The following is a 72,089-nucleotide window of genomic DNA, read 5'->3' as shown; positions in this document are numbered from 1 at the left end:
ATTCGTAATGGAGAACTCAAGATAAAAATAGGCAGTGATTGAAGGAAATTATAAGGTTACGTTGAAAATATTGCTATTGATCCATATGCATTTTTCATGTTGATTCGGGAAGAGTTTATAGCCACAATGTATTGTTCATGCTTGGAAATCTACTTTAGGGTTTGCTACCAATGTTTGAGGGTTTCCTTTTCACAATTATTCTTTTGGATCCTTTATACTCACAATTAACACTTAAGAATGACTACAAGAGCACAAGAAACTCTATTATTTGATAAAATAGAAAAACTTTAGTAGTACCTACAAATTCACATCTTGAAAATCTTGTTGAATGTAAACTATGTTATGCATTGAGGGAACTAAGATAGGATATCCGTGGTAAGCTTCCATTAGTGGGTTGTGCAAGGCATGTTTTTAAATATTTATTTCTCTCTAATCTTTAGTAAATGTTTGGTGAAAAAAGAAGCATAGCATAAACAAATGTTGAAAGGCATGAAAGAGGTGAATTTAAAGGTAATATAAATAGTGGTATCGAACTTCAAGATTTTTTTGTTTGAATTGAATTAGGTTTTAACAAGTAGCTCAATTGGCAAATGTGTTTAGTTATATCCTTCAAGGTGAAGCTTTAAATCCTCTTTGTGCTATTGTGTGTTTGGTAATTGAAGGAGGTTTTAAATTGAGGCTTTTCTTTTAATAACTAATTTTTGTAAAATTATAAATAGAAAGTTTAAATTGTAGAGGTGTATTATTAGTGCAAATGCACATACAATTTTTTATATTTTTATGCTAGAGTGTTTTTAGAGAAACAATTCTTTTTAATTTGAGTTATCTTGTAACATGAGGTTGGACATATGATTTCTATTTTTTTATGCTAGACTTTTTAGGGAAATAATACTTTTTAATTTTAGTTATCTTGTAACACGTGGTTGGTTTGAATATATAATATTTTATGCTTAGTGCCATGTTCCATGAAAGAAAGGGCTTTAAAAGTGATTATGACATGCAACAATTTAAGACAACAGAGAAGGTAGAAAGTTGAGAATTTTCAGTAGCAAGGACCAAGAAGATCAAAGAAGTTGATGGACACCAAAGATTGACGAATTGTTTCATCTTAAGATGACTTCTATGTTTGAGACAATAGATTGTTTGAGAAGCATCATCACATTTATGTCCATTATTGAAGAAAGGGGTTCTTGTTAGTTTTGAAACATTGAATATTTCAGTATACAAGCTTACACTTTGAAGGGTAGACAAAGATCTAGTGGAGATGAAGCCCTACTATTTGATGCTTAGAGTCTCATTTGTTATGAAAGAAAGGGATTTGAAAGTGACTACAATGAAAACATTTAAACTAATAAAGAGAGTAGAAAGTAGATAATTTTTAGTAGAAAGAATCAAGAAGATCAAAGAAGAGGTTGATGGACATTAAAGATTGAATAATTTTTTCATCTTGAGATGACTTCTTCATTTGAGACATTAGATTGTTTGAGAAGCGTCATCACATTTGTGTCCTTTCTTGGAGCAAGAGGTGCTTGATAATTTTGAAAAATTGGATAGGTGATTATATAAGTTCACACTTTGAAGATAAGCAAAGATATAGTGTAGATGAAGCTCAACATGGATTGTCGTGGAAGTAACATAACATGAATGTTTTTCTAGTAATTTGGAAATTTGGGAAGGAGTTTGAAAACTCATGTATGTAATCAATTCATTAGATCAAATACTGAAAATCTATTCCTATCGAGGATTTATTCATTCCCATATGAGCCTTGGACATATTTTGAATTGTTAAAGATAAATTCAGGTATATTTTCTTGTTCAAATTATGCTTACATATTGGAACATTTTGTTTCATATTGTTCAAAGTGAACACTCACTAGATCATGTTATCTCTAACCACAATTTTCTTTCCAATCTACAATTAAAATATCCACTTACAAAAGAAGGTAATTGTTTCTTTCTTCTAGATAGCTTGAATTTCAACAATATATGTGATAATCCTAGTAGCCTATTTTTTCAATGTCCAGTAGCATTCACACAAAGTAAAGTCACATATCAATCCTATAAGGATATTGCAATTGAGATTTTTCTTCAATATTATAGCTCTTTTGATTGTGTATTTCATATTTGGAACACCTAGACTCAACAATAATTTGGTGGGACCAAAAATTTTAAATCTCAAAACTTGTAACAATTCAACAATTTTATCTAACTTTTGAAAATACACCAATTTTAAAAATAATATTGAAAACCATACATTTACTAAATTTGAAGCTAGAAGATGTTAAAGTATAACTATCTTGGATTCAGAATAAATTTGTCTCGTGAGCCTTAAAGATTTGTATATGTGAGATACTTCTTTATTGATTAATCTAAATCTTAATGTACTCTAGTTCTATTTAGCAATTACCGAATCAAAGGAAATGCCGTTAAAATTGTGTTCTTCTTTTATTTTCTTTAGATATTAATAGCTAGAGACTAGAACTAAAAGTAGTTATAATTCACAAAAGAAATTTCAACAGATACATTCAATGAGAAAGAGGTTTCAAAACTTTCCTATCAATGCCTGGAATCTAATCATTACAAGACATTCTATAATATCATCATGAATAGTAGTGGTATCTTCCTTGGCAAGCACACATTGTTTAGTGGATATTTTTTTGCAACATTTGGTTGCTCAAAATTAAAGCAATATCAATTGTTATGCTCAAAATTATTCAAAAAAATATTATGTGCTCTTAATTTCAATAGTTGATGCTTGCTAGAAATTTTTTGTATTTAATTTTAATCATTAATGTATTTTGAGTTTGACAACCTACCCAAAACTCAGTCACAATCCAATGAAATTGTGTATCAAATTTATAACTCGAACTAGGAAGTGTTAAAAAATTAGAATAAAACCTCCATTAATTGTGTCTCCTTAGTTGCAGACAAAAGAAAATGATATGCTCAAAATAATTAATAGAAATTTGTCCCAAAAATGAAAGAAAACCTTAAAAAGGCATGCATTTGCATAAAAATTAAATTTATAAGGTACTAGGACACATTTATAAAAAAATTTGCACATAGAACCAAATGTATTAATGATTCTTTTCTAGAAAACACAGTGAGTAGCCAACACCTATGTTGGCCTCACAAGGTTTTGCATCATTGTTTAATTAGTCACTATGATATCTATAGTCTAATTAAAGTTGTAGTGTTGAAATTACCTATTTATAGTTGGGTTTCTAAATCCATATGGGATTCTTCTTCTCACATATGTGAACTTTATCCCTACTTGCATTTAATCATGGTATAATTAAATAATATTTTATGTAAAACATAATTCCTACTTTTTATATCTATTGTAACAATACCTTGAATGAGTTCCCTTAGGTACGTCTCTTATTCTCCATATTGTTACTATTGTCTTATCTTTGATTTTTATAGATGTTGTTCGTGATTACTATTGTTACTACTGTTTTGTCTATAATTTCTAAAGACTGATATTAGAGTAACTTTATTTATGTCATTTCTAGGCCTTGGATAGTTTGACACTTTAGTTTGTATAATTTGGAAATATTTTGTTAGAGTTGAGCTAAATATCAATATTCATTGTGGTTGTTGCATTTGACGTGCCAAGAAATTATGCTCTTTTATCCTTAGGATTGTTGGACTAGTCACTGCACACAAATAAATAGACTCCATATAAGTCTCCTTTTCTATTAAATTCACAATCCTTGTAGTTGGGTCATGTCATGCCTTACACATTCCATATTGGACAATTGATTCATTATATATGTAATTAGAAAAATATTGTTTTAGATAAAATCAATGTTTCACTGCTTCACATTTTTGAAGCATATTGTTTGAACCCTTGGGAAAATATGATTTGATTACAAATTCTCATTGATTTAGAATAATAATATTTTGTTCTTTCAAGAGGTATTTTGATGTCACATATATATTAATACTATTATCATTTTACTGAAGCGGTGGTGTGACTCTTATTCTACGTTCCAGAGCATTTATTTATCTTATGCCTATGAAGTAATGGAGAAGGCAAACACAACTTTGTCTTGAAGTAATAGTGCATTTGCAAAGGAGAATGTGGGAGAAACATATAAAGTATTTGAAGAATAATTCAAAGTTAAGTTTGAGAATATTTTGGTGGTCCTTGACTGAAATGTTTATTTCCTTAGGCTACAATATGTAGAGTCCTAGCCAATTTGGGAGGAGCATGCAAGGATCTATAGAGTATCAAATTGATTATAACTACAATTCCTAGACTTTCAATCTCAACATTATTTACAACACCTAAGAATAACTACAAAACTATAGAAGTGCTAAAAATTCATGCCTTCAACCATTATGATTGTAGGTTCTTTTATACATTGAGGGAGATCTTTGTATATTATATTGATTCACTAGAGGAGAAACCTAACAAACTTGCAATAGATTGCTTTTGCAAGCTCCCAATTTTTTTTTTTTTTAATTAAGTGAAAAATGGGCTTTGAAGGGGCCCCAAAGCCCTTTACAAAACAATACACAACTTGTGTTTAAAAGATTTATTCTCTTCACTTTTGGGTAAATGCATGGAGGAAGAGGTGTAGGATAAAAACAAAAAAAGTGAGAAAGAGACATGTAAAGGAAAATAAGTTGTTTGAGTGAAAGTTTAAGATTTGTTTATATTATTTTATTTGAGTTGAAACATATTGTTTATAATGAGTTTAAATGACAAACAATTTTCAATTTATCCTTCAAGGGTGAAGCTTTAAATCTTCCTAGCATCAATGACATGTTTGGTAATTGAAGTTAGTTTTAAATTCATTTTTGTGCTCTTCCCACTTTAATCTTGTAATATTGGACATATAAAGTTTATTTTTAAAGTTTGTGGAAATTGATATTTGCAACATAGGATTCTTGTCTTTTTATGTGAGTTTTTCAAATAAACATGACCTTTGAGTTTCAATGTTTAATGTTGTATTGACTGTAATGGTGAAAAGTGGAAGGTGATAATGACATAGACATTGAAAATAATGGAGAAGGTAACGATAGAGAATTATTTAAGAGTAAGTACTATAAGATCAAATACGAGAGTGGTGGACATTGAAGGTTGTAAGATCATTTTCTTATCGTAGTTGCCTTCTCACTTCAAGATATTTATTATTTTAGAAGTTCCACCATATTTGTGTATTATTTTTGTGAAGGGCGATGAGTAGTTTTGTAACTATAGAAGTCCACACTTAAAAAACAAGCATAAATTTATTAGAGATGAAGCTTAGCATAGATCATTCCTGAAGTAACTTGGGAGTTTGTGGATCTTATAAGTTATACCTCAGCTAGTATCATGAGGTAGCTTGATGAAGCACTATAGATATAGCTCAACATTGATGGTTCTTTAATAATATGGAAACTTAAGATGGAATTTGGAAAATGAATAATTTTATTCAAGATCTATAATTTTTTGAAAGCTAAAGACAACTTGATGGAATTCTACATACTACTGATAAATGGAAGTTATATGAAGATGAATATCTATTTGGTTTCAATATGATAAGAGGGTGTTGGAATATTACATAATAGTATACTAAATTTACATAATGAAAAAATACTTTCATATTTTGACTTAACATTAGCATGTTTCAATTAATTTGAATAATTAATGTTGTATCACATATTCACTTAGATATTTTTAAAGGGTTTGACACTTTTAATCTATAGAAATAAGTTGATGAGGTCAAAAACAAGGTATCTCACGCTTGATGTAAACACTCAATAATAATACCCTAACAGGGTTTGAACCTTCTTGGAAAAAATATCAAAACTCAACCATCATGCTGTGTCAATCTTAGCAACATCAAATCTATAAAATCTCAAGATTTAGAGTGTACTTGTGGATAGAGGTTTGTGCATTGTGATAGTTCATAAACAATGTTATATGGAGTTAGAGAGTTAATTACTTATTTTAATCTATCTTGAAAGATAGGGGTAAAAATTGTTTGACTGGAAGGTAAATAATCTTAGGCCATTTCATATGGATTTAATATGTGTAATTATTTCCAGATAGTCCACCAAAATGATTTGGAACATGCTTGGGAATTTGTATCAAACAATCCCTTGTGAATAATATATATATTTTTTGTGGAAGAGTATTATTTAATGAAGATGGATGTTGAAAAATTGGTTTTAGAGAATTTGAATGTATTTGACACTTGGTGAGACAGTCAACATTTACGGATGCAAGATGGACAAGGAGTCTAATGGAATATTACTCTCCTTATTTTTGTGGCTTAGTTTTGGGAATCTAATGTTGGTAACTGGTATTTTTTCTTCAAAAATGAAGATTTATGAGGTGGAACGTCTATATCTTACTGAGAATATGAGAAGGAAGGAAGAACTTAGATTTTATGACAGAATCCTTGAGAGTGAGAGATTGTCCCAAGGGTAAATGAGACAACAATAAGTACATGTAAGTGAAATTTTGGGAGATATACGTCTCTTTATAGATCCAAAGACAAATGTTGAAACTATGAAAAGTTTAGGCATTTTAAAAGAGAAGTAAGAATATGATTTGGAAAATTTTCTTCTTATTTTTCTTTAAGGATATGGGCTTGTTATCTAACATTTGTAACAATAGGAATCGGTATGTTTTCACCCACTTCTCTCAAAATGGTTTCCACTTAATCCTCTTGCACTCCCAAACACATAGGAATAATATTTCAAATGTGTTTAAAGGAGATAATAGACTCTTAGAAATTTATTTGGCACCTCTTAGATAATTTATGAATTCTTCTTATTGTTAATATTGAAATAATTGTGAGATTCCAGATACTGCAAAGTTTTTGGGTTTGTTTTATGCTAACATTCCAACTTATAGGTAGAATATTTCAAATCTTTTCCTATCGAAAGCATCTTTGTCTAGAATGATGCAAATGTATAATTGTGTTTTTGTTTCAATGTTATTTCTTGAGAATGACTAACTATTAAGGTAAGTGTCTTTGATAACACTAAAAATTATTAAAAATATAACATTTTTTAAAAACTTGTATTAGTGTTATTAGATTTTCATAATCCATTAAAATTTGAACATAGTAGCTTTCAATATAGATTATGTGTGTATTTTACATCAATATTTTGGATTACACCTTTTGATGCATCATTAATATGCAAAATAGAAAGAGATTCATAAATATAAGATCATTGATCACTGACATGATCTAAAATATTGATAAAAAAAAATTCACACATACTCTAAACGAAAAGCTCCTATTTTTGAAATTTTCTTGTATTTTAATTTTTATGCTTACATGCATACAATACTAAAACTTAAAGCTTCTTAAAAGTTAAAAATCTATAAAGCCCTTTCCTCTTTGCCCATTATGTCTTATGAATGAAAATAAGTAGATTTTGTTAAAACTAATAAGATGAGAAAACTTTGTAAATTTTTAGTTCAATTACTAAATCAGTCTTTATCTTTTAATTTTTTTTTCTAATATTCTAAATGAAGTGCAAATGCTTGATTAATTTTGTTTGAGAGAATTTATTTGAATCAAAGATTTCTATTGTGTTGATTAATTATTTTCTTTTAATTTATTTTTTATCATTAGAGATGATTGATAATGTTAGTATCCTACCAAAAAAAAATTGAACACATAAAAGTAATTTATTTGATTGAAAGCTACAATTACATTACTATAAATCAAAGTTTAAAATAAGTCTTAAATTTAGAGAAAATGAATTTTCTAAACATAACTAAATCTACTGTTAATGTCATTCTATTATTCTATGTTTATTTAACTAATCTAAAAAGGAAACTTAAATTGGATTTTCTAAAGTTTGGATAAAGATTATCAAATATGTGAAGAAGCTAGTGGTGGTGAATTGGCCATTAAGAATCTAAATGTTCCTCAAGTACCGAGTTTTAGCAGTCCCCATTTCTTAACTATGGACTCAACATTTTTAGTGCAAGAAACATGAGGAATAAAAAACCAAAAAAGGTCATTTGTGTTACCAACATATCACAATGACCATTGAGCTTATCTACAATCAAGACCCAACGTAACAAAACCTTGGAGTCACTTGTATGATCTTTCACAATATTAACATACACATAATTTTGCTCAAGATAGAATAAGATACCTTGACATAATATTGTGTTCTGATTTGGTCGCAAAATACTCACCAAAAAATTTTGCACCAGAAAGAATGCCAAGTGTGACCATTAGGTCATTTATTTCACACTAAGTTTGTTAAAAGTTGGACCATCAAGTGAAAAAATTCAATTGGTTGGAACTTGTATGATATTTTAAGTGTCAAACAATATATATTATAGATCTCCTATATGTCAAAAATTCAAAATATGTGAAATTAAGGCTTGAAAATATGTTTGATTGTTGTTGTAGTGATTGATAAATAAAGGCATTAGTTTAAAAACTATATTGTTTGTCCAATTAAATGATAAGCTATATTAAAAATGTTAATTTATATTTATTATTCAACAATTTTTTCTTAAGAAATCTTATGATATTCTATTAAATTATTATTTAACTATACATTTAAATACCATATTTAAAATTAGAGAGTACCAAAGGTAAATGTTTTAACTTATGTGTTTTTATTAAATTACATTAACGAAAATAAATTCTATAAATAAATCTTATCTTTGTTAAACGTATTAAAAAAAGGTAATCTTTAAAATATAAAAAGAAATAAATGACAAAGTATAGTAAATTCTTTTAATAAGCATTTAATACTTTTAGAAAGGAGGGATTAAGAAAAGAGCTTATTTTTAATAAGATGACTTAACCTCATTTTGATTTATATGACAACAAAGAGTTCTTAGTGGTTCAAAAATGAAGAGATACGATTCTTCCAGTGGTATCTTGTAATGATAACAATTGGAGTAGAAGTAGTTGAAGGGAGATAACTATTTGAAAAACTGAATTGAAATGCTAAGATTATATATACTAATACAATAAGTATGGTAAAAAATAGTCTAGTATGCAATATATGATAAAATTGACCATTAGAAAGAGGCATGATTTCAAAATGGAGACTAAGAAATCAACAATATAAGAGGTAGATAGACTAAGATAATGGGCAAAAATGAATGATCTTATATTTCATTAAAAAAATGAATTTGTCTTCATAAAGCAAAATTCATAATTTGTAATTTGTGTTTGGAAGTCTGTGAGGAGTTTTCTAAGGACTTGGAAGAAAGAAAATCCACTAGAATCTTGATTAATTAATCTTTCTTCATTGAATCAATCTCCTCTTATGTAGAAAAATCACATCAATCGTTCCCTTCTTATATTCTAGTGATATTATTAATAATGGAAAATGAAGGTTTCAAGGAAGAAGATAAGCAATATTTTTTTGTAACTGATAGGCTATTATAGATGGGAATTTCAACATAACCTATCTCATGTTCTAAAAAATATTTGGCTACTAGAATACTTCCTCAAAAAATAGGTAGTGGAATATTGTTGTTGTCCCAAAAATAGGATCAATGAGAATCATTATTGAAAATAGAATTCAAACCTTTTAGCTCAAAAATTTAATCTCCCAACAATCCTTACAAAATCAAATCTCTTAGTGATGAAAATCAAATTTAGATCAAAAGAAGAAATTATGAAAAGAAGAGTTGGCAATGGTGCTTCCATTTCCAAAGGTTGAAAAATTTATTGTTTCACATTTGGGAATTCAAGTTTGGTTTTCATGGAGGAGAACATTTTTCGAGAATCATCACCAACAGAATTATGTTTCCATTATAGTGTCCAAGGGTTTTCTCTATTTTGCAATTATATGCTTGAGAAGGGGATTTGCAAGATAATTCAACCATGGTTGTCATGGAAATTACAATGGTCGTAGAACATAAGAGTGAGCTCAAAAGAGTCACGTTCAAGCCCAATTCCCCTACTGCTAGAAGGAATTGGTAGAATAGATGTTGAGAATCATTACACATGATGATGAGGATTTGAGTCTCCTCATGGATTGTATAAAGGAGATTTAGTGCCTTGCACAAATCTTCCTTGCTTGAGAAATCAAGCTTATGGTATCCTTAGTGAAGCATTTGGATCACATAGAACCCTAGGTGTGCAATTTCTCTAACAAAATTTGGGTGCAAAGAGAATAATTTGTGTATGGAATGTTGTAAGTTAATCATAGAGGCTGAAAGAACTCCATTATTGATCCATTAATTTGTGTATGGAATGTTGTAAGTTAATCATAGAGGTTGAAAGAACTCCATTATTGATCCATTTATTTTATTTTATGGAATCTAGTGTTTTAGGCTCTATTCTTTCTCTCATTCTTGTTTGCTATTTGACTCTCCATGTTGGAGATAGTGAGGCTCTTGCCAAAGTAGAAGCATTCTCTTCCCTTGAATATGCATCTAAGAAACCCCATCTGGTGCAAGATTCTACACTAGAAAAACTTCTTCCTGAAGCTAAAGGCTGCCTAGTGCACAACTTGAACAACACAATAAGGATTGATTCCTAATCTAAAAGTGTTAAATAGTCAAAGTTGAATTACTTTTTGCAACCTTAATTTTTTGCCTAATGTGTGATGTTTAAGGGTGGTAATCACCTAGAGCTTTAGTAGTCAAGAGGATTTCGATTTCACTAGAGCAATATATGCTTCAATCCAACTACTAGAGCCTTTCACCATACATTATATTTCTACTTGTTTCCCATGTTTTGTTAAAAACACAAAAATATCAGTAGGCCTTGTGCTTCTTAAGTTTACCCCAATTGCAAGCTAGATTGATAGCTTTTATTCAAGTGATAGTAATGATATTTAAAAGATTGGTCTTCTTTTGAAATTTCAAAGAAAGACAATAGAGCCCCTAAAGCATACAATTTGAATGGTTGTTTTAATTTTTTCTAATAAAAAATTAAAATTATATGACGTGTCATAAGAATTATTTCATCTCAATTCAATAATTTTTTTGGCATCTATAGCACATCAAGATTTTCTATACAACATATTCTTTCATCTCAAATTATTAAATTTTAGGGATCATATTTTATCATCTATATCAAATCAAGCATTCGTATTTTTTCTTATCGGTGAAGCACTCTATAGAATATTATTACACTATAAAAATACATTTAGTGCTCATACATTAATTTTAATTCAAGGGAAGTGCAAGAAGTTGGATCTCACTTTTGGGTAAAAAGTGGAAGTGTTTTTCCCATTTTTAGAATTTCTTGTCAATTGATGTCAAAATTTGAGGCACTCAAAGATTGAATATTAGAAAACTTCAGTAATACAAATTATATTGCTCAAAGTGTACTTTTTGAATATGTAATTTATTTGAATGTCCATAAGAATTTTTTTTCGGTATAGATCTTTCAAAACCACTTTTCAAAATGCATGTTTGAGGACCATCCACACTTCTGTACGAACACCATAATTTGACACAAATAAATGAATATTTGTAAATCCTTTTACAGGAAGTTACCTAACACACCAAAGATTAATGAGAATATTTTTCCTTAATAATTTATTGAATAACTTTTTTTATTAATTAATAATCAAATAATAAGCTAAATTTTAAAACCTCTCATGCACAAACACCATAATTTGATCAAAATTTCTCTTTTTTTCATTTTTAAAACTTAAAAATAATTGTATGTAGATTGATACCATATAAATTAATTTAAGAAAATCCAAAATGTTATTAAAGCTTTAATGAACCTCAATATTTTACATTTAGGTACCACTTTTGATTAAAAAATAATGCAAAAAAAGTAAATAAAATCATACCACTATAAAATTTATATTTTTGAAATTTGGTTACTAAGAGCTCTAATGGATTTTTGTTTCATCACATAATTTGATTGGGAAGACCCCTTAAAAATTATGGTAAGGCCCAATTTGTCAGTTCAATGCCTTAGCCAAATATTGAGAGGTCAATAAGTCTATCTCGAACAAAAAAATGAGGTGGAAAAAAAAATCCTACCGCATGTTCTAAGAAATAGGCACTTTAAAAAAAAAATGACGTTTAAAAATACATTTTAATTCCAAATTAAAAGAACAAAAAAATAGGCACCTATTTAAAAAAAATAAAAATTGGCACCCATTTTCTTTTCAAAAAATGGGTGGGCACCCATTTTTAGAAATTTGGATAAGGTATGCGAGCCTAATACGGGTGCCCATTTTTAAAAAATAGGTGCCTATTTCTAGAGGAGTAAGATCTCAATCTACAAACTTTCATAGTTTTGAAATGCAACTCCTTTCTTCCAGCCTTAAAGCATAGGTAAATTAAGAGTTGGAGTATGTAAACTAGTTAAATAACATAAAATACTTCAAATTATGAATATATTTTATAAATTTTCAATCTCAGTAAGGCCCAATTTGTTAGTTCAATGCCTTAGCCAAATATTGTGAGGTCAATAAGTCTATCTCGAACAAAAAATTGAGGTGGGGAAAGAAATCCTATCGCATGTTGTAAGAAATAGGCTTTTTTAATTTATTTTTACAATGACGTTTAAAAATAGATTTTAATTCCAAATTAAGAGAACAAAAAAATAGGCACCTATTTAAAAAAAATAAAAAATAGGCACCCATTTTCTTTTCATAAAATGGGTGGGCACCCATTTTTAGAAATTTGGATAAGGTATGCAAGCCTAATGTGGGTGCCCATTTTTTAAAAATAGGTGCCTATTTTCAGAGGACTAAGATCTCAATCTATAAACTTTCATAGTTTTGAAATGCAACTCCTTGCTTCCAACCTCATAGCATAGGTAAATTAAGAGTTGGAGTATGTAAATTAATTAAATAACATAAAAAGTTTGAATTAAGAATATATTTTAGAAATTTTCAATCTCAGTAAACGTGAAAAGGTTTCTAAATGGAAATTAAAATTGGGTCATTGATAAAAAGTTGAGAAAATTAAATTTAAAAATTAGTATGTGATTTATGTTTATCTTTTGTGTTAAAATCATTGTTAGGGTTTCTCATTCATGACATTCTTGAATTTGTGCGAAATGGTATTTGAAAAAAAAATAGTGAAGGTTTTACACTAAGGTCTAATTTGTTAAAGGAAGTTAATCTTGATAACTTATGAATGATAGTAGAGTTGGATTGTGAGCTTGACAAGGATCATTGGGCTGAAATAAAAAAGTGCTAAAAGACAAAAATGTGTAAATTTGATCTATTTTGATGCAACTTTTTATATACATGATACTAAAATGATCTATAGTGATGCTATGAAATAAAATATTCTAAAAACATAGTTTAAACTTTTCTGCATGTAGTCAAAACTTTAGAGAGTTAAACACTAATGGGCAAAGAATTATTGAAAGGTTGGACAAAGAGAACTTTAGAGAGTTAAACACTAATGGGCAAAGAATTATTGTAAGGTTGGACAAAGAGATCATTGCCTGAATCTATGGAGCTATTTGTATAAACATCCTATACACATGTTTTTAAACTTTTCAACATGCATGCCCAAAGAGAATGATTATGTTTGATAGTATCATCCTCAATATGAAACTAACATTAAAAAATACAATTACAAACACAATCTTATTTAATAGATAAATTGTGATTGAAGTACAATTGCACTTCACAATCTTATTGAAGAGAAGGGGGCATTCCATAAATTAAGCATTGAAAGCCACTTGGACATGGAGAGGAACAATATGGAATAAATGAGCTAAGACATATATTTGTCAATAGTGATGATGGATATGAGATCTCTTGTATTTATCTACAAAATTGTACCTATCTTACCATCACATGACTCAGTTCTATGTAGTGTCATTGGTGTAAGAAAAATACAATACTGAAGCGAATTTCACTCCATTGGATACTCCTTGCTAACTACACGTAAATTAGAAAAATATGTGGTAATTTAGCTAATAGAGTTCTTTGGACACTTGTTTGAGTATAGCTTTATCCAACCAAAAACTATTAACAAATGGAATGAAGAGTGTACATAAATCTTGGTAATTATCAACACACTTTCATTTATGTGTCCCTTTTTGCATTTTTGTGCATCTTCTATTGTTTAATCATTATACCAATACCATTTATTCAATCACTTTTAGCAAATTTCTCATAGTTTTTTTATCTTCAATTTTTGCAGTGCTTTAGATGATAATTTATCTCATATTCTATTTTATTAACAAACACTCTTGATCAAGGCCAATGAAACATAAATTGTGTCATTAATAGTGTTTAATTGTGTTTACATGATTTCTATATTTATTCACATTCTAAGTGCTTTACAAACTAGTACATTTTCTTGGCTAGTTTCAAGTTTTTTAATTTATTGGTTTAATATCGATTTGATCCACCCTATATTGAAAATGATATACAGAGAAGATAAGTAAATGGATTTCAGCTTCGGCCATGTGAACTCATTTGCGGGGTGATCTTGTATCCCCCGGCTCCTTTTTTGTGAATTGTAAACTTAGTAAATTTTATTAATTGAAAAGGACTATTCATAAAAAAAAATGATATACATAGAAGATAAGTGGAAAAATGATTATTTATTGCTCTTGAATTTTTTGTTGACATCTATTTTACATGTCAAAATATTGATTAAAAAAATGGGTTTTCTTAGTTCTATTTGTTTAAATGCATTCTCATGTTGCACACAATTTTATATAATAATGAACTTCTTAGTTACTCCTAAAATAATGCATCTAGCCTTTTAAACCACATTATAAATATTTTTCTTGAATTTAAGCATACATCTATTCTATTACCTTACAACATACATAACAAGGGTTTCTTTATTCAATTTTTTACTTATTTCTATAAAACAAGTCTTTTTCTAGCATGTCAAGGTAGTAACTTCAAACCTATCTCTCTATTTATTTTTCTATATAGTATAATAAAGTCGTTATAAATTGTGATCTAGGAGATAAACTTAATAAACATATCCAAGACAATGAAATAAATAATAGAAAAAATATATAACACATAAATTTGTAATGGTTCATCAGATATAATTGCATCCGTTCTTAAGGCAGGTAATATCTTTGGATTCAAAGTAAATATAGGGAATTCCACATGCAAGAATCCTTGACCACTCCTAAATCAACATAGTCCACTTTACTTTTGTGGGGATCTAGATGCAACACAAAATTTGCTATCTTCTAGTGTATAATAATTAGGATTTTGTAATAATCATCACCCTTTAACCTTTCCTATTGTGCTAAAAGAGAAGATAAGCATGGTGGTATCCTATTGCTGTATCTTAATAAAATGGAAATTGGAAAGAAAGAGCTCATGAAGCCTATATCCAAACCTTTTAACCATTAGAATAATTGAGATTTGGGGCATGGAAGCCTCAAAAGTTAATTCTACTATCATGGAGAAGTGTTTATTCAAATTTCCTTCCATGGTGAGTGCACCAAGATGGTGTACAAAAATGGGGTATAAGTGGATACCTTTTTTTTGAAATTAGACGAACCTAAACTTGGTCGAGACATTTGAGGTTTATCAACTAGAAATGACAAGATGAGTAAAACATATAAATTATAGTACTTTGAATCTAATTTCTAAACTACTAGAGTTTTTACAAAATGGATAAGATTAGGTGGGTTAAGCCGTACACACACAATAAATAGTTCTTGATTTTTTTAGAAAACATAACATAGTTGTTTTCATGTGCAACAGAAAAGATAGTTATATTTAGTATTTTTCATATCCCTTTGGTAGGATGATAGTTAAGATTCATATCTAAAATTTGTGTTTTTTTTAATAATTTTATGATTAATTTTTTTTTTTCGTTATGAATTATTGAATAAACTACATCTTGAAATTTTGGTACTTGTTTGTGTGTTGAGCATAACTTGCATCAAAATGATTGAAAATTGAAACTTTTATTTAAAATGTGTATATAATGAAGTGTATAACATTAATATATAATTTATTTTGAATTTGGTTAAGTATATGAAAATTTATTAAAAAAATAGTAGACATATGTATGTGAGGAATGTCAAGGCATTGGTAAAAGTAATTAAAGTCATGTCATGCTAATTTTGATAACCTGGTTAGTATTAGTAACATGAGAAAAGTTAGAAGTTTGCCTAAGTTGAAGAAGCCTGATAATATAATGTGCAAACAATGTCAGTTAGGCAAAATGATAAAGTCAAGTTTTAAGAGTAGAACTCATACCTCTAAAGGAACACTAGATATTGTTCATAATGACTTATGTGGACCAATTGAAGTGCAAAGCTGCAAAGAAGATAAATAAATTATGCTACTTGTTGACGATTATTCTAGAATAATGATAGTTATGTCTCTGAAATAGAAATGTGATGCTTTCTAAATGTTTAAGTGGTACTTAGCAAGAGTTGAGAAGGAAATAGGTAAAAGTCTAAAATGTTTGAGATCTGACAGAGGAAGAGAATTTACATCAAATGAGTTTGAGATGTTTTGTAATCATGGAGGAATCAAAAGACAAACATCTGCTCCTAGAACCCCATTACAAAATGGAATTGCTGAAAGGAGGAACAAGTCTGTAATGGATTGTGCTAGGAAACTCATGATGGAAAAAAATGTTGCTTTGAAATACTGGAGAGAAGCTACAAGTACAACTGTCTATACCTTGAATTGTGTACAAGTCAAGAAAGATACTCATTCAACACCTTTTAAAATATGGTATAGACACTCACCCAATGTAAAATATTTTAAGGTATTTGGAAGCAAATGCATTATTCTCAAAGATTTTAGGAATGGTAAACTAGATGCAAAAAGTGAAGAATTTATATTCCTAGGTTATTTCACAAAAGCAAGGCTTATAAGTGTTTAAATACTAACACTAACAAAGTTGTGAAAAGTACAAATGTGAAATTTGATGAATATACAGAAGTATATGAGGCTGAGCCTATGAAGGAACCAAAATAATACAAATCATTTGTATACTTGTATGAAGGTACACCTACAAAAGAAGATACTACAAATCAAGCTACAAACCAACAACAAGTTTCAGTGATTGTGAAGTCACATACCATGAATACTGAGTTGCATTCAAGAACAGAGCCACATTTAGATGCCAAATAACATAATGAAGTTGAGGCATATTCTGATTTTGAGATTAGTGTACATGAGAGAGATGTTGAAACACCTGACAAAGATGTACATAGTGGCTCTAAAGTAGATAGACCAAATGAAGAAACCAGAGATGAACCAAGATTGTCTAAATAGGTCAATAGACATCATCCTATTGCACAAATCATTGGAGATAAAGATGCTAGACCAATGATAAGGAATAAAATGAGAAATGATTAAAATTTGTTGAGCATGAAAGAGCCAAAATCAATAAAAGACGCCTTAGAAGATGTGGACTGGAGTAAAGCCACGAAAGAAGAGATTGAACAAATTGAGAAAAAACAAGACATGGACTCTAGTTCCTAGATCAGAAGACAAAAATGTGATTGACACCAAGTGGGTATACAAAAATAAGCTAGATGAAAATGGTGAAGTCAAAAGGAACAAGGGAAGATTAGTTTGCAAAAGGATATTAACAAGAAGAAGGAATTGATTATGGAGAAACATTTGCTCTTGTTGCTAGATTGAAAGGAGTGAGAACTCTACTTGCTTATTCTGCATACAAAGGTTTCAAAGTTTATCAAATAGATGTTAAATCTGTATTTCTGAAAGACATATTAGAAGACATTTACATAGAACAACCAAAAGGATTTGTTGATGTTAACAATAAGAACATGATATGTAGATTACACAAAGCTTTATATGGTTTGAAACAAGCACCAAGAGCATGGTATGAGAGAATTCATTATAATCTTGTGAAGATTGGATTTGAAAGGACCGATGATAACATCAATCTATACATGAAGATAGTAAAAGAAAAAGGTATATTGTTATCTGAAATTTTTGTTGATGATATCATAGTTGGAGGTCAAGATGTTTTATGTAAGGCTTTTGCAAATGAAATGAAGCAAGAATTTGAGATGTATATGTTTGGAGAGATCAAGTTTTTTGTGGGTTTGCAAGTACATTAGATGAAATATGGTATATACATCACTTAATTAAAGTATATCAAGGAGATACTAAAAACTTTTGGATTGGAGGAATCCAAACCAAAGTACACCTATGGTGAGAAGACATAAATTGTCAAAGAATGATGATTCTGTTGAGGTGAATCAAACATTTTATAGGTCTATGATTGAAAATTTTCAATAAGTAGTACATAGAAGACTTGATATTGCATTATCTGTAGGGATATTTGCAAGGTTCTCTACTAATCCCAGAGAGAATCATTTGATGTTTGTAAAGAGAATAATGAGATATTTGAAAGGAACAGAGGAATATGGTCTATACTATAAGAAAAATGAGAAATTTGAATTAAGAGCCTATACTGATGATGATTGGGCTAGAAAAATTGATGACAGAAAGAGAACCACTAGAGGAGAATTTTTCTTAGGCAAGAGTTTGGTTACATGGACTAGTAAGAAAAAAAATTGCACTTCACAATCTATTGCTAAAGTTGAATATGTTGCTACTGCTGTAAATTGTACAAACATTATTTGGATCAAACAACTACTCAAAGGTATGAAGAGATCACTAAACTAGTGATACTTTATTATGATAATACAAGTGCTATAAATATATCAAAGAATCCTATAATGCACACAAAGACTAAGCATATTGCAATCAAGTATCATTACTTGAGAGAATTAGTTCAAGATAAGGAAGTGAAGATGGAATATGTTAACACAAAAGAGAAAATTGCTGATATCTTCACAAAAGCATTACCTTAGGATGCTCATTAGTATCTAATAGGTAAACTAGGGGTAATACCCCTATAAAAGGCTATCTAAGTAACAAAAGGAGTTCCTTGCATCAAGAAAGTTGATTGCCATATGTTACAAATTGATGCAGTGGATATTACTTTAGGAGCTATCTAAAGTAATCAAAAAGTTGGAACTACAAATCAGTCACAAGCAAGGTGACACAAAAGAAACTGAAGAAGTTCATATTTGCATGTTAAGATGACAAGTCTTTGACATTGTTGTCAAAGAAGGAGAAATACAAGATTAAAATAATTAGGAGAAATATAGAAGAAATTTGATGCTGATCCTAAAGGGAGATAGCTACTAATCATAGTTAGTGATCAGGGGAAATACAAGAGATTGGAGATTGATCAAAGAGGGAGAAATCCTAACACACAATATGAGGGGGAAATGCTAACTACTGAGATATCTGCTAATAACATCTACCTAGTAAGAGGGAGATAAATGTAGAAGGGAGATATAAGAAATAATTTAGAGGGAGTCATAAGGATGAATTGATGGTTGAGAATAGAACATATTTTGTAACCTATTCAGAAGAAGATGAAAGTTGTTGATAGGGAGAGATTTCAATACAAGGAATTATTATTTTTAAATTTTTTTTTTGGTTTTACTATTTTAATCTAGTTAGTTTGGTTGATAAGTTAAGTTTTCCATCAATGCCAAAGAGGGAGATTGTTGAAAATAGATTGATACAAGTATGATAAATGTGTTTTGATCATTGTTTTGTCACTGATATCAAACCTACTCTTTTTCTCGTAAGACAACTACTTATATGATTTAAGTACTATCACTTTTTTGATCAATGAAGATGATTTGATCAAAAGATGTAACAATAACACCTAGAGGAAAGGTTGAGTTATGATATGAAAAAGGAGTACAAGAATCATCAAGATAGTGATATCATAGTGCATTGATAATCTACTTAAGGTTGCAAAGGTTGGTTACACTAAACAAGTTTAGAAGAACAAGTTAAACAAAGTTTGTCTACCAAGCTTAACTGAATGGATAGTAGGTGCTGAGAAAAGTTAGTGTAAGCTGAATAGAAAATCAATTGGATCCGAGTAAAAGTCTATTTTAGTGTATGCCAAGTAAAACAGTGGATGCTGAGTAAAGTTTAGTTGATACCAAGTACCATTAAACTTTAGTTTGTGCTGAGTAATTTTATAGAGGATGCCGAGCAATGTAGTATGTATTGAGCATCAGAAGAAAGTTAATGCCAAGTGCCAACATTATTAGAAAGATCATGAATTCAATGGGTCTGAGCTAAAAAGTTTATTTTCTTGGATTATGTGAATTAGATGGAAGATAAGATTGATGAGCTGGTGGCACATAATTAATGGTAAATCATTTTGAGGAAAATTCAAAGAGGATTGAAGGAGAATTTTTTAGAAGTGATATGGAATGAGTGGTAGATTCATTGAATCTTACCTAATTTTTCCTAACCCTAAATTGGACAATGGAGAACGAACGATAAAAGATCTTAATTCTTTATTTATAGAGATGATTGGTTAGAAACAAGGGTTGTCATGTGCGAGAACCTAAGGAAGACAAGGAGTCTAGGATATTGCTTCATCAAGTGACCTAAGTGAAGAGTTTGCATTGACATGTTAAGAAAGAAGGCTTATGAATGCTTAAGGATAAACAAGCTATCAGAGCTGAAGAGTGTGAAAGCCAAGCAGAATGGAGGACTGAAATAGATATTTTTAATCTACAAATAGATTTGTAAGTTGTTATTAGATCAAGCCTTACTATTACTCTCTAATAATTGTATTAGTCTAGGGTAAATCCTTTGGATTAAGGTTGACCTAACATTCATTTGTAAATCCTTTAACTGGGTGACATTCCAAGTGAATGGTCTAAAGTCCTCTAACAAGACTCACTCCTAACAGGGTGATTGAAATCCTTTAATAAGGTCACATTTAATAGTGTGTATTGGAACTTGTAATAGGGTTGGCCTTTCATAGGGTATCACTTCAGAAGAGTGAAAAAGAGTAGCATGTTACTTGTGGTTTTTTCGAAATTGGGCTTCCACATAAATCATTGTGTCAAATGTGTTGCTGAATTTGTTATGTTTCATATTTACATTTCTACAAATTAATTTGATAGTAACCTACAAGTTTTAATTGATTGCATAATCTTATGGATGCATGCATAATGATAAATGTTTTATGGGTTCACTAAGCTATGAAAAGTTTTATTTATACATTTGGACCTTGGATAACTAATTCACCCCCCCTTGTAGTTATTATAAAGAATTCCAACAACACACACATCCCATCTCTCTCTTTCTCCTATCCCCTTCTCTCTCTTACTCTTTCTATCATATCCTCTAATTCTTCTCTCCATCCCATCCTCTCTCTCTCTTTCATTCTCTTTTTCCTATCCCCTCTCTTTGTCCTATCCTCTTCACTCTCTCTCTCTCTCTCACTCTCTCACATTCTCTCCATCTCTCTCACTCTTTCTATCATATCCCCCAATATATGTCTCTCTCTCTCTCTCATATCCCTTCTCTCTCTTTCTTCTATCCCATTCTCTCTTACTCTTTCTATCATATCCCCTAATATCCCCTAATCTCTCTCTCTCTCTCTCTCTCACACACACACACACACACACACACACAAAGTTTATATCATATCCCCTAATCTCTCTCTCTCTCATATCCCCCCTCTCTCTTTCTCCTATCCCCTTCTCTCCACCTCTCTCTCACTCTTTATATCATATCCCCAAATCTCTCTCTCTCTCTCTCTCTCTCTCTCTCTCTCTCTCTCTCTCTCTCTCTCTCTCTCTCTCTCCTACCCACCTATCTATTTCTCCTATCCCCCCCTCTATCTATCATATCCTCTAATTCTTCTCTCCATCCCATCCTCTCTTGAGCTCTGTCTTATTCTACCATGCCTCTCTTTCTCCTACCCCCTTCTCTCTCCCTCATTATCTCCACCTCTCTCTCACTCTTTTTATCATATCCCCATAATCTCCCATAATCTCTCTCTCTCTCATCCCATCTCTCTCTTTCTCTTATCCCCTTCTCTCTCACTCATTCTCTCCATCTCTCTCACTCTTTCTATCATATCCCCTAATCTCTCTCTCTCTCTCTCTCTCTCTCTCTATCCCTTTCTCTCTCTCACTCTTTCTACCATATCTTCTAATTCTTCTATCCATCCCATCCTCTCTCTCTCTCTCTTATTATCTCTTTGTCCTATCCCCCCCTCTCTCTTTGTCCTATCCCCTCCTCTCTCTCTTTCTATCATATGCTCTAATTCTTCTCTCCATCCCATCCTCTCTCAAGCTCTCTCTCATTCTATATTTTTTCTAGACCCTCCCTCTCCTTCTACTATCCCCTTCTCTCTCCCTCATTATCTCCACCTCTCTCTCACTGTTTCTATCATATCCACACAATCTCCCATTCTCTCTCTCTCTCTCTCTCTCTCTCTCTCTCTCTCTCTCTCTCTCTCTCTCCCCCTCCCCCCTCTCTCTCTCCTATCTCCCTCTCTCTTTCTCCTATCCCCTTCTCTCTCTTACTCTATCATATCCTCTAATTATTTTCTCCATCCCATCCTCTCTCTCATTATCTCTTTGTCCTATCCTCTCCCTCTATTTCATCTATCCCCCCTCTCTCACATTCTCTCCTTCTCTCTCTCACTCTTTCTATAATATCCCCTTCTCTCTCTCTCTCTCTCTCTCTCTCTCTCACACACACACACACACACACACACACACACACACACACACACACACACCCACTCACTCATTCTTTCTATCATATCCCCTAATCTCTCTTTCTCTCTCTCTCATATCCCCTCTCTATCTTTCTCCTATCTCCTCTCTTTCTTTTTCCCATCCCCTAATCCTTTCTCCATCCTATGTTTCTCTCTTTCTTGTATCCCCTAATCCTTTCTCCATCCTACATTTCTCTCTTTCTCCTATCTTGTAATCCTTTCTCCATCCTACATTTCTCTCATTCTCCTATCCACTAATCCTTTCTCTTTATCCTATCCCCTAATCTCTCTCTCTCTCTCTCTCTCTCTCTCTCTCTCTCTCTCTCTCTCTCTCTCTCTCTCTCTCTCTCTCTCTCTCTCTCTCTCTCTCTCTCTCTCTCAATTACTCCCTCCTTCAATCTATTTTTGTGTAGTAGTAATACAAAACTTGATCAAGTTTAATACAACCCGATCAAGTTATACAAAACCCGATCAAGCTATACAAAACCCGATCAGGTTATTGATAACTATTCATAAAACATCATGTCAACAGTTATTATGATGTTTTAGTGGTCCACGAGAGTCTACTATTGTTTCACATGCATTTTTATACCAGTTATGTGAGTGTAAGATTGTTTGTGCTTGGAAATGCTAAATTTTATATTTTTCATTTGCCAACATTTTATTTTATGTTAGTATCTTATGATTGAGCATAAAATAGTCATGCAAATTTGTTTAGTTTTGTATTTTATTATTTATTTTACTCATGTTATTATTTGTAGGGTAATTTGTATCTACAATCATGGGAAAGAACAAGAGAGGAACGATTGAAAAATGAGAGGCAACAAATGGGGAGTGTATGAGGAGGTTACGTGGAGGTACATCATCAAATGCCTCCAATGTAAGTGATATAAATCTAAATATTAATATTGACATCACAAATACACCTAATTTGACAAATGAAAAATGTTGAACATGCCCCAATTGAAATGATTATGACAAATACACTTACATCACCTGATGCCCCTAATGTGACATCTCAAGTTAAAATAATGAATGCACATGATCTAAGTAATGAAAATATAGAGCATGTGCGTACATCAACATCTCCTAGAATAATTTGTAGAGAAACAAAATTTCTAATTCACATTGATGAAAATATTTTGAAGTCAATGCATGATAAAATGTCACAAAGAAATTGTAGGAGAATTGTTCAAAAGATTTAGAATAACTATTTCAAAAATTTAAATCAAATTGGAAGATGCTAACTTGTTGTTGAAATGGTTAAAAATTTAAAATTTAGAGAGACAATGAGAATTTTGGGGTTAAGAACATCTAAAAATAGTATTGAAAGAAGCATTATTTGAAATTTCTTTGATGCATATCAATCCATTTGTTCAAAAGGACATACTAAAGATGCTAATATAAGTTGATGGGTCCTCACATCAACCATAATGGGAAAGAAAATGGCAAAAATTCGTATGGTAAGTAAAACAAATAAACCATTAAGGATAAGTAGAATAATGTTACTCAAAGCCTTAGTGAGGCGATAGAAAATTGAGAATTCTAATGAGACCACTTTTTGGTCATTCCAAGCTAGACTCCCACGTAAGGATAAAGTTATTATTGATGCACTAAGAACATTAATAGAAAAATTTTGGCATGAAAACGCAAGGGCTTCACCAAACTAAAAAGATGTTGTCAAAAGATGAATTGGAGAAACAATCTGTGAGCTACATGTAAAACATTTTTTGGATATGAATCAAACACAATTTTATGAAATATTTCTTCAAATATTTCTTCAAATTAAAATCAGCCAAAGCTTTTCTGAGATGACAAAACCATTCTATGTTAAGATAAATCATACATGCACTACATGTTATTGTAGGGTTCATGTTGAGTTTTCTCTGGATTATGATGTTTATCATTATATATGTTGTACTTTGCATACTAACGAAATATTGAAGGAATGTGGTCTATAGTTACCTCCTAAATCATTGAGGGAATTTATTGCAAATGTACTATTTAAACAAGATGATGGGTGCATTTATTATAGACCATGTGTTTGAAAGGCTTTTGCCCTAAAAGTGGTGTTTTGCAAAACTTGCATAGATGCTTACATCTAGACAACACACCTAAAATTGGTAAGGCACTAGATTCTCTTGGAAAGTACAAGTCAGCTATATATGTTGTTAAAGACAAAAAAAATTTAAAGAGGTGTGAATTAGTGAAAAGTGATGTATCTGTAGCTAATTTTATGAAATTGTTTCAAGAGAAAATAGTTTATGACCATAGGTCATATACATAGAGCTAGATGGTTAGATGAGAAATTCAAGTTATGTAAGGACACTATTCCCTTGGGTACGATTATGTTAGTTGTTGACTTCGCTGAAAAATATACACTAAAACCTCAAAATAAAGTGCAACCAATATATTACAACTCTATACAAGTGTCAATTTTTGTACACATAGCATTTATTCATGCACATAATAACACAAAGGATGATAGAAAAATATTAAGAGAGTATCACTTCTATATTAGTGATGATCAAACTCATTCATCAGAGTTTGTGCAAGAATGTTTTAGAGTTTTCTATGACAATTTGAGGGAAAGAGATGAAAGATACAATCAACACATTATATGGTTAGACAATTGCACTGCACAATCCAAGAATGCAAGCATGTTCTATTGGTTGAGTAGGATGCATGTGACAAGTGGAGTGCAAATTTTTTGAAATGTCATTGAGGCAGGATATGGAAAGGGAGAGCATGATGGTGCTAGAGCATGTGTGAAAAGAGCCCTTATTAGAGAGGAATTAAAGTACGAAGGTGGTACAATGTTATAAAATGCTGAAACAATTTTCCAATGGTGCAATTCTATGATGGGACTAGGTAATATAGGTAAGTCTATGGTTTCTAGATATTTTTGGTTGATACATGAACCTAACATTGAAAATTTTCAAGATTGTTGTACACTTATAGGATCAAGTGAGATAAATTTATTTGGAAGTTCAATTGTAGTGTCACTAGCTATTCATACTAGAAAGCTTGCATGCTTTTGCTCTTCATGAATGCATCACTTATGGGATGAATGTGAATCAAAAGAGTGGATTGACAAATGGTCTTGTAGATCTTTGCATCCAATTGATTTATATCAACTTTCTACAACACTACAACTCAACTAAGTTGAAGCATCAACAAATTTTGAGCATGTGTCTGACCTAGTTGAACTAAGTACTAAGTTATCAATATAATACTTGGTTAAAATATATTACTTACAATTTTTCCATTAACTTATCCTTCTATATAATGCAGGTCATGTATTTGTAGTTATTGCATATAAGAATAATGATGAAGGAACAAATTACTTTTTATGTCGGTGTATTGAGCCCAAAAAGAAATTGATAGCTATTGTCATTGATGGTGAGGATATTGAGTACCCAATAGGATTTTTCATTGTGATAGGAACATGGCTTAGAAGGTAGTATATTTTTGCCCCCTTCCATGAAGATCCCTTTACATCAATTTTTCATGTATACTATATCAGTTTTCACTTTAAATTGTCTTTACAATTAAATGTAGGTACCTTATCAAGAATTCTACCATGTGGTTATGTGAGGATTTTGAGACACACAGACATATTCTTCATTACTCTAACCTTATTGTTGCAACAAATATTCAATTGATGATGTATCATAGTAGGCCTCTTAACAAGAAGTTGTAGAAAGTAGGTGAATGTAATCACGAGGCAACACTTGATACATTAAGGGTTAGAGCTGATCCAGAAGGTTCCCTTGATTGATTGTGTCCTATATAGCTGAATCATTCTGCATATGGTGGAATAATTTTTAATTTTTTGTATATATGTCATGCAAAATGTTGCAACTTCATAGTGATGTGCATATGTAGATGCCATATTTTGTATATAAATATGATAAGAGATGTAACATGCACATATTTAGATGCCATATTTTGTATAAAAATCTAATAAGAGATGTCACATGTGCATATTTAGATGACACATTTTGTATATAAAAAAGAGAAGACATGTAACATGTGCATATTTAGATGCCATGTTTTGTATAAAAATTCGATATGAGATGTTGAACATGTGCATATTTAGATGCCAGATTTGGTAGAGAAAACTACTAAGAGATGTAAATATTGTGCATCATTGTTATAAATTTGTCTCTTGAACTCTTTTTTGTGGGTTTGATGATATCCTTAAAAAAATCAATTATCTTCAACTTATATCTTCAATTTATATGGAATTGTCTCTTGAATATGGATTATCTTCAAAATATTCAATTATTTTCAATTGATTTGACCAAATTGGTGAAAAGTTGCAAAAAAATGTAAAAGTTGTATTGTGCAACTTTGCAACTTTCAAAAGTTGCTTGAGCAACTTTTGGAAAGAATGTTGCAAAGCATAGAAGAGGAGTCCTAAAGGGTGGCTAACCACCCAGCCACCCTATACAAAGTATGAGAAGAGAAAAATTGCATAATAGTGCAAAAAGTTAATAAAAAGTTGCAAAGTGCAAATTTTGCAATTTTTCTGCGATATTTGATCATGCATTTCTTTGAGCTCATACGAGGTATTGACAAATTTATATGCGCACATTGAACAAGTTGGATGGAAATCCAAGTTTAATGTATATCAAAATGAACTATATATTATGTCATATCAATCATATAGTTACAAAAATATATTATGTCTCATCGGTACAATACAAATGTTAAATACTTGAAAAATGCTAAATGTGTACAATAGAAATGTTGAATGTGCACACAAATTTGGAATATACACTATACAAAAGTTGAATACCTAAAAAATGTCGAATGTGTACAATGGAAATGTCAAATGTACACAATACAAATCTCTAATATATACAATACAAAAGTCAAATATATGTCAATGTCATGTGATGACCACAACTACATATGTATATCACTATCAATATCTATGACTGTGTAGGATCATCAAAATTGAGCCTCTTTGCTACAATTTGTGGCTCACTAGGTGTCTGTAAAAGAAAAATTAAAATACACTATCAAATACCTTATCTATAAGTAATATGAAAATAACTAGACATTGGGTTCTAAATTATGGATAGTTTAGTTGTTCATTACCTCATGCCTTTGTCCCATAGTTGGACTGAATGATAATAGTAATGGTCTCCTTCATCGATGGGTGGGAGTCCTAACAAAATGGTGAGGTAGAGTGATAGTGGGAGACACAACTACCGATGAATCGATGCTCATGGGAGGTACAAATATCAATGAATCAATGCTAGTATGAGGCATAACCTGTATGGTAAGTGATAAAATATTAGCATTACAGAGTGAAATTAGGGATTCCAAATAGAGTTTAAAAAAATGTACTACAACCAGAGCTAGATCTCTCATGCTAGCAAGAGGTACAACCACTGCTGAAGTAGTGCTGGTATGAGGCACAACTTGTATGGTACGTGATAAAATGTTAGTATTATAGAGTGACATTAGGGATTCCAAATATAGTAAAATAATAAAAAACATACTACAACCTGACTTGGATATCTCGTGCTAGGAGGTTTAACCACTGATGAAGCAATGCTAGTATGAGGCACAACTTGTATGGTAAGAAATAAAATGTTAGCATTATAGAGTGGCATTAGGGATTCCAAATAGAGTATATATATATATATATATATATATATATATATATATATATATATATATATATATATATATATATATATATATATTGCAACCTGAGCTGGATATTCTGTGGTAATAGGAGGCACAACCACTGATGAAGTAATGCTGGTATCAAGCACAACATGTATGGTAAGTGATAAAATATTAGAATTGTGGAGTAGGCATTAGGTATTTCTATCACACACAAGAAATTCAAATTGAGATCACAAGAGGGATTCAACTAAGACTCTACATACATACCTCTGGCCTTTGTTGCATTTGACTCCGTCTTTGATGCTGGGGACTCCTAACAAAATGAAAAGAGAAAGGATTTGCACAAAGTTTCAAAAGTGTTGTAATAGGTAAAAGATAAATAACACATGTTAATAAGACAAATTGTTGATAATTAATATAAAACTAAAAAATACAACTATTTAATTTGTATATAGAACAATTGCATACTATAACCTAAAATTTATGAGAAGGAAAATATGAAATTTTACCTCTTCCATTGCCTCAACATCAACAGTCTTAGGTGCATTCATCACTCTTAAAAACTAAATTGTTTCTACATATATATAACAAACAAGTCAACACATATTTATCAATATTGAGTACATGTATATACATTCATTCATAATAAATTTAAAAATATAAACTTGACTTGTATTTAGTATCTTTTTTGTTTTTGTGTTCTTGCTGATTTCATCCCCTTTCCTCCATACCTTGAGGTATGTAGAGTACCCTAAAGAAGAAACAAATATAACATAAGAGGAATCAATAAGACACATCATGAGTTCAACTCAAATTGTAAACTTGACAGGTATGCAAGCTATGATACCACATAGCTCTGAAGGCCAAAGTTAATGGTAGAAAGTGTGATATCATCAATTTGAGAAATTTCAGCCCCCGAAAAGTCATATAAAAATAGTAAAGAGTATCATTATAAATATGAGATAATTTTGTAAATGGAAAGAAGACACAATAACAACAAGATCATAAGAGGGCTAGAAGACACAAGAAGGACTTGAAGGACAATATTGGAAAGGTATTATTGTACTTTTAAGAATACCAATTAAGAAATAATATTTCAAAGCCAATGTATTATTGTACTTTTGAGAATATTTAAAAAACCTTACCTTTGGTGTTCTTGATCCTAGCCTCACACCTCTAGCAGAATGAGTACTATGTGGTGTTCTCATACCACTTGTTGGAACCTGCATTGCATATTGCTTGAACTTATCAATCTAAAGTGCTCTATATAATTTAAAAAAATTACTTTAACAATATTTAGGTGATTAAAAAAATCATATCAAAACTCATGAGGTTCATTGGATGGGGTTTGGGTAATGCTAGGAGCAAGAGATGTGGATGAGAATTGGATGGATTTGATGAATGGGAGGGTTTCAACATTGGTAGGAGATGGAAGAGGATCTATAAGTGGGTTGTTAGTGTCATACCAATTAAGAAACAATGGTGTAAATCTAATGCATTATTTTACTTTTAAGAATATCTAAAAAACTTTACCTCAGGTGTTCTTGCTCCTATTCTCACACCTCTAGTAGAATGAGTACTTTGTGGTGTTCTCAAATTGCTTGTTGCACCCTGCATTGCATATTGTTTGTATATCAATCTAGAGTGATCTATAATTTTTTAAAAAAAATTATTTATTTACTTTTACAATATTTAGGTGATTAAATAATATCATGTTAAAACTCAAACAAAAAAAAGCTATGTATCTTGTCCAGCAAAGACCCTCGCCATCAAATCATCTATGAGTGTGAAATCCCTAGCTTTGCATGAATAATAAGGATACCCATAATGTACATATGGATTAGATGATACTGCATCTTGAGATGCCTCCATATCTATCCCATCACACATGTCTTGTCAGCTAAAACAAAAATATTGATTAGGCCCCAAAGACTGTTATGATGCACATGATAACAATGCAGGTAGCACAAGTCAAGATGACACTGGTGGTGCAGGTGACACAAGTGAAGATGACACTAGTCATGCAGGTGAGATAAGAAGAGATGATACTGGTGGTGTAGGTGATGCTGATGGAGCTCTCATAGGCTATGATGACCAAGGTTCCATAGGTGATAATGATGGAGTTGTTGCATGCTGTGATGACCCTGGTGCCATAGGTGACAATGATGGAGCCATTAAATCATCTGAGTGTGAAATACCCACCTCCATATGAATAACAAGTATGCATATAATGTACATATGGATGAGATGACACTCCATCTTGAGATGCCTCCATATCTATCCCATCACACATATGCTAACAACTAAAACAAAAAATGTTGATTGGGGCCTGAAGATTGTAATGATGCACATGATGAAAATGCAGGTAGCACAAGTTAGGATGACACTAGTGGTACATGTGACACAAGTGAAAAATGACACTAGTGGTGCAAGTGACATAAGTGAAGATGATACTGGTGGTGCAAGTGATGCTAATGGAGCTGTTGTAGGCTGTGATGACTGAGGTGCCATAGGTGATAATGATGGAGCTATCAATGTTGTGATGATCTTGGTGCCATGGATGATAATTATGGATTTGTTGCATGTTGTGATGACCCTAAAGGTGCATATAATGATGGTCAGGGTGCCATAGGTGAAGGAAAACCACCTAATTGTGAGCCATGCTGAATGATAACATCTCCTAATAATGCAGTCGCATGAAGGGTTTGCTAATCAATACACTCCTTTACAATTGATGGGAACAGAACATTAGGCATGGTTTTTCATGCTGTACATCTCCTCTCATTTTGTGGTACCACCCTATGAGCTCTAGGTCTATCCTACATAGAGCCTCTCCCTCTACCTTGGAACTGATGGATGTCAAAGTAATTTGGCTTCTCGCTAAGGATGAACTCACAATATAGCTTTCTCAAAAAATATAGAGGCACCTCATAATTATTACATGGTGGTAGGTCAAATAATATATACCACCTATCCCAAAAACATCATCTCATCCTAGCATGAGTGCACTAATGAATAGGAAAAGTCTTGGTTATGTGTAATAGGGAGTTGCCCGATATAGGATTGGTGAAAAAAGAACATATAGTACCTTTCTTTATGTCTTTATCTTTCACTTGCTGACATGATAAACCATTGAAATAAAATACACAACACCTATCTCTCCATGTACCCCATTTCATAACCTCCCTAGACACCTCATTTTCATTGTGGGCCATTTGTTCAAATGTCTTCGCTAGGGTTGAGTGATGAGAAAGTGAATATGATCACAACCTATTGACTATTTGGGTAATGTTAGTACTATTTTGTGAGAGGTGGTTTATGAGGTCCTCTTGTGTAGTACTTAAATGATGTAATTGTATATGCAAAGGGTTTATAGGAGGTGGTGGTTGTTGAACGAGAACATTGAGTGAAAGGTTTTGTGGTTGTATGAGTGAAGGATTTTGTGGTTCTACGGGTGGAGTGTTTTGTGGTTGTGTAGTGACGGGTGGAGGGTTTGATTGTGTAGGAGGTGGTCTTTCTTCTCTTTCTCATTTTCTTGGATTCTTTGATGCATCTATATTAAAAAAGTTAAAAAATAATTACAAAACATATAAATTACAATATTTGATAAAAATAAATACATAAATGATGAATACAATGACAATTTTTTTTGTTTACAGGGCACCATGGATGGAGATGCAATCAAAATTTATTTTTTATGCTAAACTCGATTGGGTTTTGGTGCTCTCCTCTGTAATCAACACTGTTATTGTCATTTGAGGGTATAAAATACCCTTAAACATGGGCAATATTCAAATGATATAATTTATAAAACCCGATCAAGTTATTAAATAATATTTTTCAAAAAACTTGATCGAGTTCTTAGAAATATATTATTTAATAACCCAATCAGCTTTTAAAAAACTCGATCGAGTTTTAAAAAGTATGATGGCCAGGCTTGGATACCAAACTTGATCGACATTTCACTTTTAAATAACCTAATTGGGTTATTAAAAATTTTGATTTTTTTGGGGGGTTGTACATTTTTTTGTACACCAATTTGGTGCACACCCCCCCCCCCCCCCCCCCCCCCCCCCACTTGATTAGCATGCTTCATATTGTCCAATGGGTCTAATGGCTTAACTATGACATCTTCAATTTTGAACATGGAGTGAACTAGTCTAAGAAGTTGTGTGTGCTTCAAGCTCAAACTACACATTCTATTTATTGGATTAAAACTTGAAAAAATAGCTATCCATTTGAAATAGAATTATGTTTAAGGTGAGGGAACTATCAAATAACAACCAACTATTCTCCTTTGTAAGTTCAACAAAATGTCTCATTTTCCAATAATATTGAGGGATTTTATCACTTGCAAGATGTAGCTTACCAAAGTTTTTGAACTAAGAGAAAATAAGTTTTGAAGGACCCAAAAGTCTAATACAAAATTAGTTTTAGAAAGAATTTTAACCTAAAACCAAGGATATTCAATACTACTCACAATATGAGATAATACTAGATTGGGACCAAAAACCCAAAAAGAGGGATAGCCAAGAAAAATTCCACCAACAAAGATGACTTTTGCATAAAAAAGAAAATAATTTAGTCACGAAAAACTAGCATGCAACCAACATGTTGGGATAGGAATGTTGAAAATAGATTGATACAAGTATGATACATGTGTTTCAATTATTGTTTTGTCACTAATGTCAAACCTGCTAGTTGCTGGTAAGACAACTGCTTACATGATTTAAGTACTATCATTTATTTGATTGATGAAGATGATTTGATAAAATGAGGTAACAATAAGACCTAGAGGAAAGGTTGAGTTATGACATGTAAAGGAGTACAAAAATCAATTAAGACAGTGATGTTATAGTGCATTGATAATCTACTTAAGGTTGGTCACGTTGATTAAGTTCAGAAGAACAAGTTAAACTAAGTTTGTCTACCAAATTTAACATACTACATAGTAGGTGCCAAGAAAAGTTATTGCAAGTTGAGTAGAAAATCAGTTGGAGCCGAGCAAAGTCAATTTTAGTGTAAGCCAAGTAAAGTTTAGTTGATGCCAAGTACTAGTAAACTTTAGTTTGTGTTGAGTGATTTAATAGAGTATGCCGAGCAACGCAGTTTGTGCTGAGCATCAGAAGCTAGCTAATGATGAGTGTCAACATTATGAGAAAGATCAAGAATTTGATGAATCTAAGTTGACAACTTTGACTTCTTGAAATGTGTGAATTGTGTGGAAGATAAGCTTGATGAGCTAGTGCCACAGAATTCATGGTAAACCATTTTAAGGTGAATTCAAGAGGATTGAAGGAGAAGGTTCCTGGAAGGGAATAGAATGAAAAAAGGGGTAGATTCATTGAATCCTACCTAATCTGACCTAACACTAAAATGGAAAATGGAGGTTGAACGATAAATATCTTAAATTCTATATTTATAGAGATGGCTGGTCAGAAGGAAGGGTTGTCATGTGCGAAAACCTAAGGAAGACAAGGAGTCTAGGGTTTTTCTTCATTCAGTGACCTAGGAGAAGAGACTGCATTGGCAAACAAAGAAAGAAGGCTTAAGAGTATGGATGATTGAAGGATGAACAAGCTATTACAGCTAAAGAGTGTGAAAGCCAAGCAAAATAGAGGACTAAAATAAAGATCTATAATCTGCAATTGGAGTTGTAATTTGTTATCAGATCAAGCCTTACTATTACTCTCTAATCATTGTATCAGTCTAGGGTAAATCCTTTGATTAAAGTTGACCTAATAGTCATTTGTAAATCCATTAACCAGGTGACATTCCAAGTGAATGATATAAAGTCCTCTAAAAAGGCTCACTCCTAATAGGGTGATTGAAATCCTTTAACTGGGTCACATTTAACAGTGTGCATTGTAACCTTTAACATGGTTGGCCTTTTATAGGGCATCACTTCAAAAGAGTGAGAATGAGTAACATGTTATTGGTGGTTTTTTCTAAATTGGGTTTCCATGTTAAATCATTGTGTCAAATGTGTTATTGAATTTTTTATGTTTCATGTTTAAATTTTTGCAAATTGATTTGACAGTAACTTGCAAATTTAAGTGATTGCATAATCTAATGGATGCAGGCATGATGCAATTTTTTAATGGATATGGGTTCACTAAGTTGTGAAAAGTTTTAATTGTACATCTAGACCTTGGATAATTGATTCACACATCCTTAGTTATTCTAAATAATCCCAATAATTGGTATCAAAGCCATCTAGTTAAGAGGACTAGTTTGAAGGTACTAGAAGCAAAAAGATCAAGATGTCAAAAAGAGAAGTACCCAAGCTTAATAGAGATAACTTTCTTGCATAGGAAATTTTGATGAAGCTGCACCTAAGAGGTCTTGGAGATCACGTAAAATCTACTATTGTTGTTGAGCATGTTGATCCTACTAGAACCCTAACTATTGAAGATTTGAAAAAGAAGAAAGAACATAATGAGGCAATGTTGGAGATTGCCTCTGCCCTAAGACATGTTGAATTTGATGACATCAAAGGTTGTGATGGTGCAAAGAAAATGTGGTATGCTATACACACTATCTATGGAGGTGACAAGAATGTTCTAAGAGCCAAAGATGAAAGTCTCAAAGGTAAGTTCAATGATATGAGAATGCAAGAATGTGATAATATTGCTTAATATTGCTCTAGGATAAAAGATGTTGTTAATGCAATAAGAGGAGCTACTAGTAAAATAGATGATGATACTGTACTAAGTAAATTTTAGAGAAAACTGTTGCCAATTTATACTAATTAGAGTTTTTGCAATACAAGAACAAAGATGTATGTTGACAAATGATTTAACTCTTGAAGGTCTGGTAGGTAGGCTCACTGCTTTTGAGCTATCTAACTTTGATAACTACAAACCTAAAAATATTGAACCTGATTTCAAAGCTAAGTTGTCATTAAAGGAACTCGATGAAAAGAAGAAGAAAAATACAAAATATGTGTCCAGTGACAGTGATACAGATGAGGAAGATGTAGATCAATTTGAAACACTATTAGCAAGGAGATTTCACAAAGGTAAATGAAAGTTTAAAGGTAAGTTACCTATCATGTGTTTCAATTGCAATGAGGTTGGTTATATTGTTGCTAGATGTCTAGAGAAGGAGAATTATAGTGATGGTGACAAGTACAATAGTATAAGAGATTAAGACTACAAGGACAAAGACATGAAGTCTTTCTACATTGTTGAAGAGGAAACAAAAGATGGATCTAGTGATCATGATGATGAAGTGGTGTATGTTGCAATGAATGATGAATTTGATGAGGATGAGGCAACTACACTAGTGTCTTGTGTGAACAAGAATGATAGATGGATCACTGATAGTAGGTGTTCACATCACATGACTAGAGATAAAAGTAAGTCCATTATCTTGAATTATTATGATGGAAATATTGTAAGGTTTGGTAATGATGCACCATGTCTGATAAAAGAAAAAGGTTCTATCAAGCTTATATAAAAGATTTTATGTGACAATGCTTACTATGTTGAAGAACTTGACTATAATTTGTTGAGAGTGTCACAACTAAATAATTGAGGATGTAAGGTTGAGTTTGAAAAGAAGATTACTAAGATATATGATATTGATGGAAAACTGATTGTAAAAGGTAATCAAACTAGAGGTAATCTATTCTACCTTGATATAGAGGATGCTACTTGTTTAGTTGTAGAATTTGATGATGTGTGGCTATGGCACAAGAGACTATGTCATGTTAATTTTGATAACTTGGTTAGTATCCATAACATGAGAAGAGCCAGAGGTTTACCTAAGTTGAAGAAACTTGACAATGTAATTTGCAAACAATGCCAGTTAGGCAAAATGACAAAGACAAGTTTTAAGAGTAAGACTCATACCTCTAAAGGAATATTAGAGAGTGTTCATACTAACTTATGTGGAACAATTGAAGTGCAAAGCTACAAAGGAGATAAGTACATTATGCTGCTTGTTGACGATTATTTTAGAATGATGATAGTTACGTTTTTGAAATAGAAATCTAATGCTTTCCAAATGTTTAAGTGGTATTTAGCAAGAGTTGAGAAGGAAACAAGTAAAAGTTTGAAATGTTTGAGATCTAATAGAGGAGGAGAATTTACATCAAATGAGTTTGAGATGTTTTGTAATTACTGAGGAATCAAAAAATAGACATATGCTCCTAAAACCCCTTGGACACAAAATCAAATTGCTGAAAGGAGGACTAGATTTTGTAATGGACTATGTTAGGACACTCATGATGGAGAAAAATGTTGCTTTGAAATGCTGGAGAGAAGTTGTAAGTACAATTGTTTATACCTTGAACTGTGTACAAGTCAAAAAAAGTACTCATTCAACACCTTTTGAACTATGGTATGGATACTCACCCAATATAAAATATTTTAAGGTATTTGGAAGTAAGTGTTATATTCTCAAAGATTTTAAGAATGGTAAACTAGATGAAAAAGGTGAAGAAGGTATATTCTTTAGTTATTCCATAAGAAGTAAAGCTTATAAGTGTTTAAATACTAACACTAACAAAGTTGTTGAAAGTGCAAATGTGAAATTTGATGAATATCCAAAAGTATATGAGGCTGAACCTATGAAGGAACCAGAAGAATAAAATAATTTATATACTTTTATGAAGGTATGCATGCTAATGAAGATGCTATAAATCAAGTTCCAAACCAACAACAAGTTTTAGTGATTGCCGAGTCACATACTATGAATGCTAAGTTGCATTCTGAAACTAAGATAGATTAAGATGTCAAGTTATATAATGAACTTGAGGCACATTCTGATTCTGATATTAGTGTACATGAAAGAGATGCTTAACTACCTGACAAGATGTACATAGTGATTCAAAAGTTAAGAGACCAAATGTAGAAGCCAAAGATGAACCAAGATTGTCTAAGTATGTCAAGAGACATCATCCTACAACAGAAACCATTGGAGATCAAGATGATAGACCAATAACAAGGAACAAGTTGAGAAATGATAGATGTTTTCTAAGTATGCAAGAACCTAAAATAGTGAAAGATGCCTTAGAAGATGTGGACTGGAGTAAACTTGTCGAAGAAGAGATTGAACAAATTGAGAAAAATAAGACATGGACTCTAGTTCCTAGACCAAAAGACAAAAATGTGATTGGTACCAAGTGGGTATATATAAACAAGTTAGATGAAAATGGTGAAGTCACAAGGAACAAGACAAGATTAGTCTATAAAGGATATGCACAAGAAGAAGGGATAGACTATGGAGAGACATTTTCTCCTATTGCAAGGTTGGAAGGAGTAAGAACTTTGCTTGCTTACTTTGCATACAAAGGTTTCAAAGTTTATCAAATGGATGTTAAGTTTGCATTTTTGAATGGTATATTGGAGGAAAAGGTTTAAATATAACAACTAGAAGGATTTGTTGATGTTAACAAGAAAAACATTGTATGTAGACTACACAAAGCTTTATATATTTTAAAGTAAGCACCAAGAGCATGGTATGAGAGGCTTCATAATTATCTAGTGAAGATTGAATTTGAGAGGACTGACAATAACAACAATCTGTACTTGAAGCTACAAAAAGGTAAATGTATTTTGTTATCTAAATTTTTTGTTATCCAAAGAAGACTCTCTGGCCACATACACAACATAGGGAAAAGAGGTTGGAGCACAAATAATCATGTTCATGTGAACAATAGTGACAATAGAGTTAGCTTACCAAAGTTACCTCTTTGAAATATTTTTAAAAAATCTCTATACATGAAGTAGTGTAAAATATTGCCCCTTGTATTGATAATGCAAGCATTTGGTACAATTTCTTTTGTAGTTAAGATAAAAACCTCATCGTCTTCCATATTTGTTCGTTATCTAACACCAAGCTCTAATAACAATTGTAAGTTTTAATCAACTAGATAATCTTAACAAACATATCTTAGACAACAAAATAAACAATAGGAAAAACATACTAAACACAAATTTATAGTGGTTCACCAAATATGACTACACCCACTCTCAAGGCAGAGAATATCTTTATTAATGCTTAACCAATTACTACTGTTCATGACATGCAAACAACCTTTTATATAAACATATACATCCAACAAATGAAGAGATGTGAGAAGTTGAAAGGTTGTGACTCTTAAACTTCACTTACAAACACTCCTATCTTAACTCTTAATAATATGAGATGAACCATGTTTATTACGTCTATTAGAAATTTATTTTCTCTTAAGATAGAATACTCAACCAAATTGTATAGAAATAATATATACAAGATAATTGTTGAAACTACTCATGCCCTATAATAATTGTTTGCAATCCAAAATGTGATATTGCTTATAGAATATATGTTTTCTCAGTGCACTAGGGAATAAACATGTTAACTCTTCCATCCTTAAACAACAACAAATATTACAAGAATATATAAATGTTAACATGTTATTTATTTGTCTTAACAAAATTGAAAATTATATTAAAAAAATATTACAACTCTTTATACAAAGTACATGTATACATTATGTGAATAAAATACAAATAAACACTTTTAGACATTATACATATGTTTAACAAGCATTATTTATTTAATAACTAGACATGAGAATTTATTACAAATGAAAATTTTAGTCCTAAAATCTATTTTGAGTTGCTATATTACATGGCGAAAGGGTCTTCAATTAGAAAATCATTCCCCTTTTTTCAAAATTCAAGAATAAAAAAAAATTCATATTATCAAGGAAAAAAAAAACCTTGACTACATGTACACATAATGTTGGACTGGACTTAGATTGTTGCTCGAAATATACATTTACAACAAGTGCTTGATAATTCACTTGATTGTGAATTTAGGTGAACGATGGCTCTGACGAAAGGCTTGGCTCAGTCTGCTAGGGCTTGTGTGCCCTAGCATGATCTACAACTTCTCGGCTTCCTACGTTGCTGTGCGGGCTGGTTTGCTCGTGAGCTACTGTGGTGGGGAGTTGGGTGGTGATTGGGGTGTTTGACTCTTCCTTGGCCATAGGTCAGGGTATGCTACCGGGTGTTGGGTTATTCTATTGTGTTGTGGGTGGGAGTCTAAGGCAATGCAGGATTGAGGGGCTTCTGCCCCTTCTTTTCCTTGTTGGATTGCTAAGTCCAGGCTCGAGGTGAATGGGGCATCTTGGTGTTGCCTCTCCTTGACCTTCTGGAGAAGATTTGGAGATGGGTGAGCTAGTTTTGGGGGTGCATGCCAATAGTAAGGTTATGAAGGGAAAATCCCAATTAGGGGAAGGAGAATCCTCTTTGAATGGTTAGCTCTAACTACAAAAAAATAATGGGTGCTTGTAGAAAGCTGAGGTTTGGCCTATTCTAGTCATTCAATTTAAATAGGTTTCAGAGGATGTCGAGTACTGGAGTAATCATGCTCTTATATGCAAATTTTTGGGCCTTCGCCTTTCATTGTCAGTGTTGGATTCCTAGGCACATTGAGTGTGGAACCCGAAAGGAGATATGGAGATTCTGTTAGCAACTAATAATTATTTTATGGTTATATTCTCTTCCATTTCAGATAGGAATAAGGATTTTGAAGGTAGCCGTTATTTCTTTAACTAGGTGGGGCTATTCATCAAGCCCTAGCACACGGGCTTTAACTCTAGTGAGGAAATCCCCTCTCGAGTTCTGGTCTAGGTCCGCTTGTCGAGACTTCCTTTAGAATTCTGGAGGGACGATATTCTTCATTTAATTTTGATGCTTCTAGAAAAACCTGTGGGATCGGCTACACAGAATCAAGATCATAAGGTAATTTCATTTGCTCAAATTTGTGTTGAGGTTGATTTGAATAATCCATTGCCAGATTCTATGGAGATTTGTATGAGCTCAATTTCTTGGATCCAACAATTGGATTATGAGACCCTCCCATTTAGATGCAGAATCTGCCATGAGTATGGTCACCTTCTATGCTGATGTCCCAACTATAAGAATCCCTCCTTGGATGCTCTAGGTCCCCCTAGGGAGGACAAGGGAAAGACTAAAGCATCCAATGGACTTGTTGACAATGAGGGATTTACTCAGGTTAAATCTCGTAACAAGGGCAAAGGTAAAAAGTGAATCTAGATGGATAGATGGACTAATGTCACCTTTAACAGGTTTGATGCGCTTGGAAACATGGTCCAAGAGGAAGGTATCCTAGTTGAGCTCTCTTCTGAGGCCAATATTTAGTAGGAGATTCATGAAGGGGATATGCAGAGTGAGGATTAGATTCTTGGTACAAGGGACCTATAGGCCATGCAGTTGGAAATTGATGTGCCCCCTCCTATTCAGGACATCGGGGATCTTCATGGAGCACAGGGTTCACAAGGACTAGTTGTGGTGTCCAATGACCCCCATAGGCCTAAGAGGACATATGATTCTATTAAGAGTAATGAGGCTCCTCTTTCTTTGGGCATTTATCAGAAGTCCTTCAAAAAGGAGCCTTTAGATAAACCGTTAAAAAGTGGTAGGAAGCCTGATCAGGAGAAAGTGAAGATAATGGGTGAAATTTGGAGTCTAGGTCTGTGTGACCCATCAATTCTCATTTCTCTCATCCCCATAAATGATTGTGCTATCATGGAATGTAAGGGGGTTGAACAATATCCCCAGACAAAAGGCTATTCGTAGATTAATTGAGTCACAATCTCCTGATATGGTCTTTATTCAGGAAACTAAGCTTTCACTAGATGGTTTGGCTAAGTGTGCTACATATATTTGGCCCCATGGCTCTTGGTAGGGGGTGGGTGCCTTGAATAGTTCTGGAGGGGTGGCTTGCTTCTAGGACCCAAGGAAAGTCTCCCCATTATGGTGGATCTCCAGTCGATCATCCATTTCTCTGATTGCCACTAGTTTTGTGAATGGAGAAAGGTGCTTCTTATCCAACATTTATGCTCCTATGGATTTTGCAGGTAAAGTTCAATTATGGGCCCATATTAGATTCATTTGTTCCTTGGAACCTTTTCTTCCATGGAACATGGCGGGATATTTTAATGCAGTCATTAGCCTGGAGGAAAAAAGAGGTGGGCTAACTAGGCTGGATCACTTGTCTAATCTACTTAAAGATATGATTGGCTCATTATTTCTCATTGATGTGAAGCTGAATAATAGTGTCTTTACATGGAATAATCGAAGATGTGGTGGTGAGGCTATCTCAGAAAGGCTTGATAGATTTATGGTTTCATGCTATTGGATGGATAACAAGTGGAATACCAGTTCTAAAATTCTTGACTGGAGGGGATCAGATCACTGGCCAGTTAAGCTTTTCATCACTTCATACAGGGTCACCAAGAATCCCTCTTTCAAATTCTAGTTGATGTGGCTCAAAGACTTGTCTTTACCTAATCTTATGGTGGACTGGTGGTATGAGGGGATGCTTGATCATGGTACAACCATGTATACTTCCAGTAAGAGGCTTCAACATGTGAAGTACAAGCTTAAGAGATGGAATAAACAATATTTCAGTTATCTACATGTTCAGAAGATTGCTGCTCAAACCAAGCTAGATAAAATTACCCATCAGATTTGTGACCAGGGGTTGAGTTTTGAGATGAGTGAAGCTGAGTCTCTAGCTCTTAAGGAGTTGGAAGAATGGGAGCTTTGGTAGGAGATTTTTTGGAAGCAAAAATCTCGTATTGATTGGCTTCACTAGGGGGATAGGAACACTACTTTTTTCCACAACTCCATTAAGGCATGATGGCATGGGAACTCTCTCTCCTCTCTTGTCTTAATAGATTGAACTTAGATCTTTTCTTATGAAGATATCTCTAGCGAAGCAGTCAATTAATTCTCTAATCTCTTTTATAGGGAGGATCTTGGAGCTAGGCTTGAGGAGCGAGACATCTTGGATTGCATCCCTCCCCTTGTCTCTGCAGAAATGAAAGAAGCCCCCTTAAATCCTATCTTGCTTCTAGAATTGGAGAAAATTGTGTTTAATATGAAGAAAGGCAAAGCCCCTAGTCTAGATGGGTTTTCGATTGAATTTTTCCAAGAATTCTAGGAGATAATAAAGTATGATCTCCTAGATGTGGTCTAGGAATCTTACAAGAATAAATAGATGCTGAAGTCTCTGAACTCTACCTTCTTGGCTCTCATACCTAAGAAGGAAGGAGATAATAGGTTGGATCAATTTAGGCCCCTAGCATTATGTCATGTTGTCTACAAGATCATCACCGAACTAATTGTTGAGTGGCTCAAGCCATTCCTTAGTTCTTTGATCTTTGCTAAACATGGTGGTTTTGTTGATGGAAGGCAAATTTTGGATGGAGTTGTGATAGCAATGGAGGCTATCCATTCTATGGCCACTTCTAAGGAGAAAGCTATTCTTATTAAGCTTGACATGGCCAAGGCTTATGATTGGGTGAGTTGTGAGTTCTTACAAAAAATTCTTCTAACTTTTGGGTTTGCAATGGAATGGGTCAAATGGGTTCTTAGCTGTGTGACCTCAACCTCCTTCTTTGTTCTCATTAATGGAGAAACTTCTGAGTTGTTTGGTGCCTCTCGGGGACTTCGGCAAGGTGACCCTCTATCTCCCTACTTGTTCATTATCATGGTAGAGGGTCTTGGCAGATTTTTAAAAGCTCAGGTGCGGCAAGGGATTGTCCAAGGTTGGAGTTGGAGTAATAACCTTCCTTCGTACTCTCATCTTTAGTTTGTGGATGATACTGGATTGATGGGCATGGCTAGAATTAGTGAGGCATTAAATATCAGGAAAGCTTTGGATATCTATTTGAAAGCCTCAGGTCAGAAAATTAATGAGGATAAGTCTTCTATTTATTTCTTTAACATTCCTCCACTTATTCAGAACAAGATTGCTAGAATTCCTAGGTTCCAAATTGGTGCTCTCCCTCTGATGTATCTTGGGGTCCCTTTGTCCTTCAGTGCTCAGTGGAAGGATTACTGGCAGGGGATTTTGGATAAATTTAGGAGTAACGTTAGTCACTGGACTTGTAGATGGTTATCTTCAATTGGGAGATTGGTTCTGCTAAAGACTGTGGTGCAGTCTCTTCCCATTTACAGATGTTGTGTTTAGATTCCCCCTTCTAATTTTGTGAGAGACTTTGATGCTTTATCTCGACAATTCCTTTGGTCTAGTAGTCTTCTCTCCTCAAAGTGGAGCTTGGTCAAGTGGGAGTATGTGTGTAGGCCTAAGCATGCGGGTGGCCTTGGGCTTTGCTTGATGGCTCTAGTTGTCACAGTGTTGGCTGCCAAATTGTACTGGTGATGGTGTAATAGTCAAGATCAAGAGTGGGCCAAAATTCTCACCCATAAGTACTTTCCTGGTGTGGATTTCTCTGAGGTTCCATGAATTCCTTTGGTGGGTAAAGGCTCTTGAACTTGGAATACTCTAAAGAGGGGAGCACAACTTGTTAAGGAGGGGCTCTTCTACATTTGTAACTGAGGTTCAGATACTCTATTTTGGTAGGACTCATGGGATGGCCATCCTCCTATTCTTTCTAGCTTTCCCCAACTTCTCCCCTTCTCCCAAGCCTTTACTAATGCTGGGTGGCTCAAGGTGGAGCATTTTAAGATTGTTAAGTGCTTGGGGTAGGTTGAGATGACTTGTTGGAAGGATTCTCAGGAGGGACTGATAGGTGGCTTTGTTGAGGATTGTGCTCTCCTCTCTCATGTTCTATAGGATAGGTTTTGCAGCTCTCTCAGTGGGAGGGACAACTTGGCTTGGAGTCCAAGTCCAAAAGGTAAATTTACAGTGCTCCAAGGCTATGCTATTCTTGATAGGAACCTTCATGGTCCGGCTGAAGTGCACTAGTGGAAGAAGGTTTGGAGTAGCTTTTCATGGCCCAAGTGTAACTTTTTCTTATGGTTGTTGGCTCAGAAGAAATGTCTCACTTGGGAGAATCTCTACAAATGAGGTTTTTAGGGTCCCTCAATTTACATTTTAGGGTCCCTCGATTTGCACTCTTTGTTTGCACAATAACGAGTGTGTCTCCCACTTGTTTTTTCTTTGCCCCTTTTCAAGAGGGATATGGCATAGATGGTGGAAGGCTTGGGGTCATGGTTGTATTCATGCTAATTCTCTTATTAGTTTCTGGGAAAGCTTGGGCAGACCTCCAGCGAAGACATCTTTCTTACAGGTTGCTTGGTTGGTTGGTCCAGTCTTCATTCTCTGGAACCTTTGGTTGGAAAGGAATCATAGGATTTTCTGTGATGCCAAAATTGGGAGCTCCCAATTGTGGAAGTTGATTCTTAATATGCTCCAGGAAATGATTTATGCAAAGTGTGATATGTCTATTAATATTGATCCTGGGGATCAAGTTATTGTGAGGAATTTGAACCTGGATGATAATTTTCGGAGAGGATTTCTTGGAAAAAGATTGAGCCATGGTGAAAAGCACGTGTGTAGAGATGGGAGGTGGTCCCCTCCCCTGACTAGGTTCTTGAAGATCAATACGGATGGGACTTCTCAGGGGAATCTTGGACATGCCAGTATTGGGGCTATTGATAGAGGCAATGATGGTAGTGCAATTTTTCTCCTCTCTATTTACAAGGGTCAACATTTTAATAATTTGATGGAGGCCCTAGCTATTAAGGTTTCTATTGAGCGCGACTACTCATTAGGATGGCAAAAGTTCATCTGTGAGTCTGACTCGTAGATTTTTGTGAATATGTTGAACAACTAGAGGTTGGAAGATGTTAGCTGGAAACTTGCCTCTTTAGCCAAACAAATTCTTAGTCTTTGTAGGTCCTTGGACTCTGTCTCCTTTCGTCATATCCCTCGTGAATGGAATAGAGTGGCAGATTGTCTGGCTAAGTGGGCTTTAGAGAATGTGGGTAGATGGGATATTAAGGGTAGGGATGAGTTACCTTTTGAGTACTGTGAGATTATTAATTAGATGCTTCTGGAGGACATGAGTTGTAGTGCTATTTTGGGCCTTTGGCTTTTGCTCTGTATCTTGATTTTGATTGAATAAATTTTTACCCCTCTTTTTTCCAAAAAAATAAATAATTCACTTGATTGTGCCACAAACTTTCACATGTCTACATTTTTGTAGGCTTTAGTTAAGATAGTGCATATACTTTAAACATTTACCAACTTTTTTTTTACAGTACATGTAAGAAAGAAATGGAAGGAATAACCAAAAAGATATTCATAGGTTTATTTTGTACCAACAATATCATAAACTTTCAAATCTTGAAAAATTCTCAAGATTTTTTTAGTATGTCCAAATATATAGACAATAAAAATAATCTTTCTTCAACATGTTTATTTGGATATTATGTCCCTTTTTAAGTTTTAGAGATCATGTAAATGCTTCAAATATTTTACTTTGAAAATAGGTTACATTGTGGGCAAACCATACATCAATATAACTTATTTTTTAAAATATTTTTTCTTTTCACTATTAAAAATGTTACACTTTTTTAAGTAACTACAAATGAATTCTGTTATTTCACAAAATAGTATGTGTATCTTATAACCATACTAAAACAATATTTAACCACAATTACAAAATACATCTACTCTATTTTAACTTACAAATTCTTTCCTATCTGCATAATCCTTTGCAACTCCTTGCACCTCCTTTTAGGTGCAAATGCTAGTCATATAATTGATTGTGCTTCTATTTCTCCAAATGTTGGTTTATAATTTCTCATGCCTTGAAATTATGGATCGGGATGTAGAGATTTGGTTTGTTGCTTCAGAACTAGTAGATGTATACAATTCCATATCATAGTCCAATAGAAATTGAGTAGTTTAAGAATTAACGTAGTATCTTATTTTATTTTCCTATTTAAAGGTATTTCATATATTCATTTCGATATTTACATATTATTTGTATTACATAATTTATCTGAAACAATATAATAATTCAAGAGCTATATGAATATTCCTTAGAGCTATATATTATTGAAGAGTTTAATTTTTATCAAGCATTTTAATAGGTCCACATAAGAGAGGAGATGTCCTTGTGACATATTGAGTACTCTTATAATGTGCTTATAAATATTGCTAATCCTCAACTATCAAGAAACACAACAAAACTATGACGAATTAGACAATTTTAAAAACACAAGTTCTGAACTCATCCTTACACGAAGAATACTTTTCTATTTGAAATAAACATCAAACCTTCACTATCTATTGAATCTCAAATTTTGAACTATTTAGAAAATAAATACTAATTATTTATTACACATATTTAGCTTTGATAACTCTTAATATAATGAATCTCAATCCTTTCCATGCTTACCTAATAAAAAAAAATGTTACAAGTCATTAAATTACTAATTCCAATACAATAAATCAATCTAATTCTAGATACACTGAAATTGGAAAAACAATTCCTTCTCTTATAAATACATAATCTTTATCAAATTAAGGCAAATATCTTGGGGACAATATCTTTAAAATAGGTAGGTAGTTGCTCTATAGCCATCATTCTATCCTTTTCAAGTTAGGTTTTCTACTTTCTTGTATCCTGAACAATATATAACTTGTATTGTATTGAAAAATAATTAACATTTAAGTGTGTTAGACTAGTCAATCAATTTAGTCAATAAGGAACCTTCTATACTAGCAAGAATAGACTCCCATGTGGTCATGGGTTTTGCTCTCTAATCTTTTTGACAGTCAAATCTTAGATATTTTCAAAGACTTTCTACGGATGATTCACTTGAAAATCAGTATTCTATATAAATATATGTAATTTTTTCCCCTTCTTAAAATGTGAACGATTTTGAGTCTATTGGTTCAGTTTTTGTCTTATATAATTTAAGATTTAGTATGGGATTTAGTGATATAGGGATGATGATAGGATTATTTAATTTCATTGGGGATAGTTAAATAGAAATTAAATTAAATTAGATTTATGTTTTAAATATATAATATAAAGAGATATTTGTGATATTTTAGGGAGATAGGATTGGAATTGTGTTTTGAACAATTAATTAAATATATATCTTTTAGTCTTTAAATAAATAAATTATTCAAACAATATTGATTTCAATAATTTTATTAAAAATAATTTTATTATTTCATAAATAAATGAAATGAATGAATTTTAGAAAATTAAATACAATAGACTAACTCTAAAATAATAGACAAGGAGACACAAACGATTTTATTGTCAAATATCTTTGCAATGTCATTTAGAAATGATTTATTGAAATGATTGGAAGGTAAGGACACATTGCAATGTCATGTATAAATGATTCGGAAAATGTAAATAACTATATTATGTAAGGTGCACAACACCTTTCCAACAAGTTCTTGCATTCGGTTTATCAAGGCTGAATTTTGATCTCTGAATAGCTAAAAGTAATCAAAATTGTTCAGTGTAAATGTCATCAAGACTTAATAGCTCCGAATGTCATTCACAACTAATTATCACAAAAACTCATATGGTCAACAATATTTGTGAGTCAAGTTTCAAAAGTATTGACTATAACATAAATATAAAAATTAATAATAAATTATTTATAGACTCAGTTTAGAAGTTACTGTATTGACTACAATTATCATAGAAGAGATCAGTCAATTGTTCACGGACACTGTTTAAAAATCAAAATATGTTTGTGAATTAGGACTCAATATTGACTCCAAAAGATCATAAAAGATAATAGCAAATCATTCATAAGCATTTAACTTAAAAATTAAATATATTTTTAGATAAAAATTTTAACTGTAAACCACCATAAAATAGCTGACCAGACTGTAATTTAGACTGGGTAATAGTCAAGGAGTTTGATTTGATTATCATGCTCCTCGTCAAAAAAATTCCAGTGGATTTCAGTCCGAAATGAAGGCTTAATGTTTACATTGACATTTGTTTTCATTTTTTTTCAAAGTAATATTGGTGATTTGGCTGTGTTCACTTTCAGCTTATATTTGTTCAAAGATATCACCTACTTTTTAATTAGTGGTTCTGATATAGTAATTATTTGTATGTATAATTGAAATAAATATAAAATAAAAATAGAGTATAAATATTATACAAACATACGTTTTTTTTCATAGACTTAGAACACTCACACCAATATAAACATATGAATACATCTATTTCATAGGCTGTAGAAAATTCATATGCCAATTACTATATATAATATGTAAACACATGAAAAACAATTGACGTATCACTTTACTAGCTCCCATTGAAAAATCATTTCAGTAATTGTATATATCAAGAAATCCTAAGAATCTTTGCAAAATTTCTTTTATAGATTTCAATAGATGGAATTAAAAAAAATTTAAAAAATCAATTATCTGGAAATGCATAGGACAAATCACTATTCTCTAATCAGCCGATCTAACCATTACACACTATCATTTGAAGCATCTAATAAAAGTCCAGCAGAATCATCTTCCTTGAAGCAACAACTAATCTCAACATTACTTTCTTCAAAAGCATAGTCATTCTGTAACGCGTGATTGTTATACACAAGAGGGATTTGCATAAATACAGCCAAATTTTCTCAATTTTTTTAATGTTTTCGATCACAAAATATACAGATCATGAAAATCAAATGCTGGAAATTTCAAAAAAATTCATTGTATTTTCTTTGTAGAGAGGATAGCCGCGTCCTTTTTCAGAAGGGGGTGCTTTTGGCTATGACCTGGGGGAAGAAAAGTAAGGACAGAATGAACCCTGACAAGTGTTTTTGTTTCACGGCTGAACGCAATTTTCCTACACCCAACTCTATTTGCAGACAGAAACTCATACGAGAGTGCCCTCTGTTTTCTAATATCACAGGGAACCAAAGTGACCAAATTTTGATTTGGTCTGATCTGATATTAGAAAACAGAGATCACTCTCATATGAAAAATACTTACCAGGATTCATTCCGCCCTTATTGTCCTTCCCCGAGGTCACAGCCAAAAACACACCCTTCTGAAAAAACACGCACCAAAACTCAAACCCAAAACAAAAACCTTAAGAAGACACAAGACAAAATACCTTATGAAAAAGACTCACTTGCTCTTCTTCTCCTTGACCACACTATTGCAATTCTTCCCTCCTTGATTCCAACATTCAAAGAATATGATTGTGTGTTACAAGAATGACTACAGAGTGGGAGCAACGACATTCAATGAATATGATTGTGTGTTACAGAATCTGTTCCCTTAACCTGTAAATCAAAAGCAACAAAACTCTTACATTCGCAATACAGAATAAACATCCCAACTCTTAGATTTCCCATACAGAATAAACATTCCAAATAGAAACATACATAATTTACAGCAGGAGACTGAGTGCCAAGTGAAACATTCCTACTTAAAACCCATTAAAACTTCTTTACCATTAAAACAAAAAGATCTGATCGATTTAGCAGCATAAATGGCATGGGACGCGGTGGGAAAACTCAGCAGAGATGTAAACAATTCAATTCAATCTCTTGAACTAAGTTTTCCCATCAGCGGCCCATTCCTTTTATGGTTAACCACTTTCGTCTCTCTCCATAATCATCAATCTGCCCACCTGTATATATAGAAATGGAGGTGACTGATCAATTGAAATGGGAAATGGGGGGTCATTTTTCCATTGGAGGAAAGAGATGAAAAGGGGCCATTTCTACATTGAGAGACTTCATTGACATTTCAATTTTAAAAGGATAAAGTGCTCAGGTCCAAATTCATTTTAAAATGAAACTAATTAAACATCTTGAAATAAATATTTAACTTAAATATAATTTCTATAAACTATAATTTTTTAAAACTTTATTTAGTCTAAACTTATATATAATATATTCTTATTATTAAGGAAAAAATAAAATGTCTTTATGAGAAGTGTTCTATTTTTTAAAATCTTACGAAAAAAATGAAGTGTTAAAACTATAATGTAATTGGAAGGAATCAAAAGGTCTATAACATTACAACAAGTCACTAACTTTTTCTATACATTTTGACTTTGCAAATGTAACCCTTTTCGAGTCTCAACTCTCTCCAACATCACCATTCCATTATCTACTATTTTGTAAGTAAAATGGCGCTAGACAACAATATGCTATGTATTAAATATGAAAATTTATGTTCTTTTCTAGAAATATGGAATTTTAATTGTATCATAGAACTATACTAGGTCACGAGTAAACCCCACATGTAGACCCAAAAAATGAATTCAAATAGCAACATTGTAAGTATGTATAGTAATAATGTACTGTAACTCTATATTGGGAAAAAAACCATTGCCTACTGCTTATCCAATCAGTTACACTACCAAGCACAGTGAAAACACATACATTGTTGGATCTCTTGCAATCAAAATTGCAAACCCAATTTGAATCTACAAATATATTGAGAGGACCATGAAGTGTTGGTCCTTTATAGAATTAATGTTGATAAATTAGGGTCAATTGAATGCACTCACGAATATTGGAAGTTCATCTTCCATACAACCCAATATTTTTGAATCCAAGATTATCTACCTAAACTAATCAAGAGTCCCATTGTTCGAGTAATATATCTAGAGTTTTACAAACCATAGCATGAAATAAGCTCTCAATTTCACTAGCATGAAGTACTTCAAAAATATCCCCCATCACACAAGGAGAAATTAGACACTTCTCTACTAATAACTACCCCCTTTAAAATAGGAAAACCTAATGGTATAATGCTATTAGGTTGAGCATTGACACCAAGTTTACATGCTTTTTCTAGCCCAACCAAAGATTTTTGGTTGCAATCCTTCTTTTTGACTCCATACACAACATGAAGCTAGAAGTTCTCGTAAGTATCTTATCTTAGTTTGTGGTGAAAGCTAAGAATTTAGTTCATAAATCATGTTCTTATAATTACCAAAAATTACCTACCATAAATTATAATACAATAAAAATGAAATGATCATTATGCACAACATGCTATATGGAATGATTTGATTTGGATCTTTAAATAACAACCCTAATGAAAAAGAACCAAAATTTTGATGCCACATAATAAATGATTTCTCAAGATCATAGTATTTCTTCACCTTGAAAACCAATTTCTTTACCCTTTTTAATATGGTGGTATGGCAATTTATGTAAATTTCTTTCTCCATATCACCATAAAATGATGTTTTCTTCAAATCCATGTACTTAATAACAAGGTTAAAAGCTACTATAGTAGGTGATAATAACCAAATGAATCAAATAGAATAGATCATCATAATCAATTCCTTGAGTTTGGTAAATCCCTTCTTATCTAGTCTAGCCTGAAAATTTATCTTCCCTATGAGCGGACATTTATAATGATTATGGTCATGTTTTTTATCACCAAGTAAAATAATTGTCCCAGGTATTATTTTATATTCAAAATAACAATGCTTTACACCTAATGTGCATCTACTATAACTCTAGGTTCATCTATGTTGGTAATCAAAGAAAAAAGTTGGGTAAGGGATTCATTCAAACCAACTATTTGAATAAAGACCCGACCTTATTAAAAAAATGACTGACATAAGACTACATTCAAAGGCCTTGCTATAGAGCCCTTAAGTTTTTGGTTGCTGATGAAGTTGTTGATCAAGTATTGTGATGCAAATTGTTGAAGGAGAAGAAGAAGATGAAAGAAGGAAGGTAAACTGAGTAGAGCAGAGGGAAGGTCAAAGACGAGTTGGTGAAAAGTCAAAAAGTGAATCAACCATAGATAAAGATTAGATAGAAGAAGACCAATCATATTTGAGATTTGAACAAACAAGGTAGTGCTAAACCTAATAGATCATTTGACTATATTACTTTCTTATCATTTTAGTAGAAAAATATTTTAACCAAGTGGACCTAAGGAGTCTATGAAATCCTATATGGTAACATCTATTAGTGGTATTTTTAATTCATTTAGAGTAGGCCACTCTTTAGACAAGTTCAAGAAGTGAACAAGGTTTAGATGATCTTGTGGTTAAAATCCTTTAACTAGGTCACATTAACAATGTGCATGTAACCTTTAACAAGGTTGGCTCCTGACAGAGCTCACTTTAGAAGAGTGGATTCTTGGGTTGCCAATCCAAGGTGGGTTTTCCCTATAAGGTTTCCATGTTAAAATCTTTGTGTCAAATGTGTGAATTCTTTTGTGTTGCAAGTTGATTTTCAAGTTACATACTTTTTACTATGACTTGGTAAAAGCTAAGTCAAAGCTAAGTTAATTTTTGATACTCGGTAAATACATTAATAATGCATTAACAGTTTGAAGTAATTTGGTTACAAGAGTTAATTTTGAATTTGAATGAGATCACCAAGTTATTGTTATTGAAGTCTATGAAGTTGAACAGGTACTAAAGTGTTTGAACCTAGACTATAGGATTACTGGACATAACTGATTCACCCATCCTCTCAGTTATCTAACAAGAAGGAAATGACATTAAGTTTCTAGTTCTTGTTCTTATTTAATTGTTGTGTAGTAGAAGCATGGTGAATCAATCACCTAGCTCTAACATACAGGTAGAAAAATATGTCATTGTGTGTGTGTGTGTGTGTGTGTGTGTGTGTGTGTGTGTGTGTGTGTGTGTGTGTGTGCATGTGCGTGTGTGCGCACACATATAGGGTTCCTAGAATTAAAAAAGTATAGACTAAGATGCAAGTGAATTGTTAATTTTTTCATCTTGGCTCTTACCTACCATATTTTCCCTTATTATGATTTTTTTTAAAACCATGAAATCAATCTTTATAACTCTTTATTGGATAAAGTGTAATTTTGTGTGTGGCCAATATATGTTCTCAATTATATTAGGGTGAAAGATTACCTACTTTAATAAGCAAAATGATCAATATTGATGTAGCATTTTATCTTGAATATATAGAAAGTGATAGATGTTTTACATTTTGTAATCATGTGAGGTAATAAAATAAATGGTTTATTTATTTATTTTAGATTTTATATTTTGACTAAAAAAATTGAATTTATTTTTTTGTTAAGTTAGGTATCTCTTTTTATATATTATTTTTTGGAGACAACCAACAACATATTTTGATGTTCTAATTAAGTTCAATTTAAAATGGGTCTAAACCCAACAAAAAAATCAAGTCATATGATAAATACAAAGGATTTCACAAGTTGCAAATTCAACCAAGAAAAACAAGTCAGCAAAAATACAAATAAAGTTAAGCTAACTAGAGTCTAGGAACAATAAACAAACAACCAAATTGAAGGATGTTGATATCCTTCCATTTTACATTGATGTCTTTAAGAGTGTTTTACATTGATCTCTTTAAGAGTGTTTAGAAAAGAAGACATTTTGGGTAGACAATATTACAATATTTGGACTAGTTCGGGCTCTTTAGCCATACCAGGTCCCTCTTTTAACTACTAGGTGCTAACTATCTCAGTCTCTTTGGACTTCCTTATTTTGGATTTCCTCATATACTCTAGCTCTTCTTGTAGGGTTTTAAAAGAGGAGATCGTTCTTTCTATCATTTCCTTGCTGAACTTGACAACTTCTTCTTTTTTATTTGGTTTTGGTGGCATTTAACATTCTCTAGCACCTTTATCATTTCTTGGTTCTTCTTGTCTAAAGGAATGAAGTATTTCAAATCTTGAATTCCGTCCTCTATGGTGCCTTAATTGACAAATTTTCAAGCTAACTCCTATGTCACATCACACATACTAGTCTCTATATTGGTATTAGACCATTCACCAACTTTATCTTTGGCCTCAGAAATGGCTTTAGTCTATTGATTTTCTTTCTTCTTATGTCATACTAGGCAATTAACCATTTGATAATAGAGTTTTTCTACATGTAGATAATGTATAGTTTATCAAAAGAAATTTATAATTAGGGAAACTAGAGTTTTTAGAATGTGGCAAGGAAATATTAAGTGTGCTCTCTAGGTCATCTGGGTACTTTTTATGCTTAAAAGGGGAGACGGATTTAGGTGGTAGATTACTAGTGTTGGTGGGTGAATTCTTAGGGGACCAAGCCAATGGTGAACCAAGATGACTCAACATCCTTAGACACAACAATAATGTTAATGCCAAGAGATTTCATCTTTTCTTGAGGGAGAAGATTAATCCTACTAGAGCTAGTCAAAGGGGGAAGCTAAAGGAGGTTGAGTGGCATTGGGGCTAACTATAGGTTTGTAAAGGTCCATAATTAATGAAGGCTTAGAAGAACTGGGGTTTTGGGGGCCAAGCTCCAAGGACTGGGCTATATGGAAGTTGTAGAGTCATTGGATTAAACCTTGATGAAGGGGGGGATTAGTTTTGGCCTTACTATCCAATTGTGATAGGAAAAAATATATCCACAAAGATAAATTAGGCTCAAGATTCTACCAAAAATGACTTAATACAAGAATTATATGGGAATGAAACTATTCAAAACTATCTTCCAAGGTGACATATTTGATTAGCACCAAAGTGATGTCCTTCTATTCAATAGGAATCACTTGTTCAAACCATCTTGAATAACATCTTCCCCAAGGCCAAGGAAAATATCGAGGTCTGGCTTATAGTATCCATTTGTATATTTAGGAATGGAATCGCTCACTGACTAGAGAAGTAATGACGTCTATCATCTCCACTAAGACCTCAAAAGAAACCCTACCAATTTTAATCTTTCCATTATAATAGGCCTCCACAAATTTTTCAGAGAGCTTAGGGTCTAAACTTGTGATGAGGAGATAACAAAAACAAAGCCTATAATAGGCTCAATATTGGATGGAAAGAAGAAATAAAAAAAACTACAGGGAAACACCAAATATGAACAACACCTTACATGTTACATGTGTTCATTCCTGGCAAGCACATAGGGATGTTGCCTTACCAAACACATGTTTCTTCAAAATGTAGCCCATTCCTGCAAATGGCCATGAAGAAAGTAATGTAAATTCCTCCTACCCACTCTCCACCACACTCAGGCCACTTAACATGGTGATTATGTGAGCAACAGGCATTACTGCCCAATTTAATTTCTAGAGATTCTAGTGTGAGTTTGGCTTCTTGCAACAATAACTTCTACAAAAAGAAAACAATGCTACTACTACTATTTTATTTAGAAAACAATAGATATGATATGCATCCCTAATCAATTTGCAGTGTGAATAAAATAAAACCAAAACCCAAGTAGCAAGAAAGCACTACAATATTATTTATTTCATCTGTTCATCTCAGTCCTTCTTCACACAGAAAAGAAAAATCTCAAATCATACTCTCCTAAAAGATTTCAGAGAGAATTTATAAACAAAGCCAAATAGTTAAGAACTGGTTTTGGCAACCACCGGACCCGTAAAGGTTTTGTTTAAACCTTTACTAAAGTTATAACAAAATATTAAATTAAGCCTTAAAATTAAAACCAAAACTTTATTCCTGTGCCCAACACTTGCTCTTGCAGCACCTTGTCATATTGTAATAAAAATACATAATATCAGTTAAAGTGTACTTTATTATTATTAATATTTCTTTGTACAAACTCTTTCAACTATTGTTATATAGTCGTAAAGGACTTGTGTGACTATCCAAGATTTCCACATACACCAACACATATAGTGAATAATTATAGTTGGAAAATTATTGGTCTAGATCTAATTTAATTGGAATGAATACATAGCTAGAAATACTAAAATTCTATCTATGTTGATAAATTTACCTAAAGTAAATGTAACTTTGAACTTTCACCCAATACCACAATATTTTATTTTTAACATAATCTAATTTACACTTATAAATAGAGCCCCCATAAAAACCTAACTAAATTATCTTTAGAAGTCTACCTTACTAAAGGAAAATGAACAAATATAAATTAAAATGTGCAATGAATTTGGATAATTCAATGAATTTTATTAACCTACTCTATAATTGATCAATTTATCTTTATCTATCTATGTCATTCACTCGCATTCATTCATATATAATCATTAACTACATACATTAGAACATACATGATTAGAAAGACTGGCTATTTGATCATGTAGTCATTTATTCATATGTATAGTATTTAGTTGCATATTTTATAATGATAAAATTCATATATTGGTAATTAAATAATTTTATTTTAGATCTAAAATGTAACAAATCACATGATGTCAAATCAAGACACCAATAAAATACAACTTAGAGATCATGTCCCTTGTAATTTTCTATTTTGCGTAAGATATCCAAGAGGGTCTAGAAGACTCTATTCGTGATTCCATCCCTACTCGAATTGACCTCGAGTCATTATCTAGAAAAATGATTGACTCTACATGAGCTGGAAAATGCTTTATTTTCAATGGCTCCTTACAAAAGCCCGAGCAGTGATGGAGTTTTATCAAGCTATGTGGCCACATATTAAGGAGGATTTCTACCACTCGTACTTGGAGGCTATTGAAAAAGGGTCATTGGGTCCTATTATCAATGGTGGTATAATTAAATTTATCCCTAAGGGAAAAAAAGAAGATACCATTACTGGTTGGCGCCCTATAACACTACTTAATACTTGCTACAAAATCATAGCTAAGGTATTGGCTATTAGAATTAAACATGTTGTGCAAGACATTGTTAGACCCGAGAAAACATGGTTCATTGCTGGAAGATTCATCCTTGACAACTTAATGTTGGCATGGGAGACATATGAATGGGCCCAACAAACAGGCCAAAATGCTATTTTGATCAAACTTGATTTTGACAAAGCCTACGATAGAATACGTTGGAGCTTCATTTTTAGAATGCTTCAATGGTTGGGATTTGGAGCTATGTTTCAAGCTCATGTGAAAATGCTATTCAAGGATGCTAATGCTCAGATTATCATTAATAATATGATGTCAGATTCATTTCCACTCCAACGATCTATATGGTACGGCTGCCCTTTATCTCCATATCTCTATGCCCTTACAACTGATGCCTTAGGATATATGCTTAGCTATGCTAATAACATGAAATGGATTATAGGAATCTCAATTCCACATGATGCTGCTATAATTAACTCACACTATGCTGATGACAACATGTTGTTTCTTCAAAATACTAAAAAAGATGTACATAATACATTGGATATTTTACAGCTATATTGTGTTGTTTCAAGATCTAAGCTAGCTAATGACAAGATCGAATTCTTGTTGGTACAATCTGGTCCAATCCCTCATTGGATCCCTAAAGAGTGGAAGCAGATCAAACATAGGGAAATCATGAGGTATCTTGGTATACCTTTTGGTATTGGGGTACCTCTTTTCGATATGTGGAGGTGGTATCTTGATAGGGTAAGGAATAAACTACATAATTGGGGAAATAAATTTCTTTCCTTGGCTGGTAAAATTCAGGTTGCTAATAAAATCTTTCTGGCAACCCATGTTTACTACTCATCATGTTGGCTGCCTTCTAAGAAGGGATACGAGGACCTAGTTAAAATTATTCATCAATTTCTATGGGCTAAATGGGATGGTACTAGAGGTTTTATTTCTACCTCATGGGCTCATTGTATTCAACCTAAAAGAAAAGGAGGACTGGGAGTAATAGATCCAAGAACACAAGGATTCTATCTGGCATCCAAATGGATAATTAGAGCTACTCATGAGAATGAGCCATGGAAGATACTCATATGAAACCGTATAAATCTTGCTACCATGAAAGGTAAATGGTAGTAGGTGGGACAACTTGATAAAGTGCTTCACGCCTCCTTCTTTTCAATCAAAGCCTCCTTCTCACTCTAGTCTATATGGAAAGTTTGGCAGCATATTTGTTGTTTTTTGAGCTAGAAAGGAGATTCTCTTCAACATGGCTTTAGTTTTTCCAATTCTTCTATTTGGTGGAACAGTCACATTCATTGTTAGAATCAACCTCTTTCCTTAATGTTTCCCAAGCATTCCTATCACCTGTTTAAAGAAGGTATCAGCATAGTTGGGGATCTTTGGGATTTCCATTTAATGGATTGGTTGCTGTGGCACACGCTTAAAACTAAATTTTGTTTGAGTAATGGTTATAAAGCTTTCCTAATTTTTGTCCAATCTCTTGTCCCTTTGGAATTATCTATGAAACTATTTACCCCAATACAATGTAATTTTTTCAAGGACTGGTGATGGCTATCTTCATATCCCTTTTTTTGTTTCCCTTTAAAGAAGGTTTATTTATGTATGCTTCCTGTGGTGCATGTGAAAGATCGATTGAATATTAAGTGGAAATGTAAATTCAACGAATCTTTTGGCTAAAATTGTCTGCCCAAATTTGGAAGACAAAGATCAATGCAGATGCTCAATTGCTTGCTTGGAAGATTCTATATTGCAAGCTTCCCATTAAGGATAGGTTGAAATGTATAATGGTCCAGTCGGTCAGTTGTCCATTCTGCTATAAACCAGAGAGCATGAGACATATCTTTTGGGACTGCTTGTTTGTGAAGAAGCAGTGGAATTCTGTTTTCAATGATTTGATTGCTATTTTTGATCACAAGCTAAGTTGGAAAGAGGCTCTTCTAGGGGTGGGTTTACATAAAAATATTATTGCTGATGGTGTGCGACAAGTTATATTATTCCATATATGGTGGACAAGGTGTACAACGGCTTTTAGTAATTGCAATAGTAGTCATCTAGAATTTGTACTTTTAAGGCTTTACTCGGACATTTTCTTTTGTCTGATATCTCTTTTCTCTCAGCTTTAGGTTGCTACTAAAAAAAATTTGGGGTTGGAATTTCAGATTCAACGAATTAAGGCTCATATTAATCAACTTCTTGGCAAGAAAGAGATCAACCTTAGGTGTCACATGGCTGCATTACTATGGGATTGAATTTGGTATACAATTGCTTCTTTTGTTTCAACGATGGCTTCTTTTGTACTAGTTTTGTGACAGCAACGTCTTTTTGTGTATCTTGTTGATTTGCTTGCAGTCCTAATTGCAATCTTGTAATTCACATTTTTTCAATATTTAAAAAAAAAAAGAAAAAAAAGAATACAACTTAGTGCACAACCATTGAAATCATATTTGATAATGTGACCCTAAAGCCTAATTATAATTAAGGGACTTTGTAGACCCATCCACAAAAGCATATTGCTTTAACATCATATTAGATGACTTGTCTTAAAACTTTATTTATAAACAATAGACTTACCAAACAATCAAATATAGAAAAATAAAAGTTTGATAAATATAAAATTAATGTACTCAATTAAAAATTCATAAATACAAAGTTAATATGCCCAATTATTAAATCATCTATATCTATATATTTTTCTCTCTATAATTAATCTGGTGACATTAATAAATGATAAAATAGTACGGTTAACTGTACACAAAAACCCAAAACTATTTAATTGAAAACTACCAAACTAAAAAATAAAATTATAAGCAAAGATTTCCCATCCTTTCAATCCTATTTTTGAACTAAGAATTTTTACCTTATCTTTCCTCACCATTAATATATGCATCATTTTCATTCCCAAGAAGTGAAAGGAATGAAATTGCTTTCCAACAAAATCATAGGAGTAGAGTGTGACATATTACTGTGCATTTTGTGGCTATGATGGAGACCGATGTGACCAAATATTCCATTCATCTTTAGGCTCAAAATGTTTGGACCAGTTTGGTTTGAAATATTTTTTAATGAATATTTTGGACCAGTTCAATATTGTCTCACATCTAAAGAAAAAGGTGGGTAGAGAAAATTGTACTATACGTTTTGATAGCTGGAAAATAAACAAGATAAACATAGTCTGCCTCTTCTTCCAATTTAATAATGAAGAGACTTCAAAAGAGCTATATCATAACAAAATAAGTAATTATCATCCATCACATTCTTGAAGGAGAATTGAAAGGAACATTCTTAAATGAATAGTGAAGGGGAAAATTGTTAGATCTATTTTTTGTTTTTTTTTTTTTTTTTTTTTTTTTGGCATTAGTTCATTTCTTTTGGTTGATCGAATTTTAGAAAATAAAATAAAATAATCTTTCTTTCTTTTGTACATTTCTTGTTTTCACACATTTTGATAATAGATTAGAGAATAAGATAAATAATATTATGTGTTAAAGATATACATTCAATCTAAATATGAAATTACTATATACAACAAAAAATTACTAATTGACATTAGCCAACAAATAAGTGAAGGCAAATTCTATTAAATTATATAAAATAAAGTCAATAAATGCTTTTAAGAGAGATTATAAAAAGATTGTAATGCCACATCAAACACAAGGAAGACAATTGCAATCTCTCTATTATGAAAGAATAAATTCACATCTTGAAGTTGAATGAGTCTTAAGGTCAATATGATTAACTTAATGTTTTAGAGGGGGTGTGATATTGATTAATAAACAAAATTTCAAGAAGCCTCCTGACTTCAATTTTTTTCTTTCTATATTAACCATACTGCATGACTAGATAGATTCCTCAACTCAAAATGACTCAAGAGATGAACTGTCTAATTCAAAATATTGTGAGCAACTACTATAGTTGCTAGTTTATATCCAAAAGTGTTTCCTTTACGATAACAATAGAAGACCTTGTAGTTGTTCAATTTACTTAGGAGGGAAGGAAGATTTGCAATTATCATCTTATCTTAATGATCTCTAATAATTATCTTTTTAAGGCATTTTTAATCCATACATCATATAAGTATACATAACATCATTTTCCTTTCCATGAATTGATTGTCTTGCCTATAGAAGATAGAATTTGTTGCCAAAAGTCCTTCCTAGCTTGACCCTAAAAGAGTGATATGCCCAAGTACTTGCAATGTAAAAAAATGATGGTGTAACTTAGAAATTGAATGATCTTATTTCTTAAATAAAGTTGGAATTTTCAAAATGATTTTCCATTTTTTATTCCAACAAAACACTATAGAGCTTAGTAATTTTCTTAATGGTTTTTGTTTCATCTACCATTTCTTGGCCAAAAAGGAGAGTTTTATCAACAAAAAATGAAAATGTGATAATTCAGAATTGCTATTCTTTTGTCTTTCCAATTATACACACTCTTATGAAAAAAAAAGTCTTTACACAAGATTTCTTTAATTATCATGAATAAAATGAAGATAAACAATTGTCTTGTCTAGCTATCTCCTTGTTGTGAGTAGAATGAAAGAAGCCACATGGAAATAAGTATTTATTAAAAAAAATAAAGTAACTCTTAAAAAAAATGACATTATCTATTTGCATCATTTGATATTGAAACCAAATTCAAGGAGGACTTTTGCAAGAGGGCTTTGGTAGAATCTTTTATAGTCTAAATTGAAAACCATAACTAAGATTTTGATTCCTAAATGAAGTGAATGACTTTATGTGCAACAATTGATCTACATAATTGGAAATCTAATTCATGGAGACCTTTAATCTCAAGTCACATCTAGCTTTTCCCATATGTTAAGAGGTTTTTTTGTTGCTTCTTTTAAATTCTTCTAATGTGATTTGGTGCTAAGAAAGTTGTGGATGTAGTGATTGGTTTTGAGCAAGATGTGGTTGTGGGGATTCACACTCTCTTCTTCAAAGCCTACACAACCTCCTTTGACCCTCTTACTAAACCACTCAGTATACATCTAGTGTGGGCTCATCTCCCTAATTCCCCCCATATGTTTTGAGGAAAAGTCTTTTTATGAGGTAATTGAAAATTCTATTAGATGAGGCTATGACTATGATGAACCTCTCTACATTTCCTTGTATTTTGGTTGACATTGACATCTCCACTCTCCTGTAACACCCTGCTCAGGAACCCAAAAGAAATAAACCTAATATGTTACAAAGTTTATTGAACTTTAAAAAAAAGTTTAAAGAACATCAAAGTGATAGCAAACGAGATGGAAACCACCTACCTTCACACAATATAAATTGAATTTTGATGGTGCTGCAATAAAAGTTATAGGAGCGACGGGAGGAGTGCAGTGAGATAAGAATGGTGACGCGTTGTTGGTTTATGTTGGGAAGGTGGGAAATGGAAGCAATAATCTGGCTGAGGTAATGGTGTTGCTTTGGGGTCTTCAGCTAATTAGTGAAATGCAAGTTAAGGAAATAACAATTGAGGGAGACTCCAAATTAATCATTGATCTGGTTAAGAGAATGTCCCAACCAGGATGGAATATTCGAACTATCATTATGGATATAAGGCAAATTTTGGAAGGGATGGAAAGTGTCCACCTGCAGCACATTTACAGGAAAGGAAATAAGGTAGCTGACGCGGCTACTGCTATGGGGTTTAAATTAGTGGCAATCATGTGCTGGAGGGATATGATAGATCTTAACGAAGACATTAAGTCATTGATAACTAAAGAAAGAGGCCAGAATATCACTTAATTATGACTATAAATTTCAAAGTTGGGACCAATTTTGGCAATTTTGTTTTGGCATTCGCTAAATTTAACAAAGGCTTTTTGGGAATGATTAGGAGATGTGGACGTACAAATGAAAAAAAAGGTGAATGTAAATTAAGAGAGATGTATTTTCACCATTATGGTTACCCATCGTGGAATTTAAATCATTTACTAATTAAAAGTACAAATGATATCTTTTATTAGACTGTTAGAGATTTTCAAAGTGTGAAAGTTATGATACTATACAATCATAATTCCCATGATGAAATTGCATGCGATTTTGAAACTTATCAAGCACAAGACTGTAAAATTAAATTTCTTATAGTTAAAGGTCTCAGGGTGGAAAGTAGTTGCAGAGAAGGAAGTTTAGATGCACATCACTGAAGAAGAGGAACCAAATATTGGTAGAATAGATATGGAGGGGGGACTTGAATAGGCTGGAGCCCACAAAAATGGAAAACTTCAAGGATAGGATGGACACCTAGTTTTTGCTGAAGGAAGGGGGTTTTCTACCCTACATGTAGTTGATGGCAGGGTACGATGAGAATTGTGCCCTCTAGTTTGTTAACAGGTGGAATGACCACAAGGTCACCATTAATGGAATCACCTTCCAAGTGAATGAGGAAGTGATTGCCATGGCGACTGGCCTTTCAATGAAAGAGAAAAAATAGAGAAAGGTCACTAAAACTGCTGATGAGGCCAATATGAACAATTTCTTTGCAGAAGATGAGGAACCATTTTGATATAGAGGAGGGTTTAAAAGGGACAAGCTGCCAACAACATGGGATGATGTGTGCTTGGTTCTCATGAGATATCTGACGCTGGAGGGCAGGTTTGGTGTTTACTACTACTACCATTTCCCTTTGTTAAATCATTTTAGGAATAAGGATTTTATTTCTATCCCATTTTTCCTTCTGCATTCTCTTGAGGATATGGTAGTTGATGTTAGAGAAAAGAGGAGTAAAGGGCATAATTTTACCATAATCCATCAAGGACTAATTTTCCACCTTTACCAATTCCACCTTGCCTTGTGCTTGCCTAGGGTGGTGGTGGTTGAAAACCAGTGCCGCTACTAGAATTCACCCCTGAGCACCAGTACCGGCACTAAAATTAATACCCCTTGTCCCTCCCCCAATCGAGAAAACAAGAAAAAGAAAAAACCTAATACAGTTGCGGAACAAAAGGGCAACGAAAAGATAAAAGTTGAAAAACTTGTTGAGGTGAAAGATGAGAATTCAGAGGAGGAGGTTAGAGGTAAGACTAGGAGGAGATCAGGGAGACTCACTCAATCCCAGGCAAGGTGCAAACAAAAATTGAACAGATATAGAGTTGAGGAGGAAAGCTTAGATAATAATAAAGAAGAAAGGGAGGAGGAAGACAACTCTAATTCTAAAAGAGAAGATGGAAAGGAGGAGGTGGAAAAAAATGTTAACTCAAAGGATAATTCTATTGAAAATGCTCAGACTCAAGTGTCAGCTAACAATGTTGTTACCACAGAGATCACCAATGTTTCCGCTAGCTTCACCCTCCAGCCCATAACCTTCTGTGAAGAGAGCAACAAAGTGGACACCTCCCCCATAACTATCTCATCCCTGACTAAGGAAAAATCTAAGATTTCTATTAATCCCAATGTTTTGTAGGATAACATCCAAGTACATAAAAAAAAGGAAGAAGCAAAAAAGGTGGAAATGGATTTCAAGGAAGAGACCGAGGAGCAAGTGAAGGTGTATGTCAATTTGGATAAGAGGGTTAAAATCTTAGAGGAAGGGTTCTTTACCTACTCTAAATTTTCCCTCAAAGTCACCCATGCCATGGCCACCACCCTTTAGCTGCTGGCATAGGAAAAGGAAGATACTGGGATGGATATGGAGTACCATAAGCTCCTCTTCAAAATATTGGCTAAAGAATGGTCCTGCATTCTACTAGCTGCGAAGGAGAAGGAGAAAAAAGAAAATTGAGTTTTTTAAGTTTAATGGGATCCTCGGATCCAATACTTTTTTGTTATTCTATTGTTTCTGATTTTGCTAGTATTCAACTATAACTAAGACTTGGGTTGGCTTGTTTTGCCAACAATTATTTTGTTGAACTTCCATAGTTGTTAGATCTTCTAGACTTTTATTTTAGACTAGTTGTTATTAAGTTAGTTGTTCTATGGTTCTATGATGTTTTAGTTAGTTTTTTGTTTGCTATTGGTCACTGCTGGTAATGTGTTGGTTACTAGCTTTTGGTTTATAAGGGTTGACCCCCTTGTTTTTGGTCGCTTTTTATTCTAAAAAAAATAATGCAGAAGCAATATATACATACACATCAATAACACATAATCAATTACAAATACAATTTTGATTCCTCAAGGGTTCCTTCATGTTTAGTCATGTTTAAGAAAGTTTTATTAATAAGTTTAAGTCTAAATTACAATGTTCATAATCATAAAATGAATAAACACATACATAGTCATATAAGCAAATGCATAAGTATAACTAATAATATGAAAGCACATCTAATGAACAACATCCACTGCACATGTCACAGGGTATGTGAAAATAGATACAAGTACATCAATATATAATAAAATATCTCAGAGGATCTCAAAACACATGATACATAGATACATCAAATGAATAGAAGTCTTCAAGATAAGAGGAAGAATGATAATGATACCACTGTATCAAGAAGCATCCAACATTTGTCAATCTGAGGGGGACCCAAATGGTAAGAATACACTACCTTTTGACTGTGTGGTTAACTAGTAAGGCTTTCATTCCCACTATGCAAGAGAGATAATGTACGATCCACACACAGATAATCAAATCATAAAATAATCATAGGCGAGGAATCTTGATAGGTAAATCTACCTCAAGGGTAATATAAACTACTCTAGAAGAAAAGATAATCAAAATCAAAAGGACACTCATTCCAATACTAACATCTCATATTAAGTCAACATACAAATACCAAGACCAAAAATATACAACCAGCTTGAAATCAATGCCAAGTGTCACAAGCATAATGACCAACATATAACAACTATCATCAATAAAAGTAAACTACCAATCACTAACTCCAACAATAAAAACACCACTAATGAATTTAACTAATCATTCATTAATAAAATTCAATTGTCAACAATAAATGGCATCCAATCAATGAGTAACAACTCACAATAAATACATCATCAAAACTAATATCCAACAAGTACATCACTAGAAGCAAATATTTAAAAAATCATGAAGGATGCTCATGTTACATACTATGGAGTGTCATTACATAAGCCAACTCTAAGGTTACCCTAGCAGTCTCTTAAGACCCCAAGCACCTAGTGACTCTACGTAGAACCAAAATACCCTCTCACAATGATGATGAAACTAGTCATACCTCTCAAGGTATCATCTCCATCTCATCCTTAGTCTATACAAGCACTCAAGGCATGGACGAGGAAAAATCTCTAACTTATCTTTTTAATGTATCTCAAGGAAAGGACTAGGCAATATATTTTAATTACTATATTATCACTTGTTACACAACTTACAATGAATTACTCTAATAGCCACTTTGAGCCCCAACCCCCATTGCAAGCCACTCCCATAGACATGCACCTAGACTACCTTCTCAAAGATCACAAATCACAACAGTGTCACATACCACAAAAAGTAATATTGATCGAATTTGATTCCTTAATAGGAAACCTGAAGAAAATATTGGTTCTCAAAACCCAAGTTCTCATAAATGTTCAATAGCATAAAACTCATAAAACATAAATCTCAATTCAAATCATAAATATCATCATGACATCTAGTCAAATAATCATAAAAAAAACTTCAAAAATGCCTCTAGTGCACATCCTAACTTGGCCAACTAAACAACCCACAAAGAAAAACCATCATGAAAATAAACATCACAAGACTATAAATAGAATACTAGAAAACACATAGTTTTTAGCCACATGATTTAATTCCACCAATTTATCTTGTTTAGTTTGGGTCATAAGGATGTGTTTAGGAATAAGGTAAGAATATACATGTTAATATAAATTGTTATGCTAATATACTTATTTAAAACAATAAGTATTTAAATATCCAATCTTTTTGTGCATATAAAATATCATGCAATATTATCATATTATTAATTTAAATAATCTTAAATCATAAATGATTTAATTAATAACATAAATGTATATTATTATATTTAATACTAATATCAATTTCATTTCTAAAATATTAATTTGGCTTCTATTTAAGTCCAATATTAATATTTACTTTTCCTTTAATTCATAATGCAACTAGAGATAAAATTATAAATTTAATTTAATTATTTAGTATTTCTCTCATAAAGTCAAATAATTATTAACTAAAAAATTGCAAAGTGAACTTTACCACAACTTCTCTTAAAATATAATAAAATTTTAAATATTTATTTATTAACCTCTCTCTTATATTAATAAATATAAAATCATTTATATGCAACTAAGAGTTTAATTAGACTTAAATAATCACTAATACTAACATTCACTTTATAACTGAATGGATAATATTTATTTAATTTTAAAAATTAATAAATTATTATTATTATTTTTTAAATAAATAAATCTAAATTATATTATATTTTTATAAAATTAAAATAAACACGCAATTAGCATTTTCACATGTCTTTGTTCTCTCATATCATGCAAGCATGCTATACTTAGTTTTTTATTTTTAGCATTTTTGCTTTCACATGCATGTAATCATACTATACTTAGCTTTCTATTTTGACCATATTTATTTTCACATGCATGTAACCATACTATACTTAGTTTCTATTTTTACATATTTGTTTCCACATGCATGGAACCATACCATACTTAGCTTTCTATCTTTAACATATTTGTTTTCACATGCATATATACATTTAGTTACAATGTGCTTTCCTCTCAATTAATCTTTTGCTTTCCAAATAAATATTACAATTAAATTATTTTAGATGTAAGAAGAACATTTATCTATATTTAAAAAATTCATGATAATCATATAGTTCTAAAGACAAATTTAAAGTTGAAACCCTAACTATTCAATTTATTATTTTCTTCCAATTTTTATTATTCAAATTTTTGTTATATTGGAAAGGGTTTAAAAGAATACAATCATAATAGTTTTCTATAGTTTTTCTATAATTTTTCTCAATCAAGTTTTCTTGATTAATCAGTTTTTTATTTTCAAAATCTACAACATAATTTCTTATTCAACAATCACTACAGTAAATTAATAAGCAATATGCAAACACCCAAGAAGATACGAAGTAGATAGATCTTTCAATAAAATTTTACAATTGGTTTTCAAACCCTACCTCAAAACCATAGCTAAAATTCGAGACAATTTGTGAATGCATGCGAATCTAAACCCTCTGAAACTTTCAACAAAAATCTTTTGATTCAATCCTAAATTTTGCTCCCCAAAACCTGTGTAATTGCAAAATGAGTTCTAAATCTCTGATAAAGAGTTCTCCCCTAAATTGGGACTTTGATTATGCAATCATAAGAGGAAACTCCCTGATCAATTATTGGTTATTACTTTATTACCTTTTACCCTTTCATGCACAACTCTTTTAGATATTTAATTACAAAATATCTTAATTAAAATAATTAACTTTATCTTTTTAATTAATTTTTGAAGCATTTGTAATAATATAATTTAATTAGTAACATTATTTAGAGTTTATTATTAAAATAAAACTCCTAAATAATTATCATTAAATTAAATAAATATAACTATGCCACAATTAGAACTATAACTTTATCTTTAAATTTTATTCTTTTATATTTTATTTTCCTCCAATTTATTAATTAGTGCAATCACTAATTAAAGCATATTTTATTAATTAAATTAATAATAATCAAAGCTCGTTGTTTAAATGCAACTCTAATTTAATTATTAATAAATAAACAATTATAATAAAGTAATGTTTTTGAAATTAAAAGCGACCAAAAACAAGGGAGTCAGCCCTTAACAGTCAAAAGGCTGGTAACCAACACATTACCAACCAGTAACAAAAACAAACAAAAAGAACAGGAGTACCAACAGTTAGAGACAAAAACCAAAAACCAGAGAGCCAAAACCAAAAATGAACCCTAGCAACTAACCAAAGTCCAACAAGGCACCCAGGCCTTATAAAAACTTAAATACAACTGATAACCAGCAAAACCATAACTGCCATAATAGTATATAAAGTCTTTGAATCCTTGGACCCCATAACTGAACAGAATTAAAAGAAGACATAGATTTCTTTTTCCCTTTTCCTCTTGCATGAAGAAGAATTTGGGCCCAGTCGTTGGCAAGAAACTTAAAGAGTAATTTGTTGTCCTCCATGTCCAAGCCAGCTTCCTCCTTCTCCTGTGCTAGCAATTGGAGGGTAGTTGCAAAAACATGAGTAACTTTAAGTCCAAACTTGGAGAAGGTGAAAACCCCTCCTCCAAAGCTTTGACCCTTTCCTCCAGGTTCATGTAATGCTCCTCCACCGTCACAGTCTCCTCTTTATGCTCCTCGACCTTCTTAGCAACAACTTCCTTCATTTCCTATCCCTGTGGTTTATCCCGCAACACCCATGGGTTAGAAGAAATCTTCGAATTTTCCTTAACAGGGGAAGAAATGGTAATTGGGGAATTATCCTTTTTGCTCATCTCATCACAAAAAGTAAAAGGTTTAAGTGAGAAGCTAGCTGAAACATGGGTTGTCTCAGTCTTCCTTTATTTGTTGTTAAATCTTAAAGCAATGTTAAATCTTTAATATTTTAATATTTAAATTATCTTTTTGTCCAACTTCTTAAATTATACTTTTAAATTAAATCTTTTAAACTAAGTACATATTTAATTAATTAAATATCATAGTATTCTAGTTTCTCTTTAACTAATTTTCTAAATCTAGACTTCTAAATTAAGACTTTTAAATTAAAGCACATATTTAATTAGTTTTTTAGTTAATTAAATATTCTCATGCTTTAATATTTTCTTTTTAATCAAATAATATTTAATTATATGATTAATCCAAATATTATAATTAAATCATTTACCATATAAATCACATATCGCAATCCACATAAGAACAACAATACTAAAACAGACCAAAGCTCAAAATCAAACAACACAAACAAAGATAAACTTATGAGTTTAAAAAAGATGGAAAGTTAGTTACGAGTCCTCCTTGCAAGACAAGTATTTAAGCTATGGCTAGGATTGGAGCTAAACATTATCTCCACATTCTTACCATTGAGTCATTATGATAAGGCACACTCATCTTGACAATTCAACGAAATTAATGCCTGGTACCTACATTCTGCATTAAAGATGAGCATGTACATGTATATAAATATATCTAAATTAAATAAGCAATGGTAGGGAGTGGTACATCGTGTAGATCCTGACTAGTAGGTGACTACGAATTCCTCCCTTAACCACATCAAACATGACAAACATAAAGATAAAACAAACACACACACCATACACATGCAAGTATGGGGTAAGTACCATAATAATTATAAGTCGAACATCAAATGCTCAGATAAAATAATACATCATTATGAATATGAAGTAATCATCATTAAAGCGTCATCTGACATTTCTATGAAAGAAATCACATTTATTAACTATGAATCATTAAAGCATCATTAATGCACCAGTAACTATAATCATTAAACACCATATGAAATATAGTCAACTTAGTTATCATCGTTGATATATCTCTAGTCCAAGTTATGAAATAATATCCTTGAAACTAACACATCCATGAAATAGGCATTAAAAAGTTTGGTAAATATAATAGAAAATAAAACTATGGATGGTCATTACATTCACCCCCCTTGAAATTAGGCTTACTCCTGGAAGCCTATTACAATGACTAGGGTAAGTAAAAGTCAAAGAGTACTATCGACCATGTCAAACGAAATGATCATTTAGTAAACTAACACCAAAAAGGTTAATTGTGTGTACACTTTTAGTCACTTAAAACAATATGATTCTGGTTTAATAATAAATCAAAAACCATATTGATCCAACATTCATCTTTTTAATAAATACTAATACAAATCCCCTAAAACACTCCAAACAAAAGATCAACATCTCTCAATCTATCATAAAACATAAAATTTATAATGCATACACATAAATCAAAAGTTAAGAACAAAAATTCTAAGGGTTAAAGAATCAATGCTATATATCACACTTCATCTTGGGCATTAAAATGAATAAAAAATCCATCTTAAATGCTAAAATTAAGAAAGAACAAATGTGATGAATATTTGATTTTGGGTACCAAAGAACATTCCAAATCAAACACTTCAAATTAGTGCTTAAAGAAGAATTTCACACAATCTTGAATGACTTAAAAAAAGACACTCTTATTCCCATCCTTTTCAAAGTTTTTGCACACACAATTTCCCATGTTGACTCAATTTCTTATGTTGACCATCATTGTCAAGTTGGAATAAACCTTTCATGCTAATCACAAGTATTTTCAAGTCATAGGTAGGAAAGAAAACTAAAAGCTTTAAAATTAGAATGAATAAAGTGTCTTGCATGTCTTAAGATTGTGCATTTTAGCACATCTTTGAGTTATATTTTATATTCTGCAAAATAGAATCATTTAATTATGTGACACACATACCGAAAGTTGTTAGCAAGATCATCCACAACAATCTAGGAGTGCTTTTAGAGAGATCATCATCCTTTAGGAAGTGTGTCCCTTGTAGATAGAAGCTCAAACTGGTAAAATCCTTTGGCCAGTATATAAATGAGAAGAAAGGTAAAAGCAAATCTCCATCAAGCAAGTTTGGGTGGTGCCTTTATTGGGGTTCACACGATTTTAGCATGTCCAGAATAGATTCTTAAGTGAATCACGTACGTAAGAATTGATTGGTTGAATCCATAGATCTAATTATAAACCAACTTAGTAGCTACCCTTTTACCCTTGGTATGTTATTTTTGGTGCAAGGGAAACAACATCCCTCAAGATTACTTACCATCGTGCTCCCCTAGTAGAGGGATAAGGATACTTTGGTTTCATCTCCAAGAGTCATTGTCCTCAGAGAAGGGGGACTTTTATTTTCTATGCATTTAAGATTCTTTGATCTATATCATTTGTCGATCACGTCTTGTATTGACTCACCTCTTCGATTAGAGGGACATATTGTACTAGAATTAGGAGACATCAAGTTGTGGGTTGTGGAATAACATATTGAAGTCAAATTAACCTTAGGAATAAAAAGTGTACTTGAATTGTCTTATTTGTGAAAAAACCTCATGATTTGTTTTTGTAAAACATACAAATTGGTTACTATCAAATCCTTTTTTCTAAAGAGATCACTTGTCTGTCTCTCTCATAGTTGCTTTGTCCTTTGAGAGATTTTTTTATCACAATATACCATATTCATTTATCAAAAGAGTCTTGTCCATTTTGTTTCAAAATGGTTGTTAGCAAGTCTATTCACAACAACCCTAAGTCTAGTTTGTTTTACTTCAACTCTTTCTTTTTAAAACAAAAGTCATTATACTATCCTTTGGTAAAAACTATTTCATATCTACTTACACCCATTTATTATCTAGAAGATTCATGTTTTCCAACCTAAAGTAAAAAGTATACTTAGCTTAGTCACTAGTTTAACCCATAGTTGAGCTAAACCTAGTAAAAAATCTCATGTTAGACCAACCAAAACCCAAATTTTAAAAAGTCAAATTCCAACAACTAGTAGTCTATAGAGAGATAGAAGCAGAATGCAAGAATCACACACCTAATCCAAGACTTCCTAACTTAGATCAAAGAGAGAAAGAAGGTATTAAAGTTTCTTGACAAATTGAGTGGGATCATATAGTTCAAAACATAATCTTAAGATGTGGAGTCAATCAAAGCTTCAT

The sequence above is a fragment of the Cupressus sempervirens genome, chromosome 9 (genome assembly GCF_028749045.1).
Source record: "Cupressus sempervirens isolate cs-2001-9-10 chromosome 9, ASM2874904v1, whole genome shotgun sequence".
NCBI classification, from domain to species: domain Eukaryota; kingdom Viridiplantae; phylum Streptophyta; class Pinopsida; order Cupressales; family Cupressaceae; genus Cupressus; species Cupressus sempervirens.
This window is presented reverse-complemented; position numbering follows the sequence as displayed.